At 40.9% G+C, this 57126-nt stretch overlaps 3 protein-coding genes across 3 annotated transcripts; 1 reads left to right on the forward strand and 2 right to left on the reverse strand.

Moving 5' to 3' along the window:
* Positions 1–1746: 1746 nt before the first annotated feature.
* LOC103358560 (alpha-tectorin) lies at positions 1747–19094 on the reverse strand. Its single transcript, XM_008283578.1, has 24 exons — positions 19055–19094; positions 18632–18700; positions 18480–18503; positions 17782–17897; positions 17102–17380; positions 16900–16995; positions 16585–16759; positions 15716–16116; positions 15048–15624; positions 14372–14955; positions 13613–14165; positions 12927–13525; positions 12569–12726; positions 11126–11526; positions 10805–11001; positions 9456–9851; positions 9096–9379; positions 7556–7833; positions 7338–7457; positions 5336–5520; positions 5086–5246; positions 4274–4525; positions 3998–4157; positions 1747–3920 (listed from the first exon to the last, which is right to left on the reverse strand). The coding sequence occupies exons 2-24, from the start codon at positions 18675–18677 to the stop codon at positions 3756–3758; spliced, it is 6207 nt and encodes a 2068-aa protein (XP_008281800.1). The 5' UTR covers positions 18678–18700; positions 19055–19094; the 3' UTR covers positions 1747–3755.
* A 10624-nt stretch (positions 19095–29718) lies between these two features.
* LOC103358561 (neurexophilin-1-like) lies at positions 29719–31322 on the forward strand. Its single transcript, XM_008283580.1, has 2 exons — positions 29719–29880; positions 30375–31322. Exons 1-2 carry the CDS (start codon positions 29821–29823, stop codon positions 31116–31118), a joined length of 804 nt encoding a protein of 267 aa, XP_008281802.1. The 5' UTR covers positions 29719–29820; the 3' UTR covers positions 31119–31322.
* A 2565-nt stretch (positions 31323–33887) lies between these two features.
* On the reverse strand, positions 33888–55881 carry LOC103358562 (speckle-type POZ protein). The gene is made up of 10 exons (XM_008283581.1): positions 55801–55881; positions 43386–43589; positions 43169–43290; positions 41970–42121; positions 41702–41829; positions 41422–41599; positions 40820–40875; positions 39358–39480; positions 38005–38147; positions 33888–35677 (listed from the first exon to the last, which is right to left on the reverse strand). Exons 2-10 carry the CDS (start codon positions 43461–43463, stop codon positions 35533–35535), a joined length of 1125 nt encoding a protein of 374 aa, XP_008281803.1. The 5' UTR covers positions 43464–43589; positions 55801–55881; the 3' UTR covers positions 33888–35532.
* Positions 55882–57126: the final 1245 nt, after the last annotated feature.

Consider the following 57126-nt stretch of genomic DNA (forward strand, 5'->3'; position numbering starts at 1 on the left):
TCATTAATTAAAGAACTTCTTTATTTAGACATGGCTTCTTCGTATACTTGATGTGGTTTTTAAAGCACTAAACATTCTTCATTTTTCACTGGAGTTATTTGGCGGCAGGTAATAACACTGAAATTAGAGCTGCAGCTAACCATCATTTCAATATCGTTTAATCTGCAGATTATTTCCTCAGTTGGCTCGATCGATTTATCACTTGGTCTATAAAACATCAAAACACTGTGAGAAATCTCCCCCAAGTTGGCTTTTAGGTCAGACTTTATTCTGTCTGACCAACAGTTTAGAACCCAAACTATCAAATGTGTTATAACGCCAGATTCAGAAATTCTCATGTTTGCCTAATTGCTTAAAAATGACCAAAACAATTATCAAGTCCTATCATCAATAAAGAATGGAATGGTTCCACACAGAACTATCTTTAAATGGTTCCTTAAAGAACTTACTTTTGCTAAAGTTTTTGCAGCACCATTAAAGGAACTTTTTTCTTTAGCCACGTTCTCGGGGTTCTTCAAAGAATCTTTTGCTGAAAGTGGTTCTTTTATTTTTTTTGTCTAAGTACCTAAAGAGCTATATAAACACCAGAGTCAAATTCCTTGTTTGTGCTCACATATTTGGTTAAAAGATTAATTCTGATGCTGATTCTTGTTCTTTTATGGCATTACTGCAAAGAACCATCTTTGGTTCGAGTTAGCACCTTCATTTCTCTGAGTGTATCAACATTATATGTGCTACGTTGGTCCATCACTGCTTTAATGCAATTGTCAGTATCGTCTTCTTCGTTATTCTTCAAACTTCGTTTACGCATTTCAACAAGTAAATCTAACTTTCCCTTCAGAAATCTGCATGTACCTGTAAAATATTGAACTTTCACTCTAAACTGCCTCGTCATCCCACATGGAGCTCAGCCACATGGTCTCCTTTAACGCCCAGACGTCACAATAAATACGTTGAGAGATCTTCCCCCAACAAGGTATGTAAGTCTAAATAATGACTTTGCAGATATCAGTTCCGGCATCAGCTATATAATATTTGACCGTTTTTCTCTGGCATTCATGTTCGCACATTGACTTTGAAAGCCTGAAAATACCACATAAGCCGCAGGATTAACGTCCCAATGGCACATAGTCAGAGGAGCTAAGCCATTACATGAGAAACGCCGAGCAAACAAACAACGACTGCTGGGCAAATAAAAAGAGGGTGTTGGTCCTCAAGCATCAACACGTGGATGTGTTTTGGAATGATTATGATCAGCTTTTTACATTTTTCTTTTAAAACACATGAAATATGATCTGTAACGTGTCTCCATAACTTACCTGAATGTGTCAGGAGAGGACTGCAGAGCTGGAGTATCAGGTGATGTGATGTTGGACATGCTTTGAGGTTTTTGTACAGTACCACAACACCAAATGACAAATTACATGTTGTGGGTGCGTGCTAAGTGTTGTTATGTCTACTGTACGTTTCATCCCATAATGCTCAGGACACACTGACTGACAATGATGAATTTCAAACCCCAAAAGAGAAGACACGGGAGATATAGGCTCTGTCAGTTCGGCACAACAAAGAAGGTTCAGCACAAAGGAGGGAAACCTGACCTCTTGTATCATGGACAGCTTCTTTCATGTCAAATGGGAACCATGTTGTAGGGATGGTTTGAATTGATTGTAGTTATTGTTACGTTTACATGTACAACGGAGAACTTTTTTTGCAAGATGAAATTTCATGAAATGACTCTAATAGTTAAGTAGATAGTATTTTTATTTTTTAAAAAAGAAAATGTCCTTCATAACCCAAGTATTTAAATAACGTAAAGCCCAGACGACTTGTTTGGCTAAAAATACATGACATACATATGACACTACTCATATTTCACACATATATTACTTCATTTATCATTTCCATATTCAGTTTTTATGATTATCACTAACGACATATAGATTTAGTGATAGTAAAAATCACATACTTACCAGAGGATACAACTGATGACCACTATACCAGGTACCTACAGGTGAACAGTGAGTCTAACAGGACATGTATTTGATCTTACGCTGCCCTCTAATGTTGTAAAGAAAAACTACCACGTCTTGAGACGAGGCATCAAATGTGGAGCAAATTCAACAAATGACTTTGAAACAACTTATTGCAGCCTGCACTATCATTGTTCCCATCTGTATATTTAAAGAAAAGCACCTCTTTCTTCCTTAAGTGGTTGATAGCAGAGAAAAATAACAAACTGTTCTTATATCTACGCTCTTTCATTAAGCTCCTGCTGACTGATTCATATGTAGTTGTGTAATCTGTATATACTCTTCTGTTTACTCTATGCTTGCCAGTGTTTGATGTCTCTAAAACAGAGTTTTGGCTGTCAGCAAACTGACTCGGATGGATGTCGGCTGGCCTGAAGCAGTGCTTGGTTTTTATTCTTTCATATGTAAGAGAACAACCACAATCTACTGTGAATTTGGAGATAAAATAAGAGCATCACAGCATCCACCTACGTCTCCTCGTAGACGAAACAAAATGTTAATAATTTGAGAAGTTTTCGTTACAAGTTGTAGACTGCAGTGGTTCTCAAAGTGGAGGTCGTGGCCCCGCTGGGGGTCACGAAACACCAAGAAAGGGGGTCGCAAGATGATTTCAGTAAGTCAAATCAAATTTAATTAATTGTTGTATCTAACAAGACGCAGGTTAAAGGTTGAATTCTGGCCACAGCGGCAGTGGGATGTGAATTTGGCCAGATGTCCTTTAGTTTTCTGGAGCAATACACACACACACACACACACACACTCAGCTAGTCTTACTTCAGTCACAGTATAGCGATCATTGTGACAGTGACAATTCCTTAGATTCATATTTTTGCATTGTCTTGGCAATATTATTGATGAAAAATATTAGAGAAGCGCAGCTATACATATATGTCACTGACAAGAGAGAGCTTTCCAAAAACATGTCTGTAACACCCAGAGATGATACCAAATATAGAAATTAATGTATTAGATTTGACTAATTATCAGATTTTAGGTGGTTATTTATGTTTTGTTTTTTTGGTTTTTTTATCTTAATGAAAGAAAGCAGTCATGGTTGAGTATTTTAGACCAGTAAGTAATTTGTTGTGACCATTTCTGTCTCTTTCTCTATAATCAACTGGTTACTTATGGGTTGATGTTCATGCTGGCTGTGTTTTGTGTGACAGAGTGAGAGGAATAAGGTGCGTTCAATTCACTGTTTGATCCTCCAAGAATTTCTAACTGGACTTTAACACTATTTGGCAGTTAATGTAGCTGTTTTCTAAATGTTGGGATGTTAGAATGACTCAAAATGCCTGAGAGGAAGCTGGCAAACACGTTCGCTGATGTACCTCATGTTCACATTAATCACATAATAACAATATACAGTAATTCACATTTGACTTTGGTGTCATGCAGATATAAAGCCACAATCTGATTATTGTTGTGCTTTCTTTTAACCTTCATTATACATGATTCCCTTTAATATGACAGATTTAAAGATGAGAATCACCACAAAGCTACCACGGATATAACTGGTAAATATAATATATACAGTAAATACAGCAAACTGATTTTAACCTTAATATGCTGCACGCTGGTGCCCCCTATTGTTGGAAAGCAAAATTATTTCTACTTTTCCCAAGATCACAAAAACAAGATGGGCCTTAAGGAAATAAGGGCCTCTCAATAAGAATCCCAATTTCCCAACCTGATTTAAAATGTAAATCATCTCTGATCTACTTAGAACAGAGTTTTAGCAGTCAGCAAACTGACCAGCAGGGTCACCACCAGTGATGTCAACTGGCCTGAACCACTGCTCAGAACTATAGGTCCAAGTGAGATGTCCACGGTGCCGCGGTAGGACACATCCCTGCGAGCTCGCCTGTGGTAACCCGGGTAGCAGTGCTGCAGGAAAACAACATTAGAGGCTTCTGCACCCGTTGATATTTTTATAATCTCATTGCAAACACGGTGTTACTTACAGCTGTGCAGTTGTTGTTCCTCAGGAAGCACAGGTGGGTCTGACAGTGCATGTAAAGGGAAGAATAGTTGGTGAAGGCGAACATTCGGAAGGAGAATCGGGCCACAGTGGAGACGCCGTTCTGCAGCATTTCCACTGTGCCATCTGCTGTATTAGGACACCTGGAGGAGAGAGACGGTGGTAAACGTTAGACTGTACAGCAACAGGGTTCAGTTGTATAGAAGCAAATGAGGAGAGTTCTCGTGAGGGCTATCAGTGCCAAGACAAGCTCTTTTACTCTTCAGTGATGAGATCCCAGCGGACAGGGTAGCTTGCGATGTTGACTGGCGTGGCCCAGCAAGACTCCAGAATGGTGGAGATCTGGGTTTGGTCAACTCCTTCCGTCCGCACCTCCACATACAGCTTCTCATCTACTTCTACATCTATGCTTCGGGTACTGGTGAAGGGGAAGCGGAAGCCAGCGTCCTGGTAGAGGATCATTCTTGTGTGATACTCTCCACGACCAGATGGAAGCTTCTTCCTCACAAGGCTATGAAAAAAAAACACAAACACATAATGTGATAACACTCAAGCTTGATTACCAAAAACCTGTTGTGGATTGTTCCTTCCCAAGAGCGGCTCATTAATTAAAATGTAACACTTGTGCAGCAAGTGCAATTTGCATGAAGTGTGTTAGACTAAGTCTAGCTGGTAATCTTTGACACGTTCACGTTTCATCAGAACAGAGGCAGATTCTTCAGAATTTAAGTTTGCATTGTTCGCTAAGAAATTTAATTGTGAAGATGCAGAACATCTGGAAAACTACAACAGAGTTCATACAACTGAGGCCACTTTTTTTTTGGCAGTGTTCTTACCACTGACTCTGATCAATGACCCAAAAAGGCTTGAGGTGCAGATGTACAGCAGCAAAGAATCCTCTGATACGATACATTAATATTAAAACGCTGGTAGCACTGCACACATTTTGATATATCACTATGAATAAATGTTTGCTATTACAAAAAAAACTGTCATAATTTTGATTTAGGCAGCACCGCTGCAGTCAAGGAATTGGTCAAATAAAACATGCAGAGGAGAAGGTATTGTTACCTCTCCACAGGGTTGATGCCCACAGCCATAGACAAGGCCTGATTTAGAGGATATTCACAGCAGAAACGCAGATCAATGTTCCTCTGGCGGCTGATTACACCTCCGTGAGTATCCACATCGCCCTGGATGGCGTTCTCATACATGAAATGGGTTCCATTGCTCTTGAAATTGGAATGACAAAATTATGTAAGTCAATGATCTATAATCTCATTAAGTCTGCACTTATAACACTGTAGTCTATGGACTGTACCCTGAGAACCGTCCCACACAGATGGTCATCATTGTCGAAGTGGAACACCAGGCGTCCGTCCCGCAGGGTCGAGTTGCAGGAATCATCTCGGAGATGAAGGGCGTTGGAGTGGAAACCAGCTTCAAACAGCTGGCAGCGAGACACAGACATGGTGCCTGAACTATTGGCACAAGTGATGAACGAGTCTGTGGAAGAACGATAGAAATAAAAATCACTTTTTGAGGTTTTTGATAGATAATCTCCTCAGTTTACCCCAAAGTCACCCAATAAATCACTCAATGCTGTTGAAAAAGGGAGAAAATGTTGGAAAGTTACGGAATACTAAAGCTACATAAAACCATTAAATTGCATATGTAAATTACATATGCAAACAGTACCTATAAATAATATTCACTCCCTTGGAAGTTTTTGCTTTTTATAGTTTTTCAACATTAAATCATGGTCAATGCCATTTGGCTTATTGACAAAAATTTACAAAGAAAGACTCTTGCATGTCAAAGTGAAAAAAGATTTCTTCAAAGTAATGTAGATTAATTATAAATACAAAATGTAAAATAACTGGCAGCATGAGTACGTAAGGAGTGACTCATCCAATAAGTATTCAAACTCCTTAAAATAACTCATCTAATTCGACACAGGTGCATCTAACAGGTGCTAGAAGTCATGCAAATGTGTCTCAGGTGATTTTAGTATAAAGACGCCTGCATCTGGAAGAACCAGTCACTGGTGAACCAGTACTCCTGACTATAACTACACCACAAAATAAAATTTAAAAAAAAATAAACTCTTTAAAAAGTTATTAAAAAGTATAAGTCTGGGGACAAGTCAAGAAACCTTTGGAATACAGCTACATCACTTAAAAAATGAAAGAAATATGACACATGGATATTTTGCGTAGAGAAGGCCGTTATCAAGAACTGGGTGACTGCGCAAAAAAGAAATCAGTGAGAGAGGCCACCAAGACATGTATGACTCCTCTGAAGTTACAAGCTCCAGCCACTGAGATGGAGAGATTGTGAAAACAACAACAGTTTCCTGTTCTTCACCAGTCAAAGCTTTATAGGAGAATGGAAAAGGGAAAGACACTGTTGAACAAAACTCATATAAAGTCTCGATGACAGTTCGCCACAAGGAAAGACTATAAAGTCAACTGGACAAAGGTTCTTTGGTCTGATGAGATGTAAAGACGTAAATTGAACTCTTTAGCCATCAGATTAGATGTTTTGTGAAGCAGACACCATATCACTCCATATTATCACAAGCACAACATCCCCACAGTGAAGCATGGTGGTGGCAGCATCATTTTGTGAGGATGCTTCTCGGCAGCAGGCCCTGGAAAGCTTGTAAAGGCAAAGGTAAAATGAGTGCAGCAAAATGCAGGGACATATGTTGCCTGTTTTTCACCAGTCAAAGCTTTATGGGAGAATGGCAAAGTGAAAGACACTGTTGAACAAAACTCATATTAAGTCTCGATGACAGTTTGCCACAAGGAAAGACTATAAAGTCAACTGGACAAAGGTTCTTTGGTCTGATGAGACGTAAAGATGTAAATTGAACTCTTCATCAGATTAGCTGTTATGTGTAGCGGACACCATATCACTCCATATTATCACAAGCACAACATCCCCACAGTGAGGCATGGTGGTGGCATGTGTACAAAGCTTGTAAAGGCAAAGGTAAAATGAGTGCAGCAAAATGCAGGGACATATGTTGCCTGTTTTTCACCAGTCAAAGCTTTATGGCAGAGTAGCAAAGCGACTTTGCCATGAGGTCATTTTTTGTAAATCCTTGTCAAAAAAGCCACATTTAATTGAGCATGATTGAATGTCAAAAAGCAACCACAAAGGAAAACTTTCATAAGGGGTGAATACTGTTTATAGACACTCGACATGTGACTGTAGATATGTAAGTAACTCCTGTGCTCATACAGCGTTCACTATAATGGCGTTATTATTTTAGTTATCAAAAAACAAAGCAGAGTTTGGAGACGAGCTGCCCTCACCGTAGCTCTCGTTGTTTCGTCGGTGATGGCGTTCATCGCAGAAGCAGCCGTAAACACCGTCCTTCTCACCACACCACTCATACTCTGTGCAGTCCAGCTGTTCACATGGGTCTGACTCAGCTGCAGAAATAGTGAGATAAAAGTCTCTAAGCCTATTGGCCTGAAGGATTTCTTTTTTCATTCATTATCTTGGATATATTCAGCCAGTGCAAACGTACCACAGTGCAAACCAGAGCGCCAGTCAGTGATGTTCAAGCCCACAACAGAGCAGGTTCTCTCGTAGGCTTCGACAGCAGAACATAGCATGCCATTGGCTGGAGTGTAGAGGCAGAGATCGTAGACACAGGAGGCAAAGAATGGCTGAGGGTCAGAGTGCAGGTGGCAGGCGCTGAATGGACCGCTGGTGTTGGTGATGACACTACAGAGTTCGGAGTATTCTGTCACAAAGGTACAGTCGTTCAATCCACCGCCCCTTGTGTCATCAGTGGATCCACATCTGGAAAAGCAAACATAAAATTAACACTTTGTGAGACTTTGTCACAACATACAGTCTGCATCTGCAATATGCAGTGTTGTGACAGAACGTTGGATGGTACACACACACACACACACACACACACACACACACACACACACACACACACACATCTGACACTCTGTATTTTAATGGTTTGCTACATCCTGTAGAAAGTGTCTTTGAGCTGTAGCTGAAGTCAAGTACTGTTTTTATAAATCCCATTTAGTTTTCTGGTTCAGTAAAACAAGTACACTTTTCTGAACTCTATGAACTTGAAATGACCCTTTGTTCTTTTAAACTAGTATTCTAATTTCTGCTGAAGTGTAAAAATGGGGTATCAATATGCATCTGACGTCCACTCGTCATTAAAATGTTCCACCACAACTCAACCACTGGGTGTTGGAGCAGGATTCACAGTAAAACAAAAAAAAAGGAAAGAAGAGTAAGTCTATTGACAAAATCATGTCTTACATTTTAAGTTTGGGTGAAATAAATACCTGCTTTGAAAAAAAATGGAAACTTCAAGTTGACTTGCCTTTACATTAAGTTGCAGCAATGCAAACTGTTAATTTTAGAGAAGTCAAATGATTTAATTATATCTAACTTGTAAAGCAATATGACACTATCACCTATGTGTGTCAATCTTATCTGATGCAATCTGTCAGATATGTTGCCATAGACTGAGGTTATTTGGACTGAAAGTCAAAAGGGGTCATGTTATGCAAAATTACATTTTTTATTGTTTCTTGGCTAAATTTTGTGTCCTATGTGTGTCCAGAGACACAAAATATGAGAATAGAGTAACTCCTCATCTAGTCTTTTCTCCTCGGTCAGAAAGTGTGTCTGAATGAGTCGTTCAGGTTTGTTGGTTTTAAAGCTACAGACACTGAAACAGCCTGTTAAGAACAGGGCAAAAAAAAGTTAAAGGCACAATAGAATACATGAACTGGGCAGTGTTTTGAAATAAAACTTGAAATCTACATTCTGTGGACATTAGAAACTTACATTAACTTGTTAGAAATGGGTTTTAAATGGATGCTCTGAGTGGTGATGTACTTTCTTTGAACACAAGTGTAAGTGAGAAATTGTACTATTGCCTAAAAAATGTTCGACTAGAAACGATGGTTTGCAAAATCTCTGTTAAAATGCAGTGAAGTCAAGCTGAACAAGACTTTATTGGCTTCATTAATGATATTTTAGTGATGCATGTGTAAATTGCCAAACACAGTAGATCATCTCACCCTGCTTGGCTTGTTGATGACTTCCAGCTGTGTCCAAATTCATTGTCATTTTGCGCCAGTGTGCCATTGGGCAAGACCTTGTCATCTGTAGAGTTGCTGTTAAAGTTCCCGCACATCCCGGTGACTCTGTTTCTATGGCGTTGGCCAATTCTGACCAGTAAAGTACTCCGGCCATCAAACTGGACAATCAAGTCAGAAGCATTGACGACCATGTAGCTTCCCTGTCTGACCACCTGAGCTAAGGTCCCAACAGTGGTGGGAAGAGACACCGCATTTCCATTTACCTGAGTGGACAAGAGGTTAGAGAGACATCAAATGAATGTAAAAAGTTGTTCATCTTGAAAATAATTAGGAGCTTACCGTCACTCTTTTGTTGGGTCCAATCCTGACATGCGAGTCCTCTGCTTGATGCCTGAGGTATATATCCACGGCAGATACAAACGACACACGGTTGTTGCCACGGTGGTTATTGGTGGCTGCCACATAAAACTGGGTTTCGTTGGCATCAAGTGTGTCACTCTGTGTAATGATGTAAGAGCATGTGCCCTGGAAATGAGCCAGTGCTCCATCAAAGGTGATGTAGTGTGGATCTCCCCACACCGTGCAAGTAGACAGTGCATCATTACAGCCCAGCTGGCCATTTCTGATGGTGCACTGTTGTGTGGGAGTGCAAGACGTAGGAGAACATTGCAGGTCATTGGGAGCACGACATTCACATCTCTGGGAGCAACCGTTTGTCCAGAAGGACTCACCAGCCTGTATTATGTGACAAAAAGTGACATGTGCATTAACCTACTGAGCTCATGCCTCATTACAGCTATTGGCGAGAATGTGGAACGATACAATAAAACGGTTATTGTTCGCTATTGTTCCATGCTGTCTGTCACACATTAGCAGTCAGGTGGAACACCCTGCGCATACTGTGAAATCATCATTACATAGCTGTATTGTTTAGAACCACATTTGTTTTTTTCCTTCTTGCCAAGTTGTAACTCACTCCTATCATTTACAGCATTATTCAAATGCCTGATGAAATTAAAATGTGGCAAAGAAAAATTCTTTGGTGATCAGATGAAAGCAGCATCCGTGACTTGTGTACTTGTGTACTTGTGTACTCTTTCCTACTCTTATTTGTCTTACATGGTATTTCTCATACCATATCATGTTCAGGTGCAGCTGTTGTGAACTGTGTACACGTAAGAAAGCACAAATTATTGAAAGAATTTATATAACAGAAAAACAAAACGGACAAGCAGTAAGTCTCACATCAATGCACTATTTTCTTTCTCTGTCTGTAGTTATCAGGCTTGCTGACGCTTCCAGCAGCTCTGTGTGAAAGGCACAAACCGAGGCGGCAGTCAGACAGGTGCATTATTAATGATCGTGCTGCAGCTGCTGCCACAGTTGGAGGGTCAGTGCGTGAGACAGCAAATTTTAGACCCAATATGTGTGTAGATTACGTAAAACATTAAAAAAAGATTGTCATCGTATACCAGAACTCCATGAGATTATGTAGACAGCTAAGTAGTTTCTCTTTAATACCTTAAAGTAGCAAAACATTGTACAGCAGCTTTATAAAGGCAAATGAAGAGTAAGTTTTTCATTACTGATACTGATGTTGATGGATGATTGGGGCAGACTGATTTAAGGGGACATAGCAATAGTTGTTACATCTATAATACAGCAGAGCTGCGAAGTGCGTGACTCACGTCATAGTAGAAACCATCATGTTGGCAGCCACAGTTTTGCACAGGGACACACCTCGTACCACTCCTGACGAAACCTTCATCGCAGAAACATCCCTCTGAACAGCTCTGCTCACAGGTGGCATTAGTGCTGCTGGCACAGGTGTGACCACAGTCTGTACCACACAGCTCATAGTGACTGTTGGCTGCACAGTTGAGTCCTTGATAAGCGAGAAAACAAATTATAGTTGTCAGGTGGTGGAAAAAAAAAATCAGTCAACAAACTCAGCCCATATGTAGATGCAATATTTCCAAAGACTTGATTATCTTGACTGGTTGACTCACGGCAGGGGGTGTCCTGTCTCCAAGGGTAGATCTGAACATCAGCAGACTGACAGGCGCTGACATATGACTGAATGGCCCTGCACAGAAGATCTTGGTTTCGATTTCCGGACACGCAGACATCAAACACGCAGTCGGTGAAATACGGTGCCGGGTCCACCTGCTCGTGGCAGAAGCTGAAGGGGCCGTCGGCTGCCCGAATCACCTCACACTGAGCTCTGGCTGGCTGCTCGTTGGGACATCGAGGGCAAGAGGAGCCGCAGCCATCACTGCAGGTGTAGTTCCCTGCAACCTTCCATGACGCCCCAAACTCATGTGGAGTGGTGACTGTTGTTCCATTTGGAGCGTGGAACTCATCATTTGGGTTACCGTTGAAGTTTCCGCAAAGTCCACATGTTTGTCCACTAATGAAGATAATTCGAGGAGAAAAAAAACAAACAAACAAAAAAAGCCAGAATGATATGTTAAATCAATCAGTCAAACTTTAGTTACAATTTTTATGCATATTTATAATAAGTGATCGGGACAAATGTAGACTCAAAGAAATAAAAATGACCAAAATGTAATAATAAAACCAAAAGGTCTGTACACATAAAGTAAACTATAAAGAACAAAATATTTTAAAGGCTCCCTCTAATGAGATTCTAGTTTTTTACTTTATTAACATGCCCACATTATGTTTTTCCCTGAAGTATGTCGATGACAGTCTCAAAAGCATTTGGAGTTTTGGACTTCTGCAATTTCATTTGTAACAAAACGAAGGAACCAGTCCTGCAGGGTGGCTGAATTACGCCAACAACACAACTTGCTTTGTGGGGCATAGCATAGTTTTAGTGTTTGAGCAGAGCTGTGGGTGAGCTGGTGTGCTCGAGCTGCAGTGAGCTGAGTGAGTGAAGAAGGAGGTGGGGACAGCATGGGTCTGTACATTCCTAAGCAGGTAACAATTTAGTATTATTTTTAAAGCTTTGTAAGACACAAGACAATTATTTTCCTGAAAAAAAAATCCTCAATATGCCATTACTAAACACAGACATGAGCTCTAAAGGTTAAATCAATGCCTGGAGAGGGACTTTAAGATGATAAATACAAGTACAGCGATTTTCAAATACAAATAAAAACGGGTCATCCAATCAAAGTTAATTCTAAAGGAGAAGGATTTAGGCTGACATCGAAAAATGTCTAAACGTTAAACTGCTCTCAGATTGCTCCAACAGCTTGAAGCATAAAATCTTTTGTCCAGCACTTTGGAACAACTAATAGAAGTTCATATATTGCAACACATGTCAGAAAAGAAGGTTGGTACAAAACTGAACTGATTTAAATATGAAAAAAAGACTTTTCTTAAAAATGGATTTCATTTGTTTTCTCATTAAAACTTGCATGGCAGAGTTCCTGAGTGCCGAGGTTGAGAAAATGTAAGTCATTAGAACGTAACTTGAGCTGTACCTGTAATTCGAAGGCAGAGAGACCGACACTGTACTCCATCCGTCGTACGAGACACTCAGGCCAAAATCCACAGTGACAAATGTTCGAGATCCACTTGCATAGATAGATACAAGGCTGCCATTCAAGTGAACTGGTAAATTTCTTGTTATTCCATTTACCTAAAGAATTGAAAATTGAAATGTCTTCAGCAGCTCTCTACAGCAATTTCAATTATCCACCAATACCAATATTTACAATAAGACAGTAAAGGCACGGCTCATTTAGTTGAGCTTTTCCCACCATCTGTCGTCTTACTTTCTTAAGATGAAGAATATCACTAAAGGTTCAGAAATAAATATAAATTTTAAATTTAACTTACCTCTACAATACCCCTCCTGTGTCTGGACATGTGCACTTGATAGCCCCACACGTTGACAAAAACCTCAGCTGTGATTGAAACCTGCAACCCATTCCACGCCTCATTCTTAGCTTCCACAGAAAACTGGTGGAGGCCATGAGTGGAGTTGCAAAGATTGGCCAGAACATAGCGACAGGTTCCCTGGAAGTCATAGGCTTTGCGATCAAAGGTGAGATAATGAGGGTCTCCAGAGGCAGAGCAGGTGCCACGAGGGATGGAGTGGCAGCCCAACTCGCCAGCCACCACCCGGCAGGACTGCTGGGGACCACAGGAGTTGTTGACACAGTGAACCAGCCCAGTAATGCTATTACAGCTGCACAAGCGCTGACATTGTTGACCATCCAAGAACTGCTCGCCACCTTCGCGATAGCGTCCATTGTGATAGCATCCACAGGACGTTGGTGGCACACATTGGTTGCCATTGAGGACAAAGCCATCATTACACTGGCACCCATCCTGGCACTGAGTGTCACAGGTGAAGGGGAAGGAGAGGCTGGGGCAGGCAGACGGACAAGAGCTTCCGCAGAGCTCATAATGGCTGTTTGAAGGGCAGGTTTGTGCTAGAGAAAAGACAAAAAGTTATTTTAGAAAGGTTAGTGAATGTTTTTATATCAAAGTCGTCTCCACCAAAAGCAGTAAGGACTTACCACAGGCAGTTGCGTTCCTCCACTGCCCTAAGGTAACGCCCCTTTCTTGACACATGAGTACATAATCTCGTAGGACCTCACACAGTGCTGATGCTGGATCTCTAGAGCTCCTGAGTATGTTCACACAGGCATCCACCTGCTGCTGTGGATCCACCGTGGCATTACACGGTGCAAAGGGCCCATGTGGTGAGGTAAGAATGCCGCAGTACTCAGTGGAACTGTAGTTGGTTGTAGTATTGTGATTGATGCTTTCCACGCACTGCGCAGAGAGGGAGCCACTTCGCCAGCTGTCCCCAAAGGCCTGAGAACTGCTGACCAGTGTACCATTGGGTGTGCGGAAGTCGTCGTGTGGGTGACCATTGTTGTTACCACAGAGTCCAGCCAGTGAACCATTGTAGCTACTGGGTACAGTGAGCCGAACAAAGCGGGGCCACACTGTCTGCACAGTTACACCAGAGGAGGTCCGAAGGATGATGCTGTGAATGCTGCTGTGGTAGATGTGGATTCGGTTGGATGCAGAGCTGAAAGGTAGTCTGATCAGCTGACCGTCAACCTAAACATTTAAACAACAAGTGTCAGATTTTGGGGGTGACCAGAATTTTAGTTTCCAAGGAAAAAATAAAACAAAAAGTTCAAAGAAAAGTTTTAATGCATGCAAGAAGATAATCACAAACTGAATTCTTTTTAGTAGGACTTTTCTCTGGTGTCACCACTCAGTTTTTACATTTATATTGATTGAAACATATTTCAGTCATTTACCTGAACTCTGCTGCTCTGTGACATCTCAATGGAGACTTGTGTTCCCTCTGCCTCGATCTTTAGCACGTTGGAAAAACCCTGTTGGCGTCGTGGCACTTTTTCTGCTGTCACCTCAAAGTGCGATTGAGAAGACGATCCTATTACTTTGGAAAGGGTCAAGCGACACGCCCCAGGGTACTGGTATATCAGTCCATCAAAGGTATGATATGACCCTGAGCCCCTTAGCCAGCATGTTGCGTGGCTGTTGGGTCTGCATCCTCTTTCGCCATCCTCCACACCACACGACTCAAGTGGGCCACAACTGTGGGAGCGACAAGTCATGGAGCCAGACCTACAGCTACAGCGTCTTCCACAGTTGTCGTCTAGTATTACGGTTTCTCCAGAGCGGTAGTAGCGACCCTCAAAGCTGCAGCCACAGTCAGACTGGGGGACACAGACCCCTCCGCTGAGGACAAAGCCTGAATTGCAGATGCAGCTCTCCTGGGCAGGGAGAGGGCAGTTGTTGGTGGAGTTGGGATTGACACAGGTAGATGGACATCCTGTGCCTTGGGACTCAAAGTGGCTGTTTGCTGGGCAGGGGATTTCTAGACAAATTCAAACAACATCGATCTTAACATTGTGGACATTTTACCGTGAAGATATTTTTGAAATCATTTTGAATGACAGATAGGCATACCACAGAAGCCAGGTCTTCTCCAGCTTTGCAGCTGGATACCATTTTGCTGACACTGACTTGCATACACATTTAGGGCTTGACACAGAATGGGCTGGTACCCTCCTCCTACACACAGATCGTACACACAACTGTCCACATATCTCTGTGGGGGAAATCGTTGCTGGCAAGCGGCAAAAGGTCCAGACGTGCTCTGGAGGATACCACAGTGGGCAGCATTGCTGTACAATGCTGTTTGAGCGTTAGTGCAGGAAGCACAGTTCAGCCCTCCACATCGCGCTGCACATCCAGGCTCATCATCCCCGGGCACTTGCCAGCTATTGGCAAAAACCACATCAGAGCTCACAACCTGGCCTTGGCGTGTTCGAAAGTCATCTCCAGGGTGATTGTTGAAGTTCCCACACAGTCCACATGTTGCATTCTGGTAGGTGTAGGGCACCTTGACCCGGACAAGATGATTAGCATCATAAGATACCTCCAAGCCAAAGTTAGTGGTGACGATCACAGAAAACCCTGACTCGTAAACCTGGATGTTGCCATTGCTGAGGGAGAACGGAGTTGCTGCAAAGCTTCCATTAACCTGTAATCACACCAGGATACAAACACAGATCTGATAATATGATCAAAACAACAATATCACAGCAAAGGGAAACTCAGTTCTTACGGTTTACCTTAGCCTCACCACGGCGTCCTTTGACAATCTCAATGGTTTCATTGTAGACATGCACTCTAACCAGTCGTGTCCAGGAAACACGAGTGCTGCCCCGGTGTTCGTTCTTGCCCTCCACTCTGTAGTAGGGCAACCCACCATGACATTGTTCTGAAAGAACATAGGTGCAGGTGCCCTGAAAGTGAAAGACTGTGCCATCGAAGGTGTAGTAATGTGGATCACCGCTTATGGTGCAGGTGCGTCTCTGCACCGTCTGGCAGGCGAACTGAAAGGAAGTTCTCCGGCAGATTTGTGAGAAGGAGCAGGGCTGGTTGTGACACTGCAGGCCTGCTGAGGTGCAGGTGCACTTCTGATTACAGGCACTGTCGCTCCAGAATGAATCACCGAGCTGCACGGTTGTACCTTTGAAGAAAATAAAAAGAAACGTTCTTTGAAAGGCTTTGACTTCAGCCTGCAAACATTTTAACTATTTACAATTCCTGAGCCCTCGCTTAGTTATTTTGCAATAGGCCTAGACTGCTGGGGGTCTTCCCGTTATGCACTGAGCACCTGTCTCATTCTGTCCCCATGCAACTATATGCCACCATTGCATGTCAGTAAATTTGTGATTTCTCTTTCCTGTTATTTGTGTCTTGTCCTCTCTGCAGGTATCTCTGCATCTGGAGTTAGTGGCTTCACTAACTTCCAAACTGCTTTTTTTTCCCTTTGCATTGTTTGTCTGTTCATCTGCAGTCCTTACATTATTCAGTGGCTCAACAACAAGGACAGATTTATCACCAGGCTTTGCAACATTTTCACTGAGTGCCTGATGGCATTTGCTTGTCACTCTAAAGGAGCACTGTGGGGACCACCCTCTGGTTCTGGTCTTACCATTGAAAGTGCAGCCTCTTGACCCATGGTCCACCCGGAAAGCAAAGCGTCGAGGTACGTTGACGTTGCTCAGGGTGAGCGCTGAGATATCGACTGAGAGGATGCTAGATACATGAGGTAAGTATGTTCCAGTGATGGAGAAATGGTGAACAGAGTTGACTGTGTCGTATCCAACCTGAAATTACAAGTCACACAGATCACATGAATTACAGGTTTATTTCTTATTTGCACAGTGTCAAGTTCACTTTCAGTAAGAGATGGCAACTAAAAAAACCTGCTCCACAGCGCAATGCATTTAATTCTTATGACTCTAACCTCCACTCTTCTAGTTGGTGGGGCGATTGTCCCATAGTTCATCAGCACAAATGAGTATTGGCCACCAGAGATCAAGACTGCCTGGAATGTTGATTGCTGGAAAAAACAACAACTTGGTGTTATTGAAGTATACACATTAAATAATGGGTAAAACAGACACTGACATTATATGTATTTTCTTATTTAGAAAGACGTGACTTACTGTTCTACTAAATGGATAATAGGCCACCTGATACCATGTCGCTACAAAGACCCATTCAGCAGTGAAGCTCAGTCTTGGAAAGTACGTATTAATGTCTCGTGTAGCTTGCTGGAGAACAGTGCCACTGGTGTATTGCATGTAGTTGATCTGACCATTGCGTCTGTTGTCTATATCAGTCCAGAATGGAGCAATGATGTCTCTGGTTCCATGCATTGGAATCCTTTCAGGTGTGTATCGAGACCATGGCGCGTTAAATGTCAGATCTCCATTGTGGTTCACCTAGAAAAAAAAAAAGGTTCTTACTAACAAAGTGTTAGTAGGTGATTACTAGTCGCTGGCAATCACATGTTACCAAATATCAACATATTTACAGCTGCAGTTAACCAAATTACATCTCTGACAACACACTGACGACAGTTATCTAATACTTGTCATTACTGAATCGTTTATATCAGAATCATTTAGGTCAAATTAAAATTAAACAGAAACTAATACTTTTTAAAAAATGCATTTGTTGCTTCACCAACTCATTCAATTTATTCTTTTTGTATATTTACAACTCAGATCTTGAGTTGGGAGTGATTTGCCACTCAATGGATGAATAATTTATTTCTCCACAACTCCTAGCAGTCTTCAAAAAATATAGATGTTGTAGATTGCCAAATGGATTTTTTACATACGTAAATCTGATTGTGGGACTGTCCGAAATAAACAAAGGGTCGACTTAGAGCAATTCGAGGAGAACTTCCATCGTCCGATCGAGCGCTTGTTGTCCCACCGATTGGGTAGAGGGGTCCTGGAGAGAACAAATAATGTCTCCTTTTTATTTTCAGCACCAAGTGTAACCAAAATACTAAAAAATATTAAAAGACAGAAGCAGATTGGTTATATTACTAATAACTATGAGAAAGAATGAAACGAGTTCCTCAGACCTATCATTCCTAGTCGCACTGTGAATGGAAAATGATCTACACAGTAAAGAATGTGTATCAGCCACCTGATGGAAAAATTTCAGGTCAGCCGGTTTGCATCTGAATTCCCGGATCAGTAGCGAGCTATCTGACACCAGAGGAAAGGGTTGATGATGGTGATAAACACCCAACCTTCACACCCTCGATGTTTGCTGTGCTATACGAACACTACTCATGTTTTTTAAAGCGCTAAATGCTGGCATTGGATATAAATAGTTTCCTGTTATAACAAAATTCATGTAAATATTCATATTTTAAAATACTAAAATCTTCTGTTAAAAACTACGTATTCCTGCCATCAAACAAATGATCACCACAGCATCTGTGACCCTCTGATTTTGACGTCTTTGCATGACTGGACAGAGCTGAAGAGTATCAACAAATTAAAAATAAGTGAATAAACTCGCCTGTTGCTTGAAGAGACGCCCCACCTATGAAACAAATGCATACATGTAAATGAACCAAAACATGGGACTAATAACATCAATACATCAGTTAGTGAAATCGAATAACCACATCAGTACAAATGGAAGTGACTCAAATCTGATTAAATGCTTACTTATCATTCCCAAAAGCAGCACAGGCAAAATGATTTGACCTGCCATTGTTCAACGCTCAAAAGTCAAACCTGCAAACCGAACATCACAAATTACAAAAACCAAAAAACGAGAAAGTACTCAGAAGGCAAGAATCCCACAATATGCTGCATACATTGATAAATAAATAAATATTTAGATATAAATGCACCAAAATGTTCATCATAAATAGTATTAGCGTTCAACATTTTTCCTGAAGAGGTCTCTGAAATTGAAACTTTGCTTCATTAAATGTATCTTAAGTTACTTGACGTTTTCTTTCTAATCAAAACGTTAATATTTTGTGGACAAATAAGTGCCACTTTCTTATGAGATGCAATTATTATGCAGCTTAACATTCTGGAAATAATGTTTCCCTTAAACAATGTGCAAAATAAATTAATTACCTTCTCGTAGGAGCTTCCTTTCATCAAGTACATCTCATCTGAGCGTGCGGCGCTTCAAGTAGGTTTTATACACAGACAGCTGGCACAGTCCCACAAATCTGTTGTTTTACTAGTTAGGTGTATCTGATGGACAAAGTTACTTCCTCATAACAACTAATCATTCCACCGAGCACTGAGATCAGGGAAGATTACTCGCCTCACCGCAAGAAAAGAAGATGAAATATTCTTCCAAAGACTTAATACTTTGACTTAAAGGTTGTTAACAATCCAAGTGTCTTGACCTTTGTTACAAGTTGTTGGTCATCTTGGTAGAAAATCATTCATTTACTTCTCCTGCTATTGAATTGGCAACAACAACAAAAAAACCCCAAACAAACAAGACTATTCAGTGGTTTTCTGATAAAGTTTAGGGAAATATCAAAACCAAAATATGAATTTGATTTTCTCCCCATGTGACCTGCTTTTTGTTCAGAGTTATCTCAACAAGGTATCTCAAAAAGCCGGAGATGGTTTGACAAACTATAAACAAACATATTTCACATTTTACAGTTGGTTTTACTTCCTCGTGTTTTGGCCTCTGAGATTTCTGCCTCCACCTTAGCACAGTGCACGTAAATGAAACTTTAAAATTAATCCCTCTAGAAACAATGGGACCTTGTAGTGTGGCAGAACATCACCAAGTTTCATGGTGTGTATTTATTCGGCAGTGAGCAGCTACAGTCAACTTATTTATCTTTTTCACCCTTTGTAAAGCACTCCTTGAAATACTTGGAAAATGAAAGTTTCAACCCGAGGGTGTTATTGAAAGATATTTGAAGATATTTTTACTTTAATGACTTCAAAAAAATAAGAAGTTGCAAATCAAAATTAATGAAGTTACCATATACGATCACTTGGTTTATGGTTTTAAAAAAAGGAATTTATAATAAATAAAAGAAAAAGTAACAAACTGTAAAAAATATTTATTTAGAAGCATTTTAGTTTGACGTCATGACACTTACACAACCAGTAAAATATTTATAAAGTGCTTGACAAGTTCATTTAGTACCGTTTTTCTTGGGGTAGTGGTATTAATGGCACTAATCTCAAAAAATAAATCAAACTGGATTTCAATGTAAACCAGTAACAAAGCGTTTATAAAGAGCCTGGAACATTTGTTTAGCGACATTTTTCATTAGGTAGTGATACTGGCACTGATATCAAAACTAAATCAAAGTGCACATGGTTCTTCAACCTCAAGGAGAGGCTCAGGGTGGACACACTGAACGTCCAAGGAAGTTACCAAATATGGTCACTGGCCCCATAAAGGGTTAACCATGTTTGCAATCTTTGCCCAGCTTTAAACCTGGCGTTTTAAATATCTTATACTAACCATATCCTAACCATGGAGGAAAGTAAATCATTGCAACTGTTAATAGAGCGTATGGGGTTGCTTTGCAAGGAGAAAAATACTTTTTACGATTTCATTTTGCAGACGCTTTTATCCAAAGAGTAAATCACATTCATACACCAATGGCGACAGAGCTGCCATGCAAGGTGCTGCCTGCCATTGGGAACAACTTCGGGTTCAATGTCTCACCCAAGGACACTTCCACTGTGGAGGGGTGGGGGATCCAACTTGTGATTAGAGGACAACCCGCTCTACCTCCTGAGCCACAGCCGCCTACTTTACTGTAGCAGTACCATCATAAGCAGTAGACTTAATCTGTAATGAACATAATTCCTGAGATGCTGTGACAGTCCAACCTAAATTTCGCAATAAATGGTTACCTCCTTGTTGTGTGTTTGCTTGTAAAAAGAACAGCCTGTTGCTAAGGATCCACCTGGGAGCTGTATGTGCTTGATGCCCTGTGGCTTTGTGCACAAGCCAATGATTAAGAAATTAATTCAGTCAAGTTATAATGCACACTAGAACACTTAGTCACGAGGTCAACATTGTTGCTTTGTTCTTATTCAGAGCTAAATAATTGCAGAATATAATTGTCGAATATGTCCTTTAATGGAACAATGGGAAAGTGAAACACAGGTGTTTGAGAGGAACTTTTTATGTCTGGGCTTACTGCAGAATAAGTTATCATTACACAGCTCAGCACTTCAGAAATAATCTCTCCCAATTATAAGTTAAATCATCAGTGATTTATTCACCAGCGACAGATTATTCATCATGATGTGAAATGTACTGAGTGGGCAGGTATTGTTGGTTCAAAGCCCACATAAACGAATTCATTTATTCACGTTTATAACTAGTCAAGACAAAGCAAGTTCATTCATGAGACAATTAAATATACATTAAAGAAGATCTATTATACTTTTTCTTACTTCCTATCCTAAATATATATTTAAAATGTTGGATATTGATATTAATTGTGCCCACAGCTTCAAATAATGATTTAAACACATGGAAAAGGATAAAATTCAGGCTTAAGATACTATGAACACCTGGGTTCAAGAGTTTTTGGGGTTCTTTTTCTATTTTTGCAACAAGCTGATATAAGCTCAGTACTGTCATCTGCTCCTGGCATGGTGATGTTCTCACAAAACTCTCTACTTGAGTAGGAATGTGGGCCGCACACGAATAATCAATGTTACAGATAGATAATTTGTTGCCTTTGGCGTTTCCTGAAGGTGGACTTGTTCCTCTTCTGTTAGCGTTTTGACACATTTGCCCATGTACACCAATTAACAATGTCAGATATTGAAAATGTGCATATATGGCTTGTGATTGAAAGATTAAATTCTTCTTCTTGCTTCCTTTTTTACATATTCGGGCTTGAATCATCCATCCATTATCTATACACCGCTTAACCCTCACTAGGGTCATGGGGGGCTGGAGTCTATCCCAGCTGACTCAGGGTGAAGGCAGGGGACACCTTGGACAGGTCACCAGTCTATCACAGGGCTACACTTAGAGACAGACAACCAAGCACACTCACATTCACACCTACAGACAATTTAGAATCACCAATTAACCTCAACATGTTTTTGGACTGTGTGGGAGGAAGCCGGAGAACCCGGAGAGAACCCACGCTGCACGGGGAGAACATTCAAACTCCACGCAGAAAGATTCCGGTGCCCCCACCGCGAACCAGCGACCTTCTTGCTGCGAGGCAACAGTGCTACCAACTGCGCCACCTTACAGCCCAGGCTTGAATCAAGAACAAGAAATTATGTTATTAAGTATGTTGCTTATCGTTTACTTTTGGACCTCCTACACTGGCTCACATGTGAAGGCTTCAGATCTAAAGTAAAGTGGGCTTTTCGGGAGACACAGGCGCTACAACAGCTTGTTTTAGATGAGGGATGAGCTGAAGGGCTGTATTTTTACAATGGGACAAGACTAGTGGGGTCCTAGGTTAGATTAAAGAGATTTTTGATGCTACAGTTTAAATACAAAAGTAGCTGAATTCAAAAGAGAACACAAAAAAAATTTGAAGTTGGAAGAAGTTGGAAGTTTTCTCTTCTATTGCTTTTCAATACTGAATCACGGTCGATTTAAATTAGCATTTTAGACAAAAAAGCTACTTTAATGTCAAAGTGAAAACAGATTTCTTCAAAGTGATGTAAATTAATTAAAAAATACAACATGTAAAATAATGAGTTGCAAAAACATTCCCACCCTTTAAAGTGACCTAATTAAACTGGTGCTACGAGTCCAACCAAGACCAAAAATATGTGTCTACAAGTCCAACCAAGAACAACAAAATGTGTAATATGATCTGAGCCACAATCAAAGGCATGCAGACTGCAGGAGCAGCAGATTTTAATTAGGTGAAAGTCAATCCCTGAATCTTTAACGCAAAAAAAAAAAAATCTAATTAAATTGCCTTCACTGTCATATTTTTTTTTTTAAAGTCAGTTTGCAATTTGTTTAAATGCAAAAAAAGAAAACAAAAAAAACCCCCAAACATTTCAGAGAAACGACAAGAAATGTTTGATTCTACTGTTGTCTCAAAAATAGTTGCTGTGCCCGCAGCAAGAAATCTTGGTTTTCAGTAAATCTTATCTAGAAATCTAATCTGCTCCGGGGTCGGATTAGTGTTTTCTTGGATCTAAACTTCCTGTTGGTTCAGTGCAGTGAGGAAGTTTGACTTTCTTTGGCCCCACATACCAGCTGTGTTAGGATGATGAAATGAGTGTAGTGCATTTGTCCCACATGATTTTATCATAAAGACAACCGTACAAGTCAGTGAAAAGGATAAGTTGGGAAATAGATAAGCCACTAAATATCCCCTGGAGTACAGACAAATACATCAATGGGAAATAGAAGGAATATGTCACATGAGAGCAGACCGCTCTCAAAAACTTAGCGACCGTGCAGGAGAACGACTGGTGAGGGAGGCCACCAAGACATCTGAGTCCTCTAAAGGAGTTACAAGCTCCAGCAGCTGAGATTGGAGAGACTGTGTACACAATAACGTCTGCCTGTTCTTAACTAGTAAAAGCTTTATGGGTGAGCGGCAAAGAGAAATCCCAAATCAAATCAAATCAAATCAAATCAAATCTCGACTAGAATTCAGCAGAAAGGAGGGCTTTGAAATCAACTGGAAGAAGGTTTGTTGGTCCGGTGAGATTAAAACTAAACTTTTTTTCACCATCAGACTAGATGCAAACATTCACAAACACACCATAGCAGCTGTGACGCATGGCAGTGGCAGCATCATTAAAATGAATGCAGTAAATAACAGGGAAGTCCTGGCAGAAAACCTCACACAGTCTGCAAAAGACCTGCGACTTGGAGATTTGTTTAGCATCCAGTGAATGCCATCCAGAAAGGGTTTAAAGAAAACAAGGTGAATGTTCTGCAGTGGCCGAGTCAGAGGCCAGACCTCAGTCCAAATGGAAATCTTTTACCCATGACCCACATGTAACCTAACAGAGCAGTTTTGCCAAGAAGTATGGGGTTACATCGCAGTGTCCAGATGTGGTCATTGAGACCTATCTGCATCGACTAAATACTGACCTGAAGTGGGTGAATAGTTTCTTTTTTAAAAAAAAAAAGCCACCTCATATTAATTATGATCAATGCTGAAAAGCAATTAAAGTTCCACTTTGAAGGTTCAACATTTTAGTCTGTTTCTTTCTAGTTTATTTAAAGTTACCTCGCTCAATTACTCAGACAAAGCAACGCCACACCTATAGCACCATGCCTCCACTTCTGGCTGCTTATTGTTGTAGATAACTGAAGTAGGCGTGTGGCATTTCTGACACTCTATAAACGAAAGCATGTGGTTAACAATCCCAATAAAGAGAAAGAAATGAGATACAAAGCAACACAAATCACAACAAGGAAACACATGCCAGAAATAATCGAATGACATAAGTCGTGAGTTGACAGTCAGCCTTCTTCCATCAAGTTTGCCAATCCACATTCAGGGCAGTGTGCTGGCAGCCTGGCTAGTTAAACCTGTGTGGTTAGTTGGCCTGTGGTTTCCCGTAAAGACCTTGATGGAAAAAAAAAACATAACCTCATATGTAATGAAAAGATAGAGGTTGGCAGGCTTGAGAGTGCATCAAATCAACCAGTGTCTGATGAGTCCAATTGGCTTAATGTCATTTCTGTCTGGACCATGTTGTTTATTTCTCATAAAGTTTAATAAAATATTATTGGATTATCATTGCTATCATTGCTGTATTTGTATGCTCCTGTATTCGTAAAACAAGAGACCTCAAAACTAAGTTTCAGAGACACTCTTTGATTGTTTGACAAAAGTCAACCCTCACTTAAATTTACAATAATCATTTGGCCGATAATGACCAAGGACAAAAAGTGATTATTAGCAATATTCAAAGCACATTAAATAAATGTGCCACTTCTAATACACGGTAGTAAAAGGTCCCACATGGGGAAAGTACATTTTAATTGTGTTTTGTGTTTGCTGTAAACTTGAAGGTGCAAAGTAAAAGCTTTTAAATATGAAGACGTGTAATTCTACTGATCTTCAAGCCTCCCACGACTAGATCTCCTCCTACTAGCCGTACCAGCCAGTAAAAATCTTGCTGAACTTCTACATTCCAGCTGAGGAGCCAATAGCCAGCGAGCTCAAAGAACTCCAAAACATCTCAGCTGTGAGCAAAGCCTGACAAACAGAAACCCAAACAGGAGCAAAGAATCCGGTGAACATGATGTAAACAAACATTAGGTTACTATGACAGGGGAAGACGTTGCACTATGAGGGCACTTCAAAAAGTTCTCTGCCTCACCTGAAAACAAAGCACTCTCATTTTGGGGTATGAATGTATACTATCAAGCCTTTTATCACTGTCCACTAAAACTCAAATCAAAGCAGTCAAAGAAGAAAAAAAAAGGGAGGAAAGCTGTGAGTTGTTGTGCTGTTGCTTCAGAACACTGCGTCCATCCGTCACAGCACAGGTGGAGGAGGAAGACAAATGTAGCTCTGAGCTTTTGCCCCATGAAACTTACTGTTTGGCAAACTGAAACCACACTTGTGTGGTCGCCATTTACAGCAAGATGATAAAGTCATGCATGCTGCTGAGGAGAATCTGGAGGCTCAAGATGTGACCTTCTTCCACAAAGACACTAGAGACGCACAAGGTTAAGTAACTTCAAAATAAAAAAGGAAGTAACTGAAAAGGGAGATGGAATGGACACGTAGACAAACGGAGAGCAACGAGAGACGCAGGACAGGATCTAATACATGTCAGCTGCCTTGTTGTCAACTGTTTTGCTTTGTCAATCATAGACACTGCGTGAGTCTTCTTCCTGAAGGGGGTCCAGATATCAGCTGCCATTAAGCTACAGATACCAAAACAGCCTGTTCAGAACTGAACTAAAACCAGGAGATATACAGTGATGGTGAAATGGACCATCTTTGTGGTATTTTATACTGAAAAATCAAAAGACACATTGTGCGGAAAAAACCCCCCAAAAAAACGCAATAGGTCGTATAAATCATGGTTACAAGATTAAGATAGATTGATAGATCAAACCTTTATTTATATTATATTTATAATTTTCGACGCAATGAGTGCCATCCATCCATCCATCCATTATCTATACACCGCTTAATCCTCACTAGGGTCACGGGGGGCTGGAGTCTATCCCAGCTGACTCAGGGTGAAGGCAGAGGACACCCTGGACAGGTCACCAGTCTGTCACAGGGCTACACTTAGAGACAGACAACCAAGCACACTCACATTCACACCTACTGACAATTTAGAATCACCAATTAACCTCAACATGTTTTTGGACTGTGGGAGGAAGCTGGAGAACCCGGAGAGAACCCACGCTGCACGGGGAGAACATGCAAACTCCACTCAGAAAGATATCGGGTGTCTTCACTGGGACGCAAACCGTCCTTGCTGTGAGGCAATGGTGCTAACCAGCGCTCCACCTTGCAGCCCTCAGTGAGTGCCACACTTTCATTATACATTTTTATTGGCAACTTTTCTAGACATTAACTCGGAGTTCTTGTGTAATTTAAAAGCAAAGTTCTCTGTTGTGTCTCCACTACAGGAAAATAACTCAAAAGATTAAAACTTTCAGGCACGAACTACAGTTTGTGCTTACTTCTTTGTATTTCTACAGTTATGGTTACAAAATTAATCAGCCATTAACTTTATGGGTCTGAATATCTGGTATCACAACCTGGAAAGAATAAACATGTTTTTTAGACTGTAAAATGGAAAATTGATCAAATTTTTATTATAAAGCAGCAGGAATGCTGATAAAGAAGCTTGTTGCTCAGTGGTGCACAGCAAACAGAAAAGTAAGGATCAACTTTTAACTTCATGCAACGGCTTTTTTATCCTAAATGGGAAGTGATTTGTGATGATATTTTTCTTCTTCTAGAGCTGTGAATGTCACCTCCCCCCTGCATGACCTCACACAGCCTGGACATTACACCGCTGCACTTTTTAAAGCCTGTTTACAATGTTTATATTTCTATATTTTATACTTTCTTATTTGTGTTTATGATTTTCGAAAGTCTACTTAAGCCATTTTTCTTCTTTTTGCTGAAAGCTGAGACTTCCAGCTGCGATTTCATATGAAAAGCAAATGCATAATGACAATAAAAAGGATTCTGATTCTGTTTCTGATTCTTCCTTCGACAACATGCAACATGACCTCTGCCACGATTAAAGTCATGCAGACTGCAGCAAGCCGGAGCAGGAGGATTAAAACTTAATGTCTTTGACCCAAAAATCTAAATAAGTTGGCCTCACTGAAAAAACTTCAATTTAATCTTTGATCGAAGGAAGCAAATTACACATTTGCTCAAATGCAAATAAGCATCTATTAATTCATGATTTTTTCCCCAAAATGACTACAAATGTTTGACTTTGCTTTTGTTTTAAAAAACAGCAGCTGTGCTCACAGCAAGAAATCCTGGTTTTAAAGTTGCTACAAAATGTTTAGTCTTTCTTTTATTAGAATTGCAGTTACATAACATTCAGAAATTTGTGCAGCTGCAGAATTCTGAAAATCTAATCTTGGAATCTTGGAATTTAATCTGTACCGGGTTCCAGTAAGTGCTTTCATTGATCACAGCTTCCTGTTGGTTCAGTGCAATGTGAGATTTTATCTGGACAAACACACCCGCAGATACAACAAAAAGGTTTTAGAACGGTGAACTCTCAGTATGCAGGCTTTCAATTTCGTTTTTCATGTCAACACTGAGAAAGGATTGTTTTAGTGTATTTATTTGTTTATTTAGTGTATTTCATTCTAAAATAAAAGACAACCAGACCAAAGGACACCTCGATATTTGATGGCTACGTCTATATGTATTCAGAAAAGGTAGCTCTGGTGTTAAAACCAATAACACTAATATCATTAAAACTTACTGTCTGGTTTCAATACAGAGAACCGGTTTAAATAAAGCTAAGTTCAAGTTATTCAGCTTTTATGTCACGGGCAAACTTTCCTTTGCATCACTAACATTTGCAGACAAAACACTAGACTGATCAAGCAAACTGAGCATTTTCATCAGTAAACACTGAAGAAACACGGCACATTAAAGCACCATAAACCTGTATAATTCAGAACAATAATGTGCCGTAAAACACATCACTTGACACGAGTGCTGGAATGACTTTCAGTAACGCCTTCGCTCGGCAGCATCAGCAGATGGTGCAGCTGATTCTCTCTCTGTCCTGCTGAATTTATCAGCCAGCGATCTAACCATGCCGCCAGTGAACATACAACGTCTATAATGTACAACTTCAAAGTTGCTGATAAAAACAAACTGTTAATCTAGTTCTGAAATCTCTCCTTCAGAATGCTTCCCATGATGCTGCCCTTCATCCTCGTGACAGCCTGATGCTGGCGTGTCACATACAAGTGCATTATAGCATTACAAGTAAGCAGGCGGGTTTTGCTGCATGTCCTGAATTCACCTGAACCAACACTGACGCATTGAAACCAGTACTCCACCTAACACGGCAAAGATAATAAGACATTATAAACTTGATTTCACGCCTTTAAATTAGAGTCTTGGTGCTGCATTATTAAGTAGAGCTTAGCATCAGTATAAAACTTTACGACAGACGGATGCTTCTTTGACACGAACCACTCACTGAAACGCTGTTGAAGACCAAGTACAGGACAGCGAGCGCTGCCATTCTGTAACAACTGCTCAGCACTGGCTCAAGGAACATGACCAAGAGCGAAAGGTGTTGACTCTCCAGATCCAAATCCGACTGAGCATCCATCCATCCATCATCTATACACCGCTTGATCCTCACTAGGGTCATGGGGGGCTGGAGTCTATCCCAGCTGACTCAAGGTGAAGGCAGAGGACACCCTGGACAGGTCACCAGTCTATCACAGGGCTACACTTAGAGACAGACAACCAAGCACACTCACATTCACACCTACAGACAATTTAGAATCACCAATTAACCTCAACATGTTTTTGGACTGTGTGGGAGGAAGCCGGAGAACCCGGAGAGAACCCACGCTGCACGAGGAGAACATGCAAACTCCACACAGAAAGATCCCGGGTGTCCTCACTGGGACGCGAACCGGCAAACTGTTTGCTGCGAGGCAACGATGCTAACCACCGATCCACCTTGCAGCCCCCGACTGAGCATCCACATCCATAATGTCCAGGTGCCAAACACCTCCAGAAGTCCCATGTCAAAGCCTCGACAGCTCAGTACTGACACCACAAGAGAGACCAACACAAGATTAATCAGGTGGTTTCAATGCTGTGGCTGGTCAGTGTAATAATAAACCATGAGCTGCCTCGCTCTTGGTCAGTCTGCACTTTCTTATCCAGCCACAAGATGGCAGTATCACATTCTCTTGGCTTAGTTTACCCCCTCAACACCATGAATGTAAATAAAGTGTCATACTCACCAAGTGTTAATTGAATTGTGTCATCACCCCCGAACAAAATGCAATATGTTTTCCATGACAGGGAGGCGGGCAGGAGGGCTACGGGGAGGCTGATAAAGTGTGATATCGTTAACACTGCATAAACATAAAGAAAAAGGTGTGTGTGTTTATGTGTGTGAAATTGGGAAAGCAGAAAGCAGCGAGAGAGTGTGAGAAAAAGAGAGAGAGCAAGAGAGAGAGCGAGCGAGGGGAGACACAGCAAATCTGGGTGTTAAAAATCTCGAGATCTGAGAAAGCCTCCCAGTCTGTGTGCTGGGAGTGAAGCAGCAGCACACAGACGCTTCCCTGCTGCTTTGACTGAGTATTTGTTTAATGTGGATCCTGCTATTAAACATGGATTTCCAAAAGTTAACTTGACCTGAAAGAAATTCAATCAGCAGTGGATGGCTGTTGGAACTGGTGCACTATGGAGATGTTTGCTAATTATTGCTTTGTTTGGATTTTTCTGAAAGGAACCTTTTGTCTGGTGAGTAAAACAAAAAAAAAAAGGAAAAAAGATGCACAAAACAATAATTCAATGCATTCACATTAATGATGGGGAGGTTTCGATGTAAAAGTTTTCTATTTCTGTGGCGTTTCATGTGACTTTTGCTATATTACACATAGAATTATTGCACTATTGTAATTACTTTGCAGTTTTAACATCATGCATGAGGTTTAACATTTCACCAAATCACTTACAGGATTAAATTGCTTCTCAAAAGCAAATGCATCAGTAGTTTTCAGGGTAAAGTTCTTCATAGTAAGTACTTTTAGCATAGTTAAGCAGATTTTAAATGCATTTGTATTTTTACATCTAGATATTTCTAATTTAATTAGTTTGGAATACATTTTTTCACAGCATTTCTCTTGTATGTCATCGATTCTGCTAAAAATGTGTCACAAAGTGAGCATTAAGTGAATCTGCTGATGTTTTCTAACTTCACCAGCTGTCTTTTGTTCTTATGGTTTTCTGTCTAGTTGGTTCTCGGGCAACACCAGACGCACAGCAACTTCACCTTCATCAAAAGAACAGCTCCTCAACTCCACAGAGACCAGGAGGCGTCTCCACAGAACAACTGGGTTCTTCAGACCAGGAGTCTGGTTCAGAACACCAGACTCCCCATTAGCCCCTTCATCCCTCTCTCCAAACAGGGACTCTGGGAAATTCTTGAAGGGAACTCACAATCCAACTCCAACCCATCCTTAAAGATAAAGCTCCAGCCCATCATGAAAGTTCACGGAGCAGCTAAACTGTCCCGGACGTTCAGTTGGGGGGATTTTTACTCAAACATCAAGACAGTCAAACTGAATCTGCTGATCATGGGAAAGATTGTGGATCACGGGAACGGCTCTCTGGGCGTCTACTTCCGCCACAACTCCACAGGAGTGGGCAACGTGTCCGTCAGCCTCGTCCCACCGATGAAGGAGGTGGAGTTCGACCTGGAGCGCCAAAGCGTGGTCCACCCCAAAGACTCGAAGACGTTCAACTGCAGGGTGGACTACGAGAAGACCGAACGCAACAAAAAGGTGATGCTGTGCAACTACGACCCGTCGAAGACGTGTGCGCAGGAACAAACCCAGAGCCACGTCACCTGGATGTGCTCCAAACCGTTCCAGGTCATCTGCGTCTACGTGTCCTTCTACAGCACAGACTACAGGCTGGTTCAGAAAGTCTGTCCGGACTACAGCTCCCAGACTCCAGCCTACCTGCCCACAGATTAAACAGAGGCCAAGCCAAGGATGCTGGGGAGATTTTAAAACTTAGAACTTTCCAAATACTGTAAAACATGTTTTTAGTGCTTGCTGTAGGTTATAAGAGTTGCATTAGACCATTTTTATGAAATGAAATAATTACGGCAACTAATATGATGTTCTTGATTAACCCATTACTTGTCTGGTTTTTGTGAAAATAAATATCAAAGCTTCTTACTGTCGGTTCTTTTCTGAACAATTGTTCAAAGATTTTTAGTTCAGCATCACAAACAACAAATAAAAGCAAGAAATCTTTACAAATCAGAGGCTGGAAGTTGGTTAATGTTCACGTTTTTCTTCTTTTTAAAAAACAGACATGTTAATCCTTTTAGCGCTGTACATAATTCCTCCTATAATACTTTGCTGAAGTTTTTGGTTCAGAAGGGCTCCTATAACATCCTCCTCAGATGTTCTGTTAGCACCACTAGATGTCACAATACAGATAATGTGGATGATGCTAATAAAGCCCTTTAAATTCTTTACATTTCTCTCCAACACCATTCGGCAGAACAAAGATTTAAGTGTTTAAATTGTATTCTGCACTGATATAAATGTCCTTACTATCCCATACTGTAGTTACAGGGGCAGAAGTTATGCATATGTCACACCATCAGTTTGCATTCACCCAGGACACATTTGCCTTTGCTAAGTCATTCTTTGCTGTCTCATGTATTTCCTCACATGCTGTACTGTGTTTCGCACAATAAACTCTAAACACCATTAAAATGTGACCCACCAAGTGATGCTTTCATGATTTCTGGAGTCCTCCTCAAAGAACCTGCTGTGCTGAGGCAGCAAAGAGGGACCATCAGAGTCCTTTAAACCATCCTGATGATTCAATAGTGATACTTCACAAGAGAGCTTACGAAATGATTTCCTGGAGAAAAACAAACTGAAGGATGTTTTTTTTTATGATTCTTTACAACAACAAAGATACCCTATGGAGGGTATAAACCAAACAGGTTAATAACATTCTGACTTTATAACCACTTCAGTGATCTGGGTGAGAAGTGTGCCTGTTTCCACCGTACAGTTCACATTCCACTGCCTCTGCCAGCTGGTCTGTCTGAGCGCTGCCCGTATCAACCTATATATAGTCACACATTGTTAACCTGCAACTGCAGTTTGTGCTTCTTGAATGTGCTGCTGGTGAGTGTTTGTGTCAGTGAATGGTTCGGGAGGCGCAGAGCTCGACGGGGATTAAACGCATTTCTGAGCTGTTATCAGCCGAGGCTCGGTCACTAAACTCTCCACACTGGCAAGTGACCTTTTCAGCCGGGTGAACGGATGTTTAATGACCCAGACGCACACTGCTAACGTGATGGGTGACAGAGGTTGACGCCGCCGCCGACCAACCACTGCACGGCCCGGTTATGTGTGCAGTCCTGAAGAAGAGACTCAACAGCTGCAACTAAAGTCAAGCTACGAGCTTCAGCTTCCAATGTGACTTCTATCAAGTCAGCAAGAGACAGTCCTCATACTTGACAGCTATTAACAGATGAGCTTTAACACGTACAGAACGAACTACAAACAGCTTTTTAGATGCAGGATTCAAAGCACATCTGGCCAAAAAGAAAACTGACAAAAGCTCATTCATTCTCACGGCAACATTCATCTTAAAGCCAAAAACACCGTCGCCACTCTTTGATGCACCTTCGCACATCTGCTCCTATTTATTTATGGTTTGTTTGTGCTTTAATGCCATTTTTATGTGTCTTTTATGGGTGCGTGTTTTATGTTGTTTGTGGGCCCCGAACGTCAGACAATTTATCATTATGTGGTAGAGAATTACGTTTTTTTTAAAATTTCATTTCACCCAGGTATGTAAGTTAGCAGCAGAGGATTTACTCAAGACTACAACAGTTGTACAACTTAAATCTGCTTTGACGTGTTAGTATGGACAGTTAGGGTGAATAAAAATACAAGTATTATGTGGAAAAATGGCCACAGTGGCTTCATCATGCTGCATTATTATCATTAATGATGCTGTAATGTGTAACCAGCACTTTTAATTGTAGTTTGTGAAGCGAATTCTAACCAGAAATATTCTGCTGTAAAGTTGCACAATATAATCCCAATAGGTCAAACATTATGAGAGGAAAATCTCCCATCTGTAAGACAAGTAGCAGCTATAGCTGTCAAATAAATGTAGTGGAGTTGGGAGTATATTTTACTGAGAAATGTAGTGAATCAGAAGCACAAAGCAGCATGAAATGGGAATACTCTGATTTGCACTTGAAACACAGGACTTTGTAACCGCTTGCTTTTGAAAAACATCCACTTAACAGCAAACCAAACACTTTCCCTCAAACCGCAGTACGAATCCGCAAAAAGCCAGAAAAGTTAGAAATTTAAATGAAGCCCGAGATCCGACAACAAATCCAAAGCTCCTGTTTACGGAGGAGAACTTGAATTAAGCAGGAGAAGCTCGTCAGCGCTAACGGACAACACATTCTTCTTCTGCCACCACAGGAAAGTGGAAGCAGTTTGTTTTTTGGATGGTGTAAAAACAGAACTAACTAGGGCGCTACAAGATCTGCAAGCATTTAGGGAACGGAGGCGAGAAAATAAACATATTCGAGCACACAAACCCACAATGAGTTATCTCGAAATAGTCAACAGCTCTCACAAAAATATTCTCTTCCCAATAAATGACATTTCTGTGCAACCTTCTAATTAATATCTTGGTTTTCATGCGACAGCGGAACACACAATTCCCACAAAAACAGCCAGACAAAGTTTACTTTGCATTCAATACAAAATAGTTGTGGTTTATTCTTTTGGGAACAAAAAAATGGCAACAACTAAGTGTCACTTCGTATAATCAGCGATATCTACAGGAAAGAAACAACAATGGTTCCTTCTATCAATTACCATTTCCCACCAGGTTAAAATGATAACTTCAGGTGTGTTTCAATGTGGTTTGCCTTGGTGTGCATTTTTTCACATTATGTCTATTCTGAACATTAAAACGTGTTCATTTCAATTTAATTTCCCTTCAGCCGTCATGCCTGCAAAGAAAAACAAATCTGTCAATTTCACCGCTGAAAATGCTTTTTGTTTATACACAGCTTCAAAAACACTAGTGTCTGTACAAATTCCTATGAAAAAAATATAAATGACAATTCTGAGGAGAAAAAAAAAAACAAATACGAAATCCGTCATAAAAGAACATCAACATGCCAGATTGAATCCTAATGTTGTTTTTGTAACCGCTTCTTGACTTTTTGTTTTTTCCTCCCTTCGTCGTCTCCTGGTAGCTTTTCTCTGTTGACACCTTGGACATTATTTTCTCTCAAGGGCTACAAAGACAGATCCACACACAAATCACAATTTCCCCAAGAATGACATCCAGTTGTGCGTTGCTCTTTTCTGTATCCTCTTCATGGGTTTTTTTTTTTTTTCGGTTTTTCTCCAGCTATTTAAAAAATGAAAACGGACGCAGATGAAGCTTGAAGAGTTCTATATGGGAGTACGTGTGTTGTTTTGTTGTCACTTGCTGATAAATCTTCTTAAAGGGTACTTGTTCTTGGTGGTCCAGCTGGGTCCTTAGTCCATGAAGCTTGCTTCAATGTGTGCTTGCCTACAGTATTTCTACTTTACTGCTGGTAAGGGTTGACAAGGGGTGACCTGTGACCTTAGTGCAATGTTTCCCCAACTTTCTTTGGGAAAATTATGTTGATGATTTTGTCCCACATCTGCTTTGTTTTTTTGACTAGCCCTTGGTTGTCTTTCTTGGGGGGCTTCTAGTTTGTAACTAACAGGCCCACTTTTTCCTTCTTCAGTCCCTCTAGGCCCATGTGTGTCCTTTAGTTTGGGGGCTTCTCTGACCGCTCTACTCCAAACACTAAGAACAGAGCAAAAAGAAGCCTTATGATAAAATGGACACTTAAAGACTTTATCTGCAATAGTCCTTCAAGCCTCCAAATTTCCAGACGGTTGGCTCTTATTGGGTTAATGTGTCCAGTTCTTCCTCCCGAACGGATTCCAAAGTAGGAACTAGCAGGATGTCGAAGGATTTTCACACACGGAACAGAGCACAACGTCAGACCTCACTAAGCCGGAGCCGAGGAGAAAGGGGAGGGTGCTGTGGTTCTTTTTTGTAAACAACAAACATCCACTTCACGAGCCCACCTGTCCCTCTCGTCCATCTCCTCCTCCTCCTCCTCTTCCTCCTTCTTGTTCCCTCCATCTTTAGAAGAGACTAAATACAGCAGGTTCTGGATGGGGCAGAAGGGGGAGATTCGGGGGAGGCTGTAGGTAGTGTCGTAGGTAACAGCGAGGGGAAAGGTTGTCCCTGTGTGTTTGAAGGGGGATCTGTGTGTTTTTGTGTGTGCGTGTGTGTGAGTGTGAGAGTGTGTGAGGACGCCCTGCTGGGAGGATGTTAGGACTGTTTGAGGCGTTTGCGTGGGGGTCCGAGGAAAGGGCACTGGGCAGAAGCCAGGGAGCGATAAGCTTCGGCCACCAGGTGCGGATGAGACGCTACCATGGACTTCCACCCTGCTGTTTCCATCACCTCTGCAGCGTGACTGAAGGACAAGATGTGAGAGGAAAACAGACAGAGACACAAAAAAATAACATCTATTAGTTCAGGAAAACTTGATTTGTACAAATAAATATCTAGGACTGATACATCTCCTGATTAGTGTCTATCTAACTGTGTAAGCCTGAATGCTGGACATGTAAGTGTTACACCGTTTTATTAGTAGTCTGCCACGTTAACACTCAATCATTGTGTATCTTTATAACCATTTTTAACACAGACACACCATGTAAAATCAACTTGCTTATACAAGCAACTTCAGGAACAGGTTAAGTGATTATTAGGCTTCTTTTTTTACATAATTATTGGTAACTTTTCCTTAACAGCTAATTAATGATTAATGCAATTAAACCTAACAAATTTATCTTATTTCAACAAGCACTGCGTACAACCAGTGGGCCAAACAGCTACAGGAATGCTGTCCAGGTTAAGTTAGCTTTACTCACTGCACATGGCCCCGAGCATGAAGTCATTAACTGCTACAGAAGTCTGTCATGGTGGCCAGATGCCAGCTAAACCCTCCGATGCGCTCCCTATACAAACCCATCCATCCATTATCTATACACCGCTTAATCCTCACTAGGGCCGCAGGGGGGCTGGAGCCTATCCCAGCTGATTTAGAGCGAAGGCAGGAGACACCCTGGACAGGTCACCAGTCTATCGCAGGGCTACACTTAGAGACAGACAACCAAGAATCACATGTTTATGGGAGGAAGCCGGAGAACCCGGGGAGAACCCACGCTGCACGGGGAGAACATGCAAACTCCACGCAGAAAGATCCCAGGTGTCCCCACCGGCGACGTTCTTGCTGCGAGGCAACAGTGCTACCAACTGTGCCACCTTGCAGCCCGCGTATGAAACCACCTCACCCATTCACAACAACCAAAATCTAAACAGTAATGGGCTCCATCTGGTGGTGCAACCAGGTACTGCAGCTAGTAATACATGTTCTGGCATGTGTGTCCTTGGTGCTACTCCTAGCTGCTGTAGCCTTGTCCATCTCCATTATTATGGCTGTGTACATATTCAGCTCTAGCTAACTAATCATTGCTGGTTGAAGTAAAATACACTGGTATCAGTAAATCACTGGTTGTTGCCAGATTTAAAATTCTGGCATAGTGAGAAATACAGAGAGATTCTCCGAGCAATGATGGGCTTGATCAGCATTGTCTGAACTCATTTTAACAATCATTTATTCCATATGCTAGAGTCCTGAACTCCAGCTGTAATGTTGCAGGCTGTTAGGGCCGGGTCCATTTATTCTGTGTTGTTTACAATTACTCAGCCCAGTCTAATCAGCAGAGGTTTCTGAAGGCTTGTGTAATAACTGAAGAAATTAATTTATGAGTGGAAATCAGAGTTCATACATTCCGGCTTCCCTTGAGGTTTTCCTGCCTTAGAACCAATTTTCAGGGCATTCAGTTTTTCTGTGCATTAATGAAAAGCATATATAAATTAACCAGAGTAACTACATGTATATAGAATAGGACTGGGCAATAATTTAATTAATCTGATTTATGACCAGCAGCAGCACACTCTAATGATTTGCTAATCTTATCTTTTTTGCAAACTTCTGTGGCCCGAATTCCTTAATCAAAAAAATTAAAAACTCAACTGATTACTTACAGCTTTTTTTTTTTACAAATTTGAAAAGTTTAGCCAGTTAAAGCGTAACACAGCAGCAAAAAGTTACAGAGTTCATTGTTGCATAGCTGCTTCTTGTTTACAATAAAGAAAAGGACCTTGACCCTGTAGCTTTTTTTCTTGGTTTTGCATATATAGCCCTAGTTAGAGGGGAAAGGTGTATTTTAAACTATTTCTGAATCATGTGAGTTTATGTAGCGTGAAAACAAAATGGAATAAAACTGTAAACGGTTCCTAAGACTTAAAAAAAAAAAAAGAAAAAGAAATCACCCAGCCTGATCCGAATATGTGTGAGCAGACCGTCTATACAGATCAGAGTTATTATCACACATTCATCTGAGTCAACAGAAGAGGTGACGACAGATCTAGTTTGGAGTCAGGTTGCCCCGATCCCTCCGAAAACCTGAACAGGGTTTAATAATACCAGGCGGACCCCCACACAAGGCCACGTTGACTAATTAAAATATTTAATGGGACAGAGGCATCAAGAGATGAGGTGAGAGGGAGAAACTGGTCCCATCGGTAATGATGCCAAGATAAAGAAGAAAGACATGAAACAAACTGACACAACAACAGAGACAACATGTACAGTTGAGGATCTGTGAAGAAAAAAGGTGCTGGAAACCCAATTATACGAGAGGATGAGCTCTTTTCTGAGTGTGAACTCACTAGTTGATGAAGTCGACGGCCTGCGTTTTGAGCTGGTCGGCGCTGTGCAGGTCGGCGAGAATGAGGATTTCGGCAGCGTTTTCCACAGACAGACTGGTGCACAGAGCGTCCTCGCACATGACCTTCAGTCTCTCCAGAGCATACTGAAAGAGAGGGGGCACACCAAGATTAGGATGTCTTTCAATCTTCATTAGGATTCATGTTGTGTTTGCAGATATTAATCCAAGGTTCAAAACGAAACATCCGTCTGGCCCTATTATCCGTCGCGTAACATCTCTGAAAAAGAAATATATTATATAATAATATTTCATTTTTAAGCCATGAAAACATGGTAAAATAAACACTTCTATGCTTGACCTCAGAGAGAAACTGTGCCTTCAAGTCAGTCTCCCACTTGGTGTCATGGAGATGTGAGATCAGTGTGAAATCATCCAACTGTTTCCTGAAATCCTGATGGCTTACTGGGAAAAGGTTTAGTTGATACCAGGAACTTGCATCGGGGCTGAAGTCAAATCCAAATCACACATTGAACAACTCAATGAGCAAATTGGATTGGCTGCACTTAATGATATGATATATACCGTGCATCTGAGCCAGGCTTTAAACTGTCATCCCAGTGGTTTTACAAATTCAATTTGATGGTATTCCATGTGGTGACACTTCATTACATTTTAAATCTATTGCACAGTTAATAGTGGAAATAAATCCAGACTTTTAAAACAATAGATTGTAAATCAAATTTCAATAATATCAGTGAGAAATATCACACTTAGATATTCTCCTCATACTGTTCAGTCCATACTTTTACCATCTCAGGCTCAAATTCAACTTATTACAGGCAATATTATCTGTAGTGTTGTTTTGTTTACAGTAGATTCTTAAGAGAAACACTTTGAATTGTTTTTAGATGAAAAGATTCCCCTCACAGTTTCCATCATCATCCACAGAAAAAAAATTAAAACCAAGACAGCCATACCCAACAGATATCAAAGATATTAATCAATAACATCTTCCCAAACTGAATGTTCAGAACGTCTGTGTTCTTAATGTTTTGCACATTTGCCCATGAAGTACTTTCTCCACACACAATCATCGGAAAAGAAGCTGCCAGTGAATCAGTTTTCTCAGCGTCACAACCCCAAGAAATAACCCCGATTCATATGTACTGGGAGTCAACAGGAACTCATCCAGAGTCTAAGTCGCACATGATCTCGAGTGAGAAGGCCGCAAATATGTATGGACTCAAAACCGCAGAGATGCGATGAGGTACACGCTGCCGTGCATTTATCTTGTATTCTGCTATACGACACATCCACAGACTGTTAGGCTGCATTTCTACCACAGCCATGTTACCTTATCAGCTGCTGCAAGTAAGTCATCAGCCATTTTGTCCAGGTTGGGAGCTTTGTCTGTGTAAATGAAGCACATCATCTCTTTGAAGACCTCTGGCTCCACATCGTTGATTTCCACACGGTTCTAACCGGAGAGGAGAGAAGGAGGTTAGGTTTAAACATCTGGCTGTGACATGAGCTCCACTCATACTATACATTTCATTTTCTCCTCCATCAGCAGAATCTTTAAATAATGCCACAAAGAACACAGTTATTTGTGACATTTGTAAAGCTGATATGTAGAAATTGATGATTAAATTACTTTACTTTGATTCGAATTCAACCACCTTACTTTAAATGTAACCACTTCAGCTGTTCAGGTGTGATGAAGGGATGTGACAGACTAATGAGCCGAGAACAGAGCATGCTCAGGGGTTTGTTTGTGGAACTTTGTGTTTTCATCACATGCTTTCAAAGCAGTTTGCATCTAATGCATGTAAGTGAAACTACTGAACATTCTATTTTCTTTTCATCATCATCATTTTACTGCCCAGACCTTCAATTGTGATATGGAAAATACAAATATGCATTTTACTATTAATGTTTAGGTCATGCAGTGTATTCAAGCTAGATAACATCATTAGAGCTTCTCTTCATCATGCTAAGCAGCTGCACTTACGTCCGGGTGTCGGCTATAAGAGCTGCAAATGAGTACTAATTTAGAACGAACACCACAGTAGGTGTGAGGCAGACGTGGTGAGTGAAGCAACATATCCAGCCCTTAGATTAAACAATGTGGCAAAAATGAAAAACGCTACTTAATCAGTTTTTCTAGTTTAAAAATAAATATGATGCAATAAGTGCAGCCAAAATCAGCAGAGACCAAGAAGGGAGTCTAAAAGTAACAAACATCTGGGTTTTATAAATGATTTGTTTAAATTAATAACGTTTGTTTTTTCATGGTATTTGAACAAGTGATTAAGTGTGATCAACATCATGTGATGATTTATTAAATGGCTAAAACAACTTTTGTAAATCATGGTCTTGCCCAGTGTTCAGTTTACCGCTTTCCTCACAGAAATTCTCTTTTTTTCTTTTTCCTTTTACAAAGTTTACAACACAAAATCTAAAACAGCTTGGTTTAAGAAAGAAAAAAAAACATTTGAGCATCTACTCCTGCAATTTCTTTTTTTTTTTTCAATCGCATGTGCAAAAATGAAAAAAGCAATTCTCTGCTTCTGCAGGTTTGTCAGTGAAGGATGAGTCCTGACCCCCAAGTACGGCAGGACAATTACATTTCAGGTGCACTATCATTCAGTTTCACCAAACAGCTCTGTGCTGCAGCCGTCTGACAGCACACAATCCTTCACTCACCCTAACCCCTCAACACAGCAGCGAAAATTTGAGCAGCAGCGCCACCGAGGAACAAAATGAATTTATTTCTGAGAATAAAAAAAAAAAAAGCTTTGGGACCTTGGGCTCACCTTTTTGCTCTCTTCCATCTCGTGTTCAAACATGGCGCTGAATACAGGGGAACGGGCTGAGGAGCAGAAAGAGAAAATATGTTAATGTGCAATTAATTGTGGGATCAAGCAATGTCAGAGAAAAAACCAATAAAAGCATGTATGTGACCCATCTGCACTAAATCAGTCGCACTGTGCCATATCCAAAACACAGCCCGAATTACGTTAACGCATGATAAAATATTGATTTTGGCTTTATTACTTAGATCGGTCCATTTAGTTGTTTTCTACATGTAGGTAACATATAATATTACAGAGTGTAATAATATGACATATCACTGTCAAATACCATCAGCGTGCACGAGCGGTAGCACCAGAAAGAAGCCACAGAAATCACTTGTGTGCAGGCGGCGGGAACAATGTGTCATTGCCAGCCAATCCTGTCCCACGATTTGCGTCATGTGGTAGCAACATGCCGCTTTTGTTTACACATAATTGCCCAAGGTGCAATGCGACTGATTTCGTGCAGATGGGTCACATATTACAAATCACTTTGATCCACACACACACGTAAGCATTTCAAACTGGAGGAACAAAGGGGTGCATCTGAGTCATGTCTGTACCTGCCAGAATGGCTTTGTGGGCCTGAAACTCCTGACCAGCCACACACAGGGAGCAGTCTGTGAAGCGAGAGTTCTCCCACAAACCCCCCAGCTCGTCTGCTAGCCGGCAGTCAGGAACCTTCACCATGTTCATGGTGTTCTGGCCAGATATGTTGACTGAGTCCTGCACCACACTCACCTGAGGGACAGAAAGTCAGCAAGATGTAGTAAACTAAAATTGCACCGTAAGGAGAAGAAGCATAGACTTAGAGCAAGTTAACTCGAGGACGAGGCGGTGTACCTCACAGAAGAGTGTGAGCTTGTCGTCAGGTAGAAGACCGTTGGCTTCATCCAGGAGGAAATCTCTCCGGATGAACTTTTTAAAGCCCCAGTCTTTCCCTTGGACAAAGCGATACGCCCTCTGGCTTTCTGCAGACAAAAAGGACACACGCAGGTCATAACAAGGTTAGTCCAAGAAAATGGGCATTTCTGACAGCAGAAAATCGCCTCCACACTGGGATAACACGACTCTTTCACGGATTCTGGTTCGGATAATATTTTGTCCTCACCCATGGCTTTTGTCTCCTCTCCCTTGGCGTTGAGGATGGAGAACTTGAACTTGGCGCGCACCTCAGCCTTTGGACAGCTGACCAGCAGCAGGTAGAGTGACAGGTAGTCTTTGCTCTCCTCATCCAGGCCCTTGGGATTCACTCGCAAACACCTGTTGGTGAAGCAACAGTTCACAGCTCTCATAATTGGGGACGGAGGAATTAATGTATCAACATGTTTTTATTGGTGTAAATTACCTTGCAGATTACTCACTTGATGATATTAAGGATGTGTAAATCAACTAATTTAATTGTTTCCTGTGGTAGAATTTTAAACTGGACTAGATGCCATTTGGACCAAAGCAGAAAAGGTACTTACTCTGATTAGGACTTGGCTGCATGTATACAGCTTTTAGAAAGGGGAATGAAGTAAGCTGCTGAACTTCATGCAGCTTCTCTTTGCTCCTGCTGCGTATTTACTCACAGTAGGCTCATTTTCACTGCAATTTAAAGTTCTGCACCTTTATGGAGGTGGCGACAAGTAGAGACCACTGTCTTTTATGCAGTATAACACAGTTATAAAGCCATAAATGGAAAAACAAATAGAATCAGCATGTACATTTCTTCATCTGCTCTGTGGAAAAACAGCCTGCAGACAGTTATATTGTAAAAGTCCCTGAAGTTTTATTAGTTGCAGCTGAGTTTGTAACAGTTACTAAGTTGTGCACAGGAGCTCAGAAGTTGTTGTTTTATACACAACCTGGTTATTGCAAAAGATTTATTTTGGGCATTTTTTTAAACAACATCCAGAATAAGGTGTTTTGAAGAAATACATTTTAAGTTTAAATTTGGCTACATTTTCTGACAGAAGCACGCGTTACAGAAGAATAGTTCAAAGAGTGTCTGAACGGTTGAATATCTGATGATTCTTTGTAAAAGGTTTTTTAAAGCAACACAGCGTCTATTTAGTTGGTGCACATGTACACGATCTAATAGTCTGACTGCTTTGTGAGGGTCACGGTGAGAATCCGACAAAACACAGTCAGGGTTCTGCACGAGATTATTTTTCTGAATTACTTGCTGGATTATTAGAAAAAGTCTCAGAAAGACTTCCATCAAAGAATCTGCCACGTGTGTGTTTTGATCAAACATGATGGGATTCTATGAATGGTTTCCCAACAGTCCCATGTCTTGTGATGAAACAAAGCAGGCGAACCCACCATTTCAGTTTGTCGTTGGCCCCAGAAGAGAAGGTGGAGCTCTTGATGACCTCACCCATCTCCTCACGACAGAAGCTGAAGTTGTTGATGGTCCACATGTAAGAGAACTTTACCACTTTGATCTGATAAAAGGAAAAACATGAAGTGAAACTCAGATTGACTCATTAGAGGGTTTAGACAGCAGTTCTCACATGTAGCTTTTCTTTTTCTTTTTTACCTGTGTATAGCACCAGCTCTCGGCCACAGGCCCGCTGGACATTTCCGCAGGGGGAGGGGGACTCGGGACTCTTGACATTGCCAGCGTGACAGAAGGTGTTGGGGGCAAGAGGGTGAGGAGGAGGAATCTGTCACTTCCACTCGTCAATGTTCAGTCCTGACGTCCATCTGCATCAGTGCACGCCAGATGGAAGCAGTTTGCCCCCTGCAAACAGACAATGTGACTGTGAGTGTTTGGTCGGACGAGAATTAAAACCATCATCTTAAAGTTCCTCCTGTTTAGCTTCTAACACATTCTCTAACACACAGGCAGGCAACGGCACGCCACATAACAATTTTTTAATTTGTATTTTTTTTAAACAAAGCACAGCTCATTGTGATGCAACACACAAGCACTGTATCTTTCATTAATCCAGGTAAGACTCAATATCATTAAATTCATGTGGCCACGCTACCTGCTACTGAGGTTTGCTGGGGTTAGATAAATTGTCCCCGACCCGCGGGGGGACAGCGGGAGATCGATGGCCCGTGCCTGTTCTAAGATCAATAGCTGCTGCAATTGCAATTAAGTCTCAAAAATGAACTGCAAATAAACAAGCTGCCTCCCAGGACTGTGACGGGGGGGCTGGAGCCACCGGCCAAATCCAAGTTCCCAAATTAACTTCAAGTCACACAGGAAGGCCACACAGATTAGTGATGCACACGAAACTTCCAATTACACACAAACTCTAACGAACTTCTTTCCCCTATTAGGAATTCACCTATTATCAACGTGAGTCATTATTTAGGCCCCTTTTTAGCATTTCTCCAGTTATCTGTATCATTATTTGCATTGACAGATTATCTATAAGGGCTGCAAGGTGCCTCGGTGGTTAGCGCCGTTGCCTCGCAGCAAGAAGGTCGCTGGTTTGCGTCCTGGTGAGGACACCCGGGATCTTTCTGTGTGGAGTTTACATGTTCTCCCCGTGCAGCGTGGGTTCTCTCTGGGTTCTCCGGCTTCTTTCCACACAGTCCAAAAACACGTTGAGGTTAATTGGTGATTCTAAATTGTCCGGGCGGAGCAAAGCAAAAGATGTGATTTCACTGTTCCCCCAAAACAGTGAGAGGAATTATTTTAGGGGAACATTTGCAAGCAGAAAGGCCAGAACAGCAATTAAAATGACTACTCCACTGAATAAAGAATAGCAGAGCTGCCACGCTGCATAATCTAAATCCTCTGCTAAACTTGAAATGTTTAGTGTGGTTGGCTGCTGCCCAGAGATTGGTGCTGTTTCCTGTAGAGAAGTTTATTTAGAAAACAGTGACACTCTGACAGTGGAAGAGGAGGAGAACGTGAATCGCAGTGCCAATGGTAGCTTTATACCTACTGAAAATGAGACTATATAGTCCTTAAAATAAGTCATTTAAACTGCCTCTTGCATGACTGAGACATCACAATTACAAATATAACATAAACCTTCTACAATTATAAAAATCCACACATTAAAAGGATAAGATTTCATATATATACCATCTAGACACATTAATGTATTGAATGATAAATTATCTGCAATTACATCGTGGTTTTTGGCCTCAGCTGTAGTCAAAATGCTTCACCATGTTTTTCATTCACAGACAGACAACACAATGGTGGCAGAGCTGCTATCAGGACCAACTCCAGCTTCACTTCTTGCCAAAGGACACTCTGGCATGTGGAGGGGCCAAGAATCAACCAACCCTGCAATTAGTGGACAACCAGCTCAACCACGAAGCCACAGCTGTATTGTATAAATCCCACGAGGAGACCAAAACAAACAATGTCTTGCCAGTGTAGCCAGAGACTGATAGTTTACTCCTCCTATCCCCTGTTGTTATCCAAAAATGACTAAAACCACATCAGTGAGACAAACTTGTTGAGTGTTATTGGTCAGTTATTCAAATATAAACTGTCCTGCTGCTATAATTACTCCCTGAAGCACCAGTGCATTAATCCAGCTCTGAAAATAGTACCCAACCACTGCAATACATCCTGTTTGACTAAAGTTTTCTTTAAAAACAAGTTAAAAAGCCAGCTGTTTTAAAAGCATATCCAGCCCTTTTGAAAAATTTAAACCTATATTGTGAAGCATTATGAAGATTTACAGCTTTAGAAGGAAGCAGCACACCTGTGGCTGCACATCGAGAACAGGACAGAGAAACTGGAAAGTGCTGAGATAAATGAAACTGTTGGTGTCAGTGGACATAACTTGCATATTTTGAGATCCAACAAAAAGCGTGCAGTGTTGCTTCTGATGTTAATAAAGTACCAAATCATGATTAGAAATCCTAGTGCGTGCTGGGATAGGATCCTGCCACCAGCAACAAACAACTTAGTGCAGCGACTGTTTAAAAAAAAAAAAAAAAAACTGCCTCTTCAGGACATTTCTATTTTAGTGTATTGAAACAAAACAGTACATATAGCACACGGTCCCCAACTACGTATGTGCACCAAGTGTGAAATATGTCAAGAAAGGTGAAGAACACACACACACCAGTATATATAAACAATTACCATTAATGATTAAATTCTCAATATGGCCAAGTGTAGTATTCAAATCACAGAAGCTGCCTTTTTTCTTATAAAAAGGTCAAATATGTCGCTAAATAAATTAGAAACAAAGCATTGTGGTGCAAGAAAAGCCCCGACCTTTCAATCCCATTCACCAGACACAAAAATCACATCATATCACAACATCTGTCCAAATAATTGCATTACATTGTTTTGCATCTCATTCAGGCCCAATCTTGGCACAATTCCACATTCAGTCCACAGCCAGTGAGTGAACAATGCGCCGTGCTTCCCCTCGTATGCCGATACAACACTCGTCAGTTTCTTTTGTGGCTCTCCGTTAATTTGTGGCCTTTTTTCCTCCCCATCGTTCACTATCTTTTTTCTATTTCACCAGTACTCTATCCCTCAATCCATCTGTACCTTTCTCTCTCACACAGAGAGTCTTTAATGTCTCTATGTCTTCATCCATAAATTCAATTTGAGTCAAAGCTCGGTGTAACAAATTGTGACAGCTGGGAGCTGAGCTCTCCGCTCCTGATGATTACACTGAATGAAGGTGATACATCGACTGTGAAGCTGCTTAGAGGCTTTGTGAATTGTAAAGTCTGAACGGACTGAAAACTGGACTCAGGACACACTTTACAACAAACCTGAACAGATTTCTGGCATTAAATCTTTACTTGACGCCTTTTAAAACGTTTAATGCTACAACATACTTCATAAATCCATCAAGTCTAAATTTGCCAAATAGAATTTTTAAAAAGACCGATGTGGCACAGACTGTACAGTATTGTGTGTAACGTGGGACGAGGACACTTCTGTGATCTGATCTTCTGTGCAGCAACAGTTCATGGATTTCTACCCACCTGAACACCTTTTTGGATGGGACTGGATGTTCACAGCATGAACACACGGCTAAGAACTCTTGATGAACTGAGTAATACTACCAACAGTTAAAATGCTAAAACGTTAGCAGGAGGTGAAAAAAAAAAAACTTGAGGCAATAAGACGGTCTCATTAGGAAATATGTGTGTGTCACAAAGTGTATTGATACCAGGTCAGCATGTGCTCCTGTCCTGATTAGCAACACACATTTTTAATAATTTCCAATAGTTTGTAATGCCAACAATCAATAATAAATGTATCATTAAATGAATGAACAACAGTGGATTTTTTTTTTATCTCCTATGCTAATAAAACCATTTCTAACCAATTAGGCTCAGTGTTCACCATAAAATCAGCTCAGTTACACGAAGAATGTGAAGGAAAATCAAACACCAGGTACTGAAATTTGGGGGGGGAAAAAAAGAATTGCCAATTTAAAATTCCTATTCAACAAGCGGACCGCCAAAATCCAAAGTACTAAACACAGCAAATGAAGTTTTTTTTCTTCCACAGTAAATAACCTGGAACACTGTTGATCTCTTCTGAGTGGTTTGATATCAAAATAACAATCGAACCTGATCGACATGATGGAGTGGACGGTTGGTTTACTGTATTTAGCGTTAGTCCAGCTGCTGGAAACAGCTGCTCAGCTGGAACAGATGTCCAGAAATACGGTCACAACAACTTCATCGGTCAAGGAAATCCTTTAATAGTATAAATAGAATGTTTTTATACCCAGAGCAAAGCGTTACTGAAACCCTTCATCAGTTTAGCTTGAACGTTGTTGTATTCACAGTCCTGCTGCTCCTGAACATCTGAAACTGGACCTCAGGCAACTGGCTAGCTAAACCCACAACCCTACCACTGGTATCACTGAGCTCATGGTGATGTTTGTAAAGTTCTTGGTCTGCTTTCATATCTGAGTAGCTACAGGTGAATTATTTTTTTTGCATTCATTGTTTCTTTCACTGACTGCCACAGTACAGCTGATGCTAATCAGGGTGTCATTAGTTTTGCCGGAACTGAGTCATAAACCAAAGTTTTGGACGAATTATAGACCGTCTCTGGTGAAATTCACGTGTTTTTTTACCTTGTAAACGTGTACATATGTTTTTTATTCTTACAGGCTTTCTCGATCTGACATCAGCAGTGATAACATCAGATCGATGCCGCTGCAGCTTTTCAGAGCGAGTTGTTGTGCTGCAGTGATTGGAAGGCCTGCAAAACACATGTTCTCCCTGATCTGACTGGTGATTGGTTTACACGGTAACTCAACAAACCATCTTTTTTTGGTCACTCCATCTTAAATAATCACATTTTTAGAACAATTTCTGCTCAGACATCTCTGATTTGCCTGAACATAAAACATCGTTTATAAAGATGGTTGTGAAATTTTAGATTGATATATCAAATACTTTCTCAGATATTATTTTTTCAAACAACTTTTTCATGACCTTATGTTGCCGATTATTCTGGTAGATTAATCGTAGCAACTGGACTTGCTTGAGTTCCTTGAAGACGTTTCACCTCTCATCCAAGAGGCTTCATCAGTTCTGACTGATTAGTTGGGAGTTCCAGATACTTATATAACACCTTTCAATTGGGGTTGTTACTCCTCCCCCTCGTTATGTGAGTCGTTAGTGCTCCCCCTACCACAATGGGGTTCGTTAAGCTGTTTCGTGGCGAGGTGTGGATGTGGTTCCATCTTACTGGGGAGAGTTCTTAGGACTGAATTGTAAACAGGTGAGAGGTGATGCCTCAGACCTCCACCTCTGTTGAGGAAACAAAAACCAAAACTCAGGTGTTAATGGCTCCTTAACCCTTTCAACACGCGATACCAGTCCGCAGCTTTTACCCCGTTCAACCCTGCAGACCGCTTTACCGTTCTGCTGCTTTGATCCCGTCCACCCTGTAGACCGGTAAAGCGTCTCCAGTATATGGCAACTTTCTGTTACATTCATTTTGATTGTCTATCAGTGGGAATCCCTGTATGTGAACAAGCATTCAGTCATGAAATAAATTATGCTAATAAATAATAATAACAATACTAATTGCATACAGGGTTCTCGCTAGCATCATAACAGAGTAACGACCCGTTTCGCTGCTGCCTGAAAAACCTTCGCTGCAAATTGGGCCGACACGTTTTTTGCGAGGGTATGTAACAGGAAAATATTGAACAACAAGCGCCGATGGAGTTTCACTACCGTTGTCTTCGCTGCTATTTGCTAGCATAATCGGCGCTACCCGTTAGCAGCAGCAAAGTCCAGTTGCTACAATTAATCGACGAGAATAACCATGACCTGGATGTCTGAGAATCTTCAGACTTATGCCACAGTTAGCAGATAGACAGCAGGTGAGCTGGTCTTATGGCCCCTGATGGCCGGTCCACAAACACACCTGTAACTCCATCTTATACGTTCTCTGACTCGCATGTGCGTCGTCTTCTGCTTAATTGGTTAAATATTTGTAATCAATTACATTATTACAAGCAAATTAACATTTAGTCATTAACATCACCAGTACTGGTACATATTGAACTGTAAGAAAAACAATTTATCAACAGGTCCAATTACATGAAGGAGTCTATCCAGCACAAAACACTTCATATCAACAGCTGTCTCTACAAAAAATTCAGCAAATGAAGGCCCAACCAATCTTCCTGATTCTTTCGCAGCGGCAACTGGTAAGATGGAGCGAGAAGAAGATAAAGGAAGAAAGAACAGGGAAAGAAAATGAAAAGTAAAGTGATAGAGAAGCCAAATAGAAAAACAGGTGATGATTGAAAGATGGAGCACCGCCTGTGGAACCATTCACCAAGATAAATTGCCACCAAAAGAGGTTATATAGAGACAAAAGAAAATCAAACAGAGGTATGAGAGAGAAATCAAATACAGATTTGTGGACAGTTGACTGAGATGAAGACGCACGCTGCATTGAAACTTTAGGTCAGGCAACAACGGTTCATGCACTGGAGGGTCCTTTTCATTAAGCCATGACGCAGAGATTTAAGGCAGCCTGTTAATAATTACAGCTACATATGTACTCTATCCTCGTCTGCTCAGCCATCTGATGGTTTTACAGGCAGTCATTATCTCTACACTGTCGTTTTTGTTGGCAGTGGTGAAGCTCTACACTCAGCCTGCCAGTTCATATTTGTGGCTTCGGTCTAATCAGTGAGTTTGCATGAAGATTCTCCAGAAAACTATGCACGCACGCGATCAGCTGCTGTTAGTTCAGAGCTGTAGGTTAGTGCTAATTCAGACTGCCTACGGTGACTGCTTCATGTTTGAGCTGCTGAAACACGAGGCAGCTTCTATTGTATGAACTGCAACATGTCATTCATCAAACATATGCTAATAAAAACAAAAGCAAAATGAAAAATTCAGTAAATTCAAGCAAGCAACAAACAAGTGAAACTTTACACGATTGTACTGCTGCTTGAAAAACATCACACCAGAGGAGCACGAAATCAGATCATGGCTGCAAATATTACTGTTTGACTTTCTTACTTTGTTTGGTTGCAAACAGCATTTGCACTGGCTCAGAATTAGACTTTGGGGGGGTGACCATGCACGACAATTAAGATGATCCTCGTTACCTTCACAGTAACGAGTCTGTAACTTTATCTGACAGAAATCTATGCACTTTCCTGTTAATTCTGACAATTTGTTAAACAAAGACATCTATCTTATTGGGACAAATGAAACCCAAATTTTAAAAAAAGTTGCTATTTTTAATTTCTTATCATTTTAGTTCTGGTTGATTTTCCTTTGGTGCGTGTCGTTACCACGGTAACCTCGTGTGCCATCAGATCAATTAAGAATGAAACTTTCAGGAAATAGGAAGTTATCCTGTCACCCACTTGCAGTCCTACACATTCTTCATAAGTTAGATTCTATAATTTTGTCAGCTTGACTGTCCACACTGTAAACTGCTGGGTTGCTTTTCTCCTGCATGCCTGTTCGTTGTTCTTTTCTTCCTGTTAAAAGTTATTTTGAAGGGAGCTTTTTTTCTTATCTGAATATAAGGTCTAAGAACAGACTGTAGCATGCTGAACAGACCGTACAGCTGCTCAAGGTAGACTTGTGATATGTGATATTGAGCTACATGAATTAAAATGATTCACAACAAGCGACAGCCACTAAATTGTGGAGTACGTTTTGATCAAAGATGCTTCGCTTTTCAGAAACAAAACCTTAAATATCACTGGCAGAAGTTAAAGGTAACATGATAAACACGTGTCGTCTTCAGCTGAACTTTCACCCGACAAGATATGCGCTTATCGCCAATATACACAAATGATCTATGTCCAATAAGTCGTCTGATCATCTCAGTTTTTTTTTTGTGAGAAGTAAAGCTAGCACATGACTTTTACACTACAATCCAGTGACGAGCAAACTTCACAGCACACCTGATCCAAGGTGACCACAACAAGCAAGTAACTACCAGAACAAACAGGCCACGCTGCCACTGCTCAGTAACATCGTGCTCGTAATATTTACAATCCACTGACATGTTACAGTTTATCAGCAGACTAACTGAGAGCAAGAAAATGCAGCAACGCAGCCAGAAATGGGAAATTCAAGAGTCAGGACAAGAGGAACAGAGACTTTCGTTTAAAGGGTCAAAACACATCTGAAATTCGCATGAATAAACGTACATTTGTAGCTATATGACACATACAGTGGCAGTCATGAATGCCATGTTGTTTTCCTGACATTTAACTCCACCGACCAAAAAAAAAAACAAAAAAAAAGGGGGACAAATCAATCTCTGCTCTAAATTAAAGACTGGAGGTATGGAGGCATTTCTGAGGGCAATTTCCAAGGGGGGGATGGAAAAATTGCAACCCTTGTCGAAGTGTCAGTGAACACAATGTCTGTTTCCAAAGCTTTGGTCTTTGAGGACTGCAGTAAGCCACAGACGGACCTTAAAACTATAATTGGTACAGGGAACGGGGATCGATTGCGGAGCGCGTGTTCGGCCTCTGTGGGAGCGATTTCATATTCTGCCCTTGGTCATGGTGCTCCTCCTTTCCTAAAAACTCAATCTCAGAGAGGTATGAACTATTGATTTTGCTACAGCGATCAGCTTGCCTCGCTCTCATCCTCGACTTTGTGCAGACCCACAATTACACTGAAGGGGATTTGACAGGGCAAAAAAGCATTAGCAACCCCGGCTTCACCCCCTGTCTGTACTTCCCAACTAAAATCCTGCTCACTTCACAAGGCGTCGGAGGTTAAAGGGAGGAGGGACCTCAATGCATATCTAATGTCTCCAGTCACCTGCTTCATACTATTACCTACAGCCACACTTGCTGTTTTCACCTCCAAGGGCAAATATTCCTGCCAGATAAAAACAAACATGGCAAGCAGTTCATTCATTAAAGCCCTCTGAGCAACACTCGACCCACTCTTTCCATTACTTTATTTTATTTTTAAATGGTAAATTAATGGAAAAAAGGCCTTGGTTGCCGCAAAAAGCAAAATGAAAAGAAAATAACCCTTCCAAAACCAAAACCAACCAAAATGGTTGAAAAAAAAAAAAGTGAAAAAAATCAACCAAGGGCCCCCCAAAGCAATGGTAAAAAAGGGAAAAGAAACCGGAATTAAGGGAATAAAAAAGGGAAAACAAGGGGAAAAAACACCCCAATAAAAGGGCCGCCAAAAAATAAGAAGGCCGGGCCCAAAAACAAATTCCGCCGCCCAACAATCCGGCCCAAGAAAGAAGCCCCACACAAACAACCACAGTAACCAACACACCAGCAGTGTGGGGGGGTAGGGGGATAGGGGGAGATCAAAAGAGAAAAACCGATACCAGCACAGCGAACAAACAGTCAGCTATTCAGGTCCAGCCCTACATATTAGAGCTGCACAATTAATCAAATATTAACAACAATAACAAACTTGTCATCCAACAATTACATGAACATGATCTACAGTGATAAATCTCACATTAGAACACCTCATGTCACTCTTTTCAAAGTATATGTTGATCACACATCTGTCTGAGTTGCTGCGCTGCAAAAACTAGTCTGCAGAGACTCGAGGCTTCTCTGTGCACAGCTGCCTCAGCGAGCATCTGCTGCAGCCTGCATGTGAGGTGTTTAGGGAACACTGGTAAACTGTACAATCTGTCAACAAGTACTTATTCAGCAAGTGAGGCGTTTTGGGTATAAATTCATTCATATTTTGCCTCTAGGAGATGTGTTCAAGGTGAAGATGAGCCTTTTGTAAGTCCTACCTTGATGTAAACATTTGTACATAAGCAGGAATGCACATTAAAGTGAAACCAGTGCTCTGTTTATTTAAATAAAAAAAGTCAAATCAAAAATACTGAGACCTTAAAAATCGATGAGTAATTGTGATAATCATGACATCAAAATAATCGTGATTATCATTTTACATACAGAACAGTATCTGCAAATACTCTTGTATATCAGCTCATCAGACACACACACGAGTAACGTCTTATCTATCAAAAAGAAAACATGAAGAGTGTCAGGATGTTACGGTTTCCTTGAACCTTCACATAATTTAAGTATACACAATAAAATGAGAAGAGTGGTTAAATCAGACTTCATTTGAAAAACAGAGTCGAACTATTAGAATTCACATCGACCACCTGAGTATAACACCGTGGAACATAAAGAATCCATAATATACTGTATAGAAACTGTACAATCTACTCTACTAGCATTATTTCTGTACATCCAGCTGAGAAAAATGTAAGTATTGTTACTACCCAGTAGTAGTCAGTCAAAAGGTATGAAGCAATTTAGTGTCTGAAACTGTCTCAGTGAGCTTTCCCTACATATCAGTTACATATTATCAAGAAATATCCATCCATCCATTATCTATACACCGCTTAAGCCTCACTAGGGTCGTGGGGGGCTGGAGTCTATCCCAGCTGACTGGGGGTGAAGGCAGGAGACACCCTGGACAGGTCACCAGTCTATCACAGGGCTACACTTAGAGACAGACAACCAAGCACACTCACATTCACACCTACGGACAATTAAGAATCATCAATTAACTTCAACATGTTTTTAGACCTTGTGGGAGGAAGCCGGAGAACCCGGAGAGAACCCACGCTGCACGGGGAGAACATGCAAACTCCACACAGAAAGATCCTGAGTGTCCTTGCTGCGAGGCAACGATGCTAACCACCGGTCCACCTTGCATCCTCAAGAAATATCAAGTAGGCAAATTTAACAATATTCTTCATTTAGTAATGCTTTCCCAGCGAGGGATGAAATAATGGTTTGACTCCTTTTCATGATACAAAAATCTGATCACATGAATGAAGCGTATTTTAAACTACAGTCGTAATTCATCACCTGACAAATTACACTTAGAATTGTTTGATAATGATAATGGCAAATTTAAGGGTAAACTTAAACATGTATAAATGGCAAAAGGAAGAACTCAAGAAAAGTTTAAAATAAAGACCACTTCTAGTCTGCTGCATGGCAAGACAACAACAACGACTCCAGCTACTGCAGGCAGCACGAGCTCCTAAATCGTTCTGACTAATAAATTGTATTTTCATCGTCATATGCCCATGTGCAATAAATGTATGACAAAAACTGCGCTGAATATCAAAAATGATTTCATTTACACACACCATGCCTTCACAGACAGCAGGTGAACATCTGACCTAACACATGAAGCTCTGGATACCTGCGTCATACCTTCAGATGGAGTTTCAGATAGTTGTTAGCAGGGAGCAGGGACAATAAAACTATAATTTGTTATATTTACAGTTAAATTAATGTTCTGTTTAAGCGGTTATTCGTGTGCAATTTGTTCATTTAAAGCAAAATTAAGTTAATTTCTAAATTGAGCGTTTGGGGTCTATATTAGTGGCGTGTATTTATCACAAATCATATCGTCATCGCAGTGCTAAACAATGCAGATCATCCTCATATCATGAAAGCTCGATATCATCAAAATAATACAAATCCCTACAGTTAGTAGCATCAGTTGTAGATTTCAAGGTCTTGGCTGGATGCATCTGGGAACGTTCCCCAGTGGTGGATCATTTTTATGTCTGTCATACAACCGCAGTATAATCTTTGTAGGGATATTGTGCTAGACAGCATCAGACTATATTGGTGTTTATCACCTGCATGAGAGATACACAAACCTCCTTCTGATAAGGAAGTATGGCATTAGCAGTAAAACCATTGAGCGGTGTTTATCAGTTTCCAGAGAGCTGGACTCATTCACACCACTGTGTCTGTGCTGATGAGACAATATAAGTGTGTTCAGTCTCTCTGGGTCTCCACTGAACTTCATCATCACTCAAACCATTCACCGCTGACAGCTGGTCAGCTTAAGGGCTCCTGAGCAGCTCCATGAAACGTGACTCAGGAAACAAACCACAACGACATGAACATTTACAGCCTTCATTTATCCACACAGGGCATCAGCTAAATAAAAACATTAACAAGTAGGAAGGCCCAGCTCATAAACCCACTTGTTCCTGACATCTATTATGAATCGCTTTAATTTAAATTGACGCCACAAAGTTGGCATGTAACGTATTTCTATTAAACTTTCCATTTCAGGAGATCATGTTGGGAACTGAAACTCACACTTTGCAGTGAGTTGTAGGCGGTGACAGTAGCAGGTAGTTAACCTGCTAACAATACACATAATCAGTGTCCTGCTTTGAATTCGTATTCTTCTTCAAATAAAAGAAAACTGCGCCCACGAATAGAACAAAACACAGCGGTGACAACGTCCGACACCGCTATAAGTCCATAAATCCTGCCGCTAATCCACACAATCTAGCGACAGCACGGCGGCTAACTGGGTACGAGCTAGCTGGCTAGTTAGCCTCACTCCTGTATCGGCTAACCAAAGCCAAACAAAAAGGTCGGGCAAATTACCGGGAAAAGTGCGACTAAAACTGCGACATGACGGCCTCTGTCGTGTGATTTTAAGTGTTTAAACCTTATATTAGTTCTTTCTGTTTTATTTGTCGACAGACTTACCTTTATATTGGGTTAAATTGCAAACGCTAGTTGTCCGGGGTCTTCTGTTGTTGTTAGCTAGCTGTCTGTACAACTGGCTGAGCTCGACAGTCTGATGTTGAGGAGAGCACACCCTGCTGCCTCGGAGTGATTTTACAGACTATAAAATGACAATGAAAAATGGAGCAATGCTACCTATCTATCTATCTATCTATCTATCTATCTATCTATCTATCTATCTATCTATCTATCTAGTTTCTCTTTGTAGCTTAGCTTGTTTGGCTAATTTCGACAACTTTCTCCTCCTAGCATGTCTCGAGGTGGAAATCATTCACAAGGATGCAGAGGGCACCGTTTAATTTCTGCTACCACTGAAAACAAATTTTTCTTAATTTAATCAGCAGAGAAGATAAGCTGTAACTCATCTATTCTGTCGCCTCCTGCCGAGATTATAACACAGCGGGCCAAGATGAACGGATATGGACTGTTAAAGGTTGGATTTAATTAAGGCGTAGCTGTAATTAATCTGGATTCATCAGCTCACCTTCAGTGCATCCATAATAAATCTCGGCCCTCTATTAATGTTAAACGTCTTTGGAAGCGTCTCAGGGCGCAATAACTGGACGAACGAACTTGTAATTTCGGCAGAAGTTTTCTAATTCAGCTTCTGTGTTTACCTTCTGTCCTTCAGACTAATGGAGCAGTTGGACTGTTGTGATGATTTCGCTCCATCTAGTGGAGGAGGATGGAGCTCTGGTCCAGACGAGCTGCGAAACTCACCAGCTTCTTGTGCAAACTTCATCTGATCATTCTGCACAATTAAATATTAAAAAGTTTTATTTTTCCTAAGTACAGTATAGTGATCAATGAATCAAAAGTAAGTCTACTATAGTTAGAGAAAACACTCAAATATATTATGTATTATTCTATATTATAGTATTCTATGTATTATCTTTATATATGTTTATGTATTGTTTCAGTTATTCTTGTGTGTTTTTGTTGTTTATTGTTCTATCTATACTTGAGACTGTAATGCTTGTTTTTGATATTTTATTGTCTGGACCCCAGGAAGACAAGCTACTGGGGATCCTTTTAAATACAAATACACAAATAAATGGCATCCAAGACATCAGTGGTTCTCAAACTTCTTGAGCTACGACTCCCAAGACAACATAAGTCTGTGTTCGTGACCCCCCAATTTGAGTTACTAATATGGCATAAGTAATAACTTTGTTGTTCATGCATTAATGTGTTAAAAATCAACATGTTAATTCCACAGATTAATCTCTTTAATGTTTAACACATTCATTTTCTTTTGAATTAATGAATGAATTTAATTTATTTTGA

The sequence above is a fragment of the Stegastes partitus genome, unplaced genomic scaffold (genome assembly GCF_000690725.1).
Source record: "Stegastes partitus isolate 25-593 unplaced genomic scaffold, Stegastes_partitus-1.0.2 Scaffold320, whole genome shotgun sequence".
In the NCBI taxonomy this organism is placed as follows: domain Eukaryota; kingdom Metazoa; phylum Chordata; class Actinopteri; family Pomacentridae; genus Stegastes; species Stegastes partitus.

Bases quoted from the DNA above. Each gene is read 5' to 3' on its own strand.
- LOC103358560 (XM_008283578.1), bottom strand. From the start codon at position 18,677: ATGGCAGGTCAAATCATTTTGCCTGTGCTGCTTTTGGGAATGATAA. The intron at 13,526-13,612 runs GTAAGTCCTTAC...TCTTTTCTCTAG, and splicing joins GAGGAACGCAACTGCCTGTG to CACAAACCTGCCCTTCAAAC. The intron at 11,002-11,125 runs GTGAGTCAACCA...TCGCTTATCAAG, and splicing joins GAGACAGGACACCCCCTGCC to GACTCAACTGTGCAGCCAAC.
- LOC103358561 (XM_008283580.1), top strand. From the start codon at position 29,821: ATGGAGATGTTTGCTAATTATTGCTTTGTTTGGATTTTTCTGAAAGGA. The intron at 29,881-30,374 runs GTGAGTAAAACA...TTTTCTGTCTAG, and splicing joins TGAAAGGAACCTTTTGTCTG to TTGGTTCTCGGGCAACACCA.
- LOC103358562 (XM_008283581.1), bottom strand. From the start codon at position 43,463: ATGTCAAGAGTCCCGAGTCCCCCTCCCCCTGCGGAAATGTCCAGCGGG. The intron at 43,291-43,385 runs GTAAAAAAGAAA...TCCTTTTATCAG, and splicing joins AGAGCTGGTGCTATACACAG to ATCAAAGTGGTAAAGTTCTC. The intron at 35,678-38,004 runs GTGAGTTCACAC...CTTGTCCTTCAG, and splicing joins GCCGTCGACTTCATCAACTA to TCACGCTGCAGAGGTGATGG.